Below are 72,089 nucleotides of genomic sequence, written 5' to 3'. Positions count from 1 at the left end.
TTGTCTTAAAATGGTCTCTCTGATCAGTTGAACTTAAAATTTATTTGTTTAATTAGTTACTTTGGGCTGTAGTTTTCCTATGGCCTGTATAGACACTGGTAAAGACTGCAAGACTGTAATCTTTTGATATGTATCAGTCACAGACAATAAGCTAGAAAAACCATTTCGTAGCCAGTGACATCATGATACGTTTGACAAAGTATTACTTTTTGTAGGAAGAGGTGGATTTATTAAATAAGTGTTATATCCCAAATACTTGGCCAGTCTTGTAGCTCTTGCCAGACCTAAAGCTCTCATAGGCCGAGAGCTGACAGTCTAGTTGAGGAAACTATTGTTTATCAATAACCGTGAAATAATGTGATAGTGATTAGCTCTAATGGAAACATTAAGGATGGAGTATAGATGGTGGGGAGGAGCAACAGGATAAATCACTCAATAGATGAGATAATTGTGTTGGGGTAAAAGTATAGATTATGAAGTGAATGGAGCTGATATTAAAATGTGACCTATCTTTTCTTTTGCAAACGCAAACTGGCAGATTTTATACTTCCTCAAAAGGCACTAACGCACAGTGGAGCAGTCCTGTTCATCTTATCATAACAAGAGATGCAAGTCTCTGCATGGATCCCGAGTCCTTGGGCATCGACAGCCGTCCTGCTGTGAGCCACGAGCATTTCACTTTCCAGTCTAGAGAAAGGGCGCAGTCGGTCTCATTATAGTGGCTTGCTAGAGAAAGGAGCTCCATTGTGAAATAAACTCATGATGACTATCATCCTCTCCTCAAGGAGAGATTTGCATCATAAAAACACCCTCATCACTGGGCTTGTCATTATTCATATTGGTGGTTTCAGCAGAGAAAACAAGAGCCCAATGTCTCTGAACAATAAACTTCTGAATCACCTTTATTTCAGTAGGAATTTGTGCTAGGTCCCAAATAAGAAAGAAAAAAAAACAGCCAGGAATAAATTTCAATAAAAATGGTTTATATTGGAAGCTACATAGAGCTTTAAATTTTTCAACAGACTTTATATGGTTCTTCATGAATATGTTTCATAAATATACACAACCACACACCTTTACTTATTTATCCAAAACCCCCAAATATAATTTTAATGATTTCCATTGTTTTCTCTTCTTTACTATTTCCAACTCTAATATTTTAAACATAATGTGAGTGAAAATAGATAATCATTGTTTTTGAAAAGAATATTCTCCCTTGATTTGAGAGGCTTTACAACATGAGCCACCTCCTGTACTAACTAATTCTCTTAGCAATAGCCACATAAACAAACTGACACCCCGATTGAAACTAACTCTGCACAATGTATTGTTCCATAATGCCTTTGGCACTTATGTGCTATATTTGCAGTAAATGAATCTTTTAAGAATGTTTATATGGGAATCCACTCCTATTCCTTGACTATGCTGTTCTGAAGTTACATATGCAGGGACCGCACACACACAGAGTCTACCACCCCACCTATGAAAGGATAGTGATGGATTATGGAAAAGAACAGTCTCGGGCGGTGCAGGATAACTGTGATTTACTAGTGATGACTGTGAACAAGCATGTGAGTACACAACTAAGTCCTAAAAGGTGAATTTTCCTACATGTTAAAAAAAAGCTTTTTCTTCATCAATTTTTTGGTAGTTGGTGTTTGCTATCCTATTTCTATTCAATTACATGTTTTACCTGACAACATTTGTTTATCAGAGCAGGTTGAATGTTCCATTACAACCCTTTGGTCTCTGATATTTTTATTCAAGTGAAATTTCTATTGCCTGTTTTCAGTGCATTTGCTTTTATTGTAGAAAGCATTAGAATGAGGACTTGCTCATTTCTGATTGCTTGCAAAATAATCATGTGTCCTTACGTAACATAATTAGGTATAGCAACATTAGGCAGGAAGTCAAGGCAAGCCCTGTAGGTGTGTTTATGCTTCCTCCCAGTGAGGGGATAACAGAACTCGCAGCAGGAGGAAACAGAGCAGGCTGTCCTGGACTAAGAGAAAGGCTGGAATTACTAACGAGAGCACAGTTCGGTACCTGTGAAACGGGCCTTAAAAGTTAGAAAGAGCACAGGATACAAAATATTTGTCCTGCCACATGGGGATATTGCACAACTATTTACACCATTTTTTATTTTCTTTTATCATTGGAGAAAGATGGGAGTCTCAATCCATATACATGTGTTGACTGTACTGATGGGTGGTGACTTTTGCAAGTTCATATACCAAGCCATTACCCAGTAAGATACCAGGTTGAGTTAATGATTAGAGCAGTTCTAGAATCAAAGCGAGACAAAGGGTGGGCTCCTAGAAGATTAGGGCTCAGGGGAGAGAACGCTGTGAGGTGCGCTTTAGAGAAGCAGCACGGAGGTCCTGGTTACTCTGGGGCAGAGCGAGGCTCTGGGCTCCTGCGAGAGCTGTGAATGGAGTCCACTCTCATTGAGAAAGGAGAAAAGAAAAGGGAGGTGGGGACACATCTCTATTTCACCTAATCCACGTGGAACTCACTGAATTATTTACTATATCCTTGAAACACAGAGGCTTATTTTTTTTCTCTCAACAGCTCTAAAACTGTTTTGTAGAACTATGTGGTGCTGTTACACCAAGAGTAGCAAGACCATTCACTGAATCCGGTCATAAAAATATAGCATTCCGAAGAGCCCATGATGCAGTTATTTTAACACAGTGTAGTAGAAATCTTCATATTTTGTTTTAATACTAAAATGTAAACCAATCTTGTATATTCAATATCTGATCATCTCCTCCAGGCATGCAGGGTTCCTCCAGGAAGAGGGACAATTCTGCTTGGTGTCGCTGAGTTGTCTTGTCTGAGCAATGGCTTACTGTTTCATATTCTACTGTCACCTCAAAATTGTGAATCTGTTCCTCCTCCACTATCGATGCATTGCCATCTAAGTGTGATGCTCCTTTAATTACTTTCTATGTGTTCCTAGAACCAAAACAACCTCACAGTACTGTGCCTAGGTGGAGTTATTTAAGGAGCACTTGAGAGAAGAACTTGGGAAGGAAGGAACTCAGTTCCTTATCCATGGAGCCTTCCATTATTTGTCCTTTCCACCGATGCATACATTAATGTATGCAATTTTTCTTACATCCCATAAGGTCAGCATGAGGTGTGTTATAAAGATGGCAAACCAAAAAAAAAAAATTCTTCTCACAAACAAACACAAAAATCCTATAACAAATATTAAAACACATTATATTTTAGTGGTTTGGAAAATGTTATGCTCTTTTCTAGAAGGAGACACTGATCATACCTTTATTTGAAACCAATACTTGACAGGGACAGATAATTTAGAGTCAGACATTCACTCATTTAGATTAGTGGTCGATTCTATAGGCAAAGAAAATGTTAGCCACCTAACTAATAATTTTTTAGTAATTTTCTCAATGAAATGGTGGCAGTTCTCCCAGGCTTGTTTTACTGTGGGTAGAATAAAATGAAGTCATGCATGCAAAGTACCCAGTTCATGGTAGATTTTCAAAAAATATTTATTTTTTTCCCTTTTCTCAAGACTGCTCCTTGTCCCCCAAATGGTTCAAACTCTCCCTAGTGGTATGAATCTTCCAAGTTGTTCTTAGCTTTGATGTCACCTTTTGGAGTCTATTATTTATGTTATTTTATGAAGTTCAGTCTTTCTGTAACATATTTATATTTAATAATAAAGCCAATACACAGTCAGCACTTACTAGGTGCCAGGCACTATTCTAAGAGAAATTAAATAATTTTATAATTAAAGAAACCCTCATGACACAAGAACTATTGTTGACCCAATCTCACAGGTGAAGGAACAGACACAGAGGCACAGAAAAGTTATAGACATTGTTTGGAATCATTTACCTGGAAACCCTCATGTGTAAAGGCTCCAAAGACACCCTCATAATCACTGCTATGTATATGTATCATCCCATGACTTCCCCACTTTTCTGACTCTTTAGTGTAACCACTCAGATGCACACATTGCTGCAGGTCCCCCCAAGAGTAAGCATTTGCCAGACTGCAAGGAGTCCTGACAATTCCATAAATGTTACTGATTATGCCTGTGAAATGAACAAAATTGTGCAAAGCCTCTGATATTTTCCAAATAATCTAATATCTGCCTAAAGGTCTCTGTCCTTACAGGTTCTTTTCAGGTGTTCTATACCTTAACTTACTAGGCATTCACTTAAAAAAATAGTTCATGTAATGAAACACTTATAGTTTAATATGTTAACCCAAAATGTATCCTCTAATCTCTTTTTTTAAGCTCAACTGATTTGATTGTTTTGATTTGTACCAGTATTTTGTATTAAAGGATAAGGTAGGAAACATAATTTTATAGGGGGAACAATAAGTGTTCGATGTAATAAAGTTTGATCATATAGAAGCAATTATCATGGAAAAACAAGTTAAAATATGAAATGTGTAAATATGACTTTTTATATTTTGATGTCTTATATAAATAGACATGATACAAATTGGCATCTTTCACTTAGAATGATGTCTTACTGTACTTCTTTCCAGATTTTTAGTATTGAGAAAGACTCACACTGTCAAATTATGCAGACTGTCCTTTTAAATCCATATGGAAGTAATTGACTCATGTAATCACATCAACACGGATTCCAAGTGTAGCAAGCATTAAATATCTGCCGTGTGGAAATGAAGCTTTATTTTTGCACAAAGCCTGTTCTGTCCTTTACAGGAGGGCTAAGACTTAATGAAGAACCATGAGAAACACATGCCATTCTTTCCTGAAGCTGCTCTGGGTTTTGTTTGTCATTCCAGTGCCCAGATGAGAGATGATTGGAGGTAGAGCACCCTTTCAAGGGCTTTGCCCATTGGATGTTCTTATTGTTATTGTGGCTATTATTTAAAAATATTAAACATAACCAATTTTGTTATTAATCTGAATTCTGGCAGCTCGTATATACTCATTGTAAATGTACCCCTCTCCTCTTTTCAAGAAATTCAATTAAACCAATTACTCTTATATTCTGGTCTGTTAAATGAATCAAGTCACAGGAATTTAAACCGTTCCTAGTTTTAGAAAATGAGCTCCTACTCTTTGCAACATCATGGATGGAACTGGAAAGCATTATGCTGAGTGAAATAAGCCAGGCGATGAAAGACAAATACCATATGATTTCACCTTTAACAGGAACCTCAACAACAAAACAAACAACCAAGCAAAATATGACCAAAGACACTGAAATATAGAACAGGCTGACAGGGATCAGAGGGGAGAGTGGAGAGAATCACAGGGGAAAAGGGGAAGGATTCACAGGAACAAGTATAAAGGGCACATGGACAATAACTAAGGTGGCGGGTGGAAATGGGAGGGAGGTGGGGAGCCCTGGGGTGGGCAGGACTGGGAATACAAGACAGAAAACTGTACTTGAACAACAATTAAATAAAAAAATTAAAAAAAGAAAATGAAGGCCTGTGCTCTATATTTAAAAGGAGTATTTTTATAATAATTTACCTTAAAACATTTATTCCAAAAGAGGTGTTCGATGAGTAAGCCAGCTCACAGTGCTCTGTGCTAGTAATAACATGTGAAAGGGCCTTAATTCTGATGAACTGACACTCTCTTGTGGAGGATGAACAATACATTAACTCTACATGTTTTGAAATAAACAAGCTGCAGTGATACAGATGCTGGCATTTATACTTGGCATTGAAAAATCAGAACTCTATTTGTATGTATGTCTTGGGCCTATATTAGTGAGTTTGTGTCAATGTCAAAACTACATAATGGTCAATAAAATAAAACATTAAAATAAATGGAAATCAATAGAAAACTAAAATCAATAGAAAAAGAAGACAAAATTCATATAGTACTGGTGATCAAAACATGTGATCATACCTTTCAGATTTGCTGAAAATGTCAGGTATATTTTGCCCTAAGCTCCATGGTAACAAATGCAAAGGGGAAAATACAATCGTTTTTAAGAAATATAAAACCAATATCACAGGAGAACTTAAATATTCCTGAATCAGCAATATGAAAACTGTGTGCACATAGTAATTCATTATTTAATTCTTTTCACATGTGAAATGAGGATGATAGATTCTGTAAAGGAAATATTTCTCATATGTGAGGCAATGACTAAATGTTGAAGTACAGTTTGATGAAAGCACATTTATAAAAAATCAAGAAACACCATCAAAAGTTAATGTTTTCAAGATAATGTTTAACCAAAGACTAGCAATTAGATAATCTATCATATTAAATTTTTAAATAAATTTTTCTAAGAAGTTAGGTTTAGGTATTTGTATTTGTCACTATATATATATGATATGAGGTATATAAATATCATGTGATATGTATGTATCATATATATATATATATATATATGCATGATATATATATATGAGAGAGAATAACAAATGGTAATGGTAATAAATAATGAATAGTTTGAAGAGAAAAACAAAGCATGTGATGAACTCTGTGTGGGTGTGTCATTATAGGTACAGTGACCTGGGAACACATCATTGAAAAGGTGACACATGAATGAGACCTGGCAGGAAGTGAATGAGAAGAAAGCAAGCGCAAAGTGCTTCTTGACATGAGAGCAGACACTGGTGTGTCCCGAGAGAAGCAGGGTGTCTGTCTGTCTGGAAGGGAAAAAATGAGCATGTTCTGGGGTTTATAAAACAGACCGGGGAAGTAATGGAAAAGCCATATTCTATACGGCCTTAAGAGTTATTTTACAGATCAGTCCGCTGCTCTGAATGAGACAAGTTTTCATAACTAGTTTTGATTTTTAATAAGACAGCTCTGGACACTGCGGAGAATGGACCGAATTGTGGAGCAAGATATAGACACAGTGAAAACACTTAAGAGTGCACAAAAATCCAGGTGAAAGCAACGGCAAAACTCACATCTTTACATTTGGCAGCATTGATGGGTCAGAGGTGGAATTACCTTCCACGTAACTCTATTACTAAAATAATACTTTTCTATTGAGATAAAATCAACATATAACATTATGTATTGTGTAAGCCTAGGGTATACATACAGCATACTGACTTGATATATTTATATGCTACAATATGATAACTACTTTAGTGTTAGCTAACAATTTTATCACATCAGAGAATTATAACTTCATTTATGTGGTGAGAACATATAAGATATAGTCTCCTAACAACTCTGAAGCATGTAATATGCATTAGACCTTTATTATGTTTCTTCTAGATGTGAATGTGTATACTTCAGTCAACATCTCCCCAGGTCCCCTTACCCAGCCCCTGGTTACCACCAATCTAACTTCTGCTTCCAGGAGTTCAGCATTTTTAGATTCCATGTATAAGTGGTATCATAACAGTATTTGTCTTTCTGTGTTGACTTTTGTTGCTAGCATAATGCTCTCAAGGTAGATTCATATTGTTGTAAATGTCAGGATTTCCTTTTTTTCTCTCGTCGGAGCAACAATCAGTTGTGCTTGTATGTATTCACATTTTCTTTACCTATTCATCTGTTGATGGACATGTAAGTTCACTGTGGTGAATAAGGCTGCAATAAACATGGGGCAACTAATGTATTTTAGATGTTCTGTCTTTGCTCCCTTTAGATGTAGATCCAAAATTAGAATTTACAGATCACACAAGAGTTCTATTTTTAATATTATTAGGAATCTCCATAGTATTTTGCATAGTGACAGAACCAATTTACATCCCCACCAAGAGAGCGCAGGAGTTCCCTTTTCCTCACGTTACCACCACCTCTTGTTGCCCTTTGTCTTTCTGAAGGACGATAGCCATCCCAACACATGTGATCTGAGGTGGCTGTAGGTTTGACTTGCCTTTTCCTGATGATTGGTGGTATTGAGCACTTTTTCATATACCTGTTGGCCATTTGTATGTCTTCTTTGGAAAAAATGTCTATTTAGTTCTGCTGGTTATTTTTAAATCAGATTGTCTTTTGGTTATTGAGTTGTACAAATTCTTTATATATTTGTGATATTAACCCTTATCAAATATACAGTTTGCAAATATTGTCTCTCATTCCATAGCTTGTCTTTTCATGTTGCTAATTATTTTTTGACTGTGCAGAAGCATTTTAGTCGCATATAGTCCCACCTTTTGATTTTAGTTTTTGTTGCTGTGCTTTTGATGTCATATCCAAAAAATGTTGCCAAGACCAATGTCAAGAACATTTTCCCTATGTTTGCTTCCAGATTTATGGTTTTAGGTCTTTTGTTCAATTCTTTAATCCACAAGTTAATTTTTGTGTGTTGTGTGGGATAGTGGTCCAATTTTCTGCATGTGGTTACTTAGTTTTCCCAACAACATGTATTGCAAAGGCCATCTTTGCCCATAGAGTTTTATAGTGTTAACAGAAGAGAGTTTCATGACAATACTTAGAAAAACTCTGTCCTAGAAGATAAAGCATGTGGCAACTACTTACTATGTGTATCAAAAAACAGAGCAGGGTGGGGGGAGGGGGTGAAAGTAATGTGATTGCATTCAAAGGGTTCCCTGGCTACAGAGATCTGGGAATTGAGCAGTGGTTTTCAAATACTTTTATAACTTCTCTATGTGAGAGAAAAAATATTGACCGTGCCCACTAAGTATAGGTAGATATGTTTATAATTGTATCTATAAAGTACTAGCAAACCAACCATATGATAGACATTAGAAAAGCTTAAATTTCCCTATAAGTTTATAACAAATATAACTAAATTTTTCCTTTTTATCTCAAAATAAAATAAACAAACAACATATCATAGGCTTCAACCGTCCATTACTTGTGTTTAGTAAATCTAGTTCAGTTCTGCATACTTAACTTCCCTCCAACCTCCTCAATATAAGGCTGCACGTTTTTCTACCCTTTCTTTTACATAATTGCTACATTTGGACATTAAATTTTTTTCTATGCAAAAGTTACTACTCCTCAGGGGTCGAGGATCAAAGATTTAGTTATTATGTCTTTCTCTACTGTCTCCTTAGCCCTTACTAACTCTAATCTCAGGGAAAATGTTAATGTCTAGGGTTTTAGTTCTTCTTTTCTTTTTTTTTAAGATTTTATTTATTTATCTTTAGGGAGGAAGGGAAGGAGAGAAGGAGAGAAACATCAATGTATGGTTGCCTCTTGTGCGTCCCCTGCTGGGAACTGGCTTGCAACCCAGGCATTTGCCCTGACTGGGAATAGAACCACGATCGTGTGGTTCGCAGGCCCACGCTCAATTCACCAAGCTATGCCAGCCAGGGCAGGTTTTAGTTCTTCTTAAATCCCAGCAATAAATACAAGCAATGTTGATATCTGTGATGCCACATTTAACAACCCAAATGCAAAATTATTAAATGTATTACTTGAAAATATTTATTTAAAAATTAAAAATAATTAGATTGTAACAATAAAAGATAAAATGACACAACTTTATGTGGTGTATTCAAATTATGATATTGTTTTCCTTTACGTTTATTTTTGTTCAATTGCATTTGTCCCTGTCGTTCCCCCATTTCTTTCCCCCGCCCTACCTAACCAGCACCTCCCACATTGAATCCTCCCCCTCATTGTCTTTGTCCCTGGGTCTTTTATACATGTTCCTGTCTTGACCCTTCCTCTCCTTTTCACTGTTTCCCTCCTTACCCCCAAATCATTATATTGATACGACTATGTTTTTTTTCTCATCTGGTATTACTAAGGAGTTTATTAATCATCATACAATATTTAACTGTCTACTGTAGCTCACCTTGGATCACTCAACATAAAATTACCTATGTAGTCTTGACTGTACAACAATAATCAAAGTATAGAGATTCTGACTTTATAGTTTCCTCTTTACAAATTTTATATTTCACCCCTTTTATTCTGTGTATATGTATATATGTAAATATACATATGTGCATATGTGTGTACATGGGTATATATAGATATTTAGATGGATATTACTTTAGATTTAAGTATAGATGTAGATGTATGTCTCATATGAAGATAAATGTTTACATCTCAATCAGCCATCTTGAAACTTCCACTGCCTCTGTTTTATCTCTTTATCTATGTGGAAAAGCAGTCACTACTCCTCGTGAACTCTAAACCCCTCATAGTGACTTTTGTGTAAGTAACAAACCTGTATTATAAATATATGAAACAACTTAGGTATAAATGAGTGGATTAAAAAAAACGTGGTACATTTACACATTGAAATACCACCCTTTGTGGCAGCATATATGGAAGTGGAGAACGTCATGCTAAGTGAAATAAGACAGGAAGTGAAAGAAAAATCTGATATGATCTCACCTGTAAGTGGAACCTAATCAACAAAACAAACAAGTGACCAAAATAGAACTGGAGACATGCAAATAAAGAACAAACTGACAGTAACCAGAGGGGAGGGGGAGGAGGTTAAAGGGGAAGGAAGGGGAAAGGTCAAGTCAAGAAACATGTATGAAGGACCCACGGGCAAAGCCAACTGTGGGGGGAGGATTTAAAGTGGAAGGCGAGGAGTGGGTAGGGCAGGGGGACAGTAAGGAGGGAAAATGGGGGCAACAGTAATTGAACAACAAAAATAAATAAATAGATGCATACATGTGTACATACATACATACATTAACCAATTTTTTTTTAATTTTGACACCAGAGATCAATTTATTATGGCCTTTTGTCATGACAAGAATACCAACTAACATTTTTTTAAATTTCAAAAGAAAATATACAAAGAAGTTAAAATATAGAATAAAGTTTAAATTGTCTTACATTTCCTAAAATTAGTGTGTACAATCTAATTTGCAAGAAAAAGTAAGAAGTCACTTCATTAGGATGTTTTTAATTGTTCCAAATGCTTCCTAGGTAAAAACTAAGTTTTTGTATGCTAAACCAAGACCTTCAATGTTGTGCTTTTTTATCTTTACAACTCTATTAAAATTATCTGCTCAATGATCTTCTCTAGCCTGTGTATGTGTGTATAAAGTATCCAGCCATGCAATATGAAAAATAAAGACATTTATTGAAAAAGATACACAACAAGAAACATTATACACAGGGCAATGATGCTTCAGTTCCTTCCAAAGCAGGCACCTTGGGATTTCGCACAGTTCTCCCAGTCACCATGAGCTGCCCCATCCTATTTTCTTGAATCTCATCAATGGTCTAAAATCTTTTCCCTTTCAAAGGTGATTTTAGTTTTGGAAAAAGCCAGAAGTCTCAGGGTGCCAAATCTGGATTGCAGGAGGGCTGAGTCACCTCAGTGATTTGATGTTTTGCCAAAAAATGATGCATGAGACATGATTCATTGAGTGGGCGTGTTGGCATGATGAAGCTGCCAATCACCAGTTGTCCATAACTGTGGCCTTCTGAATTATCTGAATAGTTTCTCTGTGGGAATGTTCAAGATTAAAGCAAATTTTGATGCAAATTTGTTGTTCACTCATTTGGAATACAACAGCCATGCATTACGTGCTCTCACTCAAGGGTATTTACCACCCCCACTGACTAGTACAGTGAAGCTGTCACTGTTCATGCATATGCATTCCAGTCCACTCTCCTTGACTGCCAGGTAAAACTGATGTCACACAAACTGTCCCCTGATGTCACACAAACTGTTCTTGTTAGATTAACAATGGTTGGACCTTTTCTGGGAAGACGTTGTACATGTGTACACATGGGTATATATCTATAATCTGTGTAATATATGTATAAATAATATAAGAGTAAACTGAATAAATACAAACTTAAATTTGAAATGTTATTTTTGAATATTTTTGAGATATCTTTCCAAACAAGGCAGCATTTGAAATATGTATGATGTTAAAATGTGGCTTTCACTTGAACAAATATTTATGAAAGCAAAATATAACTCTATCACCTTAAGTTTCTATGTGCACTGGTGAGTACAGAAAGGTGTGCTTTCTCAGAATTATATTCATTTATCAGTAGAAGGAGTGTGACTACATGTTACTGTAGGGGTTGGTCCCAACTTTGTGTGACAGTGTTTCAGGGCCTTTGCCACTTATTTTTACCACAGTCCAGATTGGTTCCAAGAAAATCATGTGTAGATATGTAAAGCAACCTTCTGTCTCTCATAAATCATAATTTGTATTCCTTATGTATGAACAGAAGGTGCAGGTAAACAAACCAATTTGTGGAAGTTTTCTATTTTTCTGTAAATTATCAGTCTCCTAAGAATCCCCCTAATTTAGCTTTTACTGATTTCTCCTTTAGTCTTGGGTGTCTCTCCCAGGGAGTAACCTCAGTAAGAGTGGTATCTACGTGATGCGTCATCACCTCCTCTTCTTACCACCTCTCTGTTTTTGTTTTGGGTGTTTTTTAATACCTGGGGAGGTACATATATAAATGTGTGTGTATATACATACACACGTGTATGCATATACACCTGGGGGAATATATATGTCACTATTGCAGTGATTCACGCTTTTGCTCGCTTCCTGTTTCAGTTCTCTCTTGCTGCATTCCAAAACTGAGTAATTAAAACAAACAGTTTCGCAGTTGGAACAAGTCTTGGGAACAACTTCCTCTGCTTTATGTATCCTAAGCTCAGCCGACCTAAGCAGGGCTGGACTTTCAGAACTCATTTCCAAGACATCTCACCCAGATGCCTGGAAGTTTGGTGCTGCCTGTGAGATGGAGGTGAAGCTGAGGGCTGTTGACTGGGATCTTCTTTCTCATTTGTGTGGATTCTCCACATGGGTTGTGTGTCCTCATAATGTGACAGCTGGTTCCAATAAGGAGAGTGCCTTCTAAGAGTGGGTATTCCAAGAAACAGAAAGCAGCTGTTTCCAGTCTTTTAGAGGCTAGGGATGGGCTTGTCATAATGTCACTTCTGATGTATTTTATTGGGTAAGTATTCAAGGACCAGCCTGAATTCCAGCGTGTGGAAAATAAACTCCATCTCTCAAAGTGAAAGTGGAAACTTATCTCCATCTTTATTTCATCTCACTACCCCACACAGGTCCATCTCCTAAACGCTCAGTAGATGTTGTGCTTCTGAATTACCATTATCTAAGTCCTCCATTTTGGACTTTTGAATATTTCCCATCTATCTCTACATATCAGGTCACTGATTTTTATTACATTATTTTCTTTTTGGCTTCTCACAATTTATCACCTTATTTTAATCAGAACTAGGGGTATTCTTCCCTTCATCTAGCTTAAGTGTGTAGTTTCTTTTCTCCATTCTTTGGGCATTTGTCCCATTTTCCAGCACTAGGCTTCTCTTTGTATTCCTCTGGTTTCTTCACTAGACTTCTTGGTTCTCCTACTTCATAATTGCTAAAATTATGTCCACTTTACATAGACTTGATACTCCATCAAACTAACCACCAGTATTTCCCTTTTACTATAACATTCCAATGACATCAATAATAATAACTCCTAAGAGTAACTGAATGCTGACTAGTCGAATAACTGCATTTATGGCTTTGTTTAAATTTTGTTTTTATTTACTCTTCAGAAGAGTTCTTTATATCCACATGATTTTTTTATCTTTTGAAGAGTAAACCAACTCTGTGAACTGAATGGATTGTCTACAGACTAACAATGAGCCCATGGTGAAGCAAGTACTAGAGCTTGGTTTCATAGGAGGTGATTTATTATTCTGTGCTCTTATAAAATTTTACATACTCCCTGCCTTTATATCCTATGTGGCATCAATATATTAATATTCCCATGCATTTGTGCCAAGAAAAAAACACTCTTTCTAACTTGTATAACGTTTTATTTAAAGCAAAAATACCAAAGCAGATTCATTGTATCTGCTCCATCTTTCTCTCTCCTACTATATATAACTGTTGCTTTATTTGCTTTGTTCTTGTCCTGTTCCACTCTGTTTATCTCAGCCACATTCTTGCTATTTTGCTAGCATTTTTAAATTAAATGTCAATGTATTATGAAACAAAGTTTTCATTGGGGTTTAATGAAAACCCCTTATGATAAAGAGATTGCTCTTTTACTATAACTTTTGTCTTTTATTCATTTGTAACATGGCCTCCTATTTTGCCAATGCTTTCTGTGTGGTGGTGGCTACCCCCATGGATCTGTATAGGAGACCATGCTCCAGGTGGATAACAAGCCATGCAAACCTTTCATTCAGGCCAGACTTTAAAAATAAATCTTACTTTGTTAACTAAGAAAATAAATTTGATATCTCTCTTTCTTTTGCTTTATTTTTTTCTGTTTTTCTCTTTTGCTTTATTTTTTCTAGTAGGAGAGAAATAAATGGGACAGATATAAATGAGGAAACGCAGAAAAGCTTTAATATATATGTATAATCAGGCCCATTTAATCTGGCCTTACCTAAAGGACGATCTCCTATTTATCATAAATTGTTCAATACATAATCCATTATCAATTATTTACTAAACACTTTATGAATAATGATGATAGTCAAACTTATACAAAGTACAGATTACAATGTTGAATTTTTAAAAAAATCTTTTCTACATTAAAAAGTACTTATTCCCCGTAAAGCAGATGCTTTCATTTTCTGTCCTATAATTTAAGTTTAAGTGTACTTTTAATTTTACTTCGTAACTTGTACTGCTTTGTCTCCCATACTTGTCCATATTAACAGAAGAGCAGATGTGTTAAAGTAAGTATAGATGTACTAATTGCAAAACAATATGAATGGCGCTAGCGTCGAACAAAAACATTGTAAGGAATACAAAAAAAATTAGTTCAGAATAATAAGGTGCTCGAACATGAAACTATAAACCAGACTTCGGAGAGGAGGGAGGTAAGACATATTTTCCAGTTTATTATATTATATGTGAAACTAAAAGGTACAAATATTTTAAGATTCCAATTTGGGAAGGTACTCATAGATATTTTGCTGCCTCGTCTACCTTAACTGATACAGCTTATTTTATTTTGGTTTCAAATACCGTTTTTCTTTTGTTTCTTTGTTTGTTTTTCTTTTATTAAATAATCTTTAAGTGCCCGATATTCAATCGAGCGACGCAGCCGTGGAGCTCCATCCGGTCACACGCACGGAACGCGTGAGGCCCTGGGCCCCGGGCACACAGTTTACAGTGGGCGGGCTGAGCACGCTCGGGGCCTCCCGCAGGCTCATTGCAGAGTCAGCGCCGATTCTCTTAGCGTTAACTGTATGCCCCTCAGTGTCTCTGCTGCAGCACATGTAACTTGTGAAGAGCTGTATCTTGAAGAAATTGATTTTTTTGTTCTATTTATTTGATTTTTAAGAGTAACCTTGAACTCCGAACAGGAAGAGAGTAAAGATGACTTTGTGGTAAAATTTCATATTCTTTCTATTTGTATCACCAATAATGGTGAACTAGAATGTGTCTGAAAATTCGTCTTAGGGCATGTGAACCTGGAGAATGACATATATACACCAGATTCCACATGGTGTTGAGAGCAACTCTGCTGGCAGAAAAACCCAGAATTACTTTAAAGCACCTACATTTCTACAGGGAATATCAAGGACAGAATGGTGAGTATTACAGAGTTTACAACCTATATGTAAAAAATGAGGATGGATAACAAAGCATAGATTATACCTTTATGAAACCAGATTAAACAGACTATTAAACAATGAAATAAATAAACAAACAAACAAATACACACACCCTATTTTTGTCTTTTTGCCTATTAAAAACATTTTGGTTGCTTTGAGTTTTGGGCTAATAGGAATAATACCGCTGTTAGCATTTATCTGGAAGTTATTTGTGTACCTGAGTATTCAAATTAATTAAATAAATATGCAGAAGTACAATTTCTAGATCACAGGGCAAGATTATATTTAGCTTTGTTAGACAGTTCCAAAATATTTTCCAAAGTGACCACCGTTTCACATTCCCTTTGGTGATGAGTAAGAATAACTACTGCTCCACAGCCATGCCAGAAATTGGCATTATCAGGTTTATTCTTGTTTTTAAATCATTTTTAACAACTTACTGTTGTATCTTTTATTTGTAAACATTTATGTCTACAAAGAAAAAGAACACTCTTTGTAACTTGTATAACGTTACAACGTTATATTACTTGTATAACTTGTATAACGCAGACCAATTTTCTTTATGTGTATGTGGAAGGCTCTATTTGACAAATGAAGTCATACTATAAATGAGTAAATAAAATTGTACCAACTCATAAAAAGATGGAGCAAAGAATGTGGTCTGCGCTGAGGACCACATCAAGTTACACACTAGCATCATCTTTACTTAGCAATATACAAATGAGTCTGCCTCCTACTTCCTAGATACTGAAATATGATCAGTGCTTGGGCCTTGACAAGTTGTTAGAAGAACTCTGGTTAGGTGAGCAAAATAAACTGTCCCAATGGGGTTGGATATATCCGTGGATAAATCAGGAACATACTCAAACAGGTCAAAGATATAGTAACGGTATGTTCCTCCTGGTAAGAAGAACATGTAAATGCATGAAGTGAGATAGATTTGCAAAGGTTACCAGTGCAATTCTGATACACTCCTTTTTAAAAAATAAAAACCCTAATCCCTTGAGTGGGAGCTGTAAGAAGCAAGACAGTAGCACTATTTTTAAGGAAAAGAGGTAATGAAAATCATTTCCACCACTTGAGTGTAAAAGTAAATACCAATGGCTATGAAGTAGAGAAAATGCAGGTGATCTGACCTTGAAACTGTAGCTTGAACAAGGGCATTTGTGACAAGACAGGCAGAGTTAGAGAAGCGGGCATCAGGAGAACCAAGTCAGAAGGGCAGCTGCTGTCCGCATGCTACGCTGCCTTGAACCCTGAGGACGCTCGAGCACAGTTAGGGTTTCTGTGAGGAAGAGCAATGCACCCCTCGTTCAAAAGCTGAGGAAATTGTACAGAACTTTGACCCACACAATGGTAAATGAACTTATTCTCAAGATGAGAAGAAAACTTACAGTAAAAGGAAACGAGAAAGATTTAAAAGCAAAGCTTAGAGCTTTAGGGTTTAGTACAAGCCAGGCAGAAATAAAATAATTTACTATAACTTTGTCATGCCATGGTCCAATATAAGAATTTTACATGGATAATTTTATTCTCAATCCACTCTAAAATAATGTATAATGCTTCCTCTTTATTTATTTATTTTTATTTAACCTAATTTTAATTTGACTTTTTTTACCATTTTTTAAAATTTTAATTGTTCAAGTACAGTTTTCTGTCTTTTACTCCCATCCCAGCCCACCCCCAACTCTCCCCACTTCTACCCCTCCTCTTTAGATGTAAAAAACAAAAACAAAACAAAACTGAGTGAAGTAATATGCCCAAGCTTCTTAGCTACTAAAATGAGGTTGTAAGTCTTCTTAGCTAGGAGACAGTAGGGCTCTAGGAATGGGACAAGTAGGCATTCTGGTATGCTCCATTAGAATGCCGAAAATGATTTTGGGTATATTAAGCTATAAAAAACTAAGCAAAATAGAACCAAAGGAGAAAATAACAATGAAACATCGAAAGGACAAAGTACCTAATAATTGGTAATCTAAGCATTTTTTGCTTTAATTTTATCATTAAACTTGTTAGATGAAGATCATAAATCATGTAACACTAAATATAATAATATCATACTTGGTTTAGTATTCAAGTCTTTTAATTATTGAAAACTCTGTAACTGAGTGGAGAGTCTACTATTTTTATACTATCTCTCTGAAAGCTTTTCAGAGAAAATTTCCCTTTTATTTTAAATTGCCTTGATAGTTCTAGCTAAAAAAAAGAAAATAACCATCTAGAGAATAAGCTTAATGAATTGGACTACTTAATTGTTTGGTAATTTCACACATGTGTTTATTAATCTGTTATGTAGAAAATGAATGATCAGTTAACTGCTTTAAAAAATTGAAAAGTATGACAAGAAAATAGGCAAATAGATCAATAGAACAGAATAGAGAGGTCAGAAAAAAACCCTACACACTTGTGGTCAGATAATATTTGACAAAGGAAGCAAGAACATACAATGGGGTATAGATAGCCTACTCAAAAAAACAGTGTTGGGAAAATTGGACAGACACATGTAAAAAATGTAACTAGAACACCTTTTTACACCATACACAAGGATAAGCTCAAAATGGATTAAAGACATAAATGTTAGACTTGACACCATGACCATTTTAGAAGAAATCATAGACCAATGGCTTATTTCACAGACATAGAACAAACACTTCAAAAATTTATATGGAACCATAAACGACCCTGAATAGCAGCCACAATTATGAGAAAGAAGAACAAAGTAGGAGGGATCACAATACCTGATATCAAACTGTATTACAAGGCCACTGTAATCAAAACAGCCTGGTACTGGCATAAAAATAGGCACATAGACCAATGAAACAGAACAGAGAGCCCAGAATTAAACCCAACTCTCTACAGTCAATTAATATTTGACAAAGGGGGCAATGACATAAAATGGAGTAAAAATAGCCTCTTCAACAAATGGTGCTGGTTGAACTGGACAGCTACATGCAAAAAAATGAAACTTGAGCACCAACTTACACCATACACCAAAATAAATTCAAGGTGGATAAAAAACTTAAATTTAAGCTGTGAAACCATTAAAGGCCTAGAGGAGAACATTGGCAGGAAAATCTCAGATATTTCACGCAGCAACATTTTTACTGATATGTCCCCTAGAGCAAGGAATATAAAGGAAAGAATAAAAAAATGGGATCTCATCAAAATAAAAAGCTTCTGCACAGCTAAAGAAAATAGAATTAAGATAAAAAGAGAACCAACTGTTTGGGAAAACATATTTGCCGATGATACCTCAGAGAAAGGTTTAATCTCCAAAATATACAAAGAACTTACTCAACTCCACTCTAAGAAGACAAGCAACCCAATTAAAAAATGGGCAAAGGACTTGAACAGATACTTCTCCAAGGAGGACATACAGAGGATCCAGAGACACATGAAAAGATGCTCAATATTGCTTGCTATCAGAGAGATGCAAATTAAAACCACAATGAGATACCACCTTACACTGGTCAGAATGGCTATCATAAACAAAGCAACAAACAACAAATGTTGGAGGGGTTGTGGAGAAAAGGGGACCCTAGTTCACTGTTGGTGGGATTGCAGACTGGTACAACCACTATGGAAAACAGTATGGAATTTTCCAAGAAAACTAAAATGGACCTGCCTTTTGACCCAGCAATTCCACTGCTAGGATTATATCCTAAGAACCCTGAAACACCAATCCAAAAGAACCTATGCACCCCAATGTTCATAGCAGCACAATTTACAATAGCCAAGAGTTGGAAGTAACCTAGATGCCCATCAGTAAATGAATGGATCAAAAAGCTATGGTACATTTACACAATGGAATTCTATGCAGCAGAAAGAAAGAAGGAGCTACTACCTTTCACAACACCATGGATGGAACTGGAGAACATTATGCTGAGTGAAATAAGCCAGGCAGTGAAACAGAAATACCATATGAACCTAATGAACAAAACAAACAAATAAGCAAAATAGAACCAAAGGCATGGAAATAAGGAATGAACCGACAGTGACCGGAGGGAAGGAGGGAGGAGAACAAGAGAGGAAAGAAGGGGAAGCACCTAGTTAAAGAATAGGTATAAATGAACCATGAACATTGACTATGGGAGCCAGGGGGTGGGGCAAGGGGGAAAGTTGGGACAACTGTAATAGAACAACAATGAAAAAAATGCAGGAAAAAATAAAATAAAATGATAATAAGTTAATGCAAAATTCATTAAAAAACATTCCAATAATTTGGGTTCAAGCTGTTTAAAATGACCAAAGACACTGAAATGCAGAACAGGCTGACAGGGACCAGAGAGGAGAGGGGAGAGAATTTCAGGGGAAAAGGGGAAGGATTCACAGAAACTAGTATAAATGACACATGGAAAACAACCAAGGGAGGTGGAAACAGGAGGGAGGTGGAAATGGGAGGGTGGTGGGGAGCATGGGGTGGGGGGGGCTGGGATGGGAGTGGGGGATGGAAAACTGTACTTGAACAAGAATTAAATTTTAAAAAGACAGTCATACGGAAAAAAAATGTCAGACAAGTCTCAAAGCTTCTGATACATCTCCTCAGGAAAAGGAAACTAAAGGAAAATAAGCAAATGAGACTACATTAAACTAAAAACTTATTGCACAGCAAAGGACACCATCAACACAATGAAAAGACAACCCACTGAATATTCACTAATGATTCATCTGATAAGGGGTCAATCTCCAAAATGTATAAAGAACTTACAAAGCTCAACACCGGAAAAAGCAAACAATCCACTTCAAAGTTGGACAAAGAACCTACTTAGACATTTCTCCGAAGAGGACATAAAGATGGATAATAGACATATGAAAAGATGCTCAACACCACTAATCATTAGAGAAATACAAATTAAAACTACAATGAGATATCACCTCATACTTCTCAAAATGGCTATCATCCATAAATCACCAAATAACGTGTTAGAATGTGGAGAAGAGCGAACCCTAGGTGCGTGGTTGGTAGGAATGCAGATTGGTGCAGGCACTGTGGAGAACAATATTGAGTTTCCTCAAAAGATTTAAAATGGAACTTCCTTATAACACAGCTATTCCATATCTGGGAATATACCTGAAAAAAACTTGAAACATTAATTTGAAAGAATATACTTGTATGCACCCCTATTTTTATTGCAGCATTATTTCCAACAGTCAAGCTATAGAAGCAACCCAAGTGCCCAACAGTAGAAGAGAGGATGAAAAAAAACGATTGCATTTACACAATGGAATACTAAGCAGCTATAAAAAGAAGTTATCTTATCCTTCACAAGAGCATGGATGGACCTGGAGAATATTATGCTAAGTGTAATTAATCTGTCAAACAAAGTACCATATGATTTCACTGATGCGTAGAATCTAATGAACAAAATAAACTAACCAACAAGATACATAGAGAATAGAATGATAGCTTTAGAGGGGAAGGGTGTTGGGATGCCTGGGTGGAAAAGAAGAAGGGCTTTAAAAAACTGAAAAGTTATCGTATCTACTTTGGGGGGACTTGAAAACAAATGGAAGAAAGAAGAATAAAATAAAAACTAACTGGAACACTTTAGTTAAAATGCCAATGCATACAAGATAAGGATCTGAAATATGAATAAAAGTATATCATAGTCCTAACATATAAAACAGGAATATATTCTTCAGGTTCTCTTCAGGTTGTATTGCTTACATAGTTTTATAGCTACCCTACCAAGGAGAAAATAAGCTGTAATATTGCTGTACTAAATTATAATTATGCAAACTAATGATAAGCCGGTTTTTAAACTTCAACATAAATGAAGAGAAGGAAAGAAAGAATCTACCTAGAATTTAACAAAAACTTTGACTTAAAACTTGACCTAGATAAAGGCATAGATTGGCAATGTATCTGAGAAAGTGATGTTACTTGAAGAGAAGAACTGACACAGAGGATTGAGAATATCAGATCAGAAGTCAGCCAGACACAGTTGTACTCAAACTTCAACTTTTAGTACTGTGGAAATACACATTTCAACTTGTAAAAGTTCAATTTGTTCATTTGTATAATAGAGTGATAATAATAATCCTTGTCCCATAGATTGTTTTGAGAAGTATATATATATATATATATATATATATATATATATAATCCATGCCATATTAGACTCCTTAAATTTTGTAATGTGTCAAAAGATAAATTATGTTTTAAGATTATGACTGTGAAATAGTCCTTCTAGTAGTGAGAAAACAAGTGCTATATATACTAAGAAGCCAGAGAGCCATACTGTAAACAACCTTCACCTTAGCCAAAGTCTAGAAGTCTGATGGAAATTTTTGTTGTCTGATATTTAGGTTATTTCAATTAAAATCAATAAGAAAACAATTTTTACTTTAGTTTTTTCTTAAATTGTTATGCTATGGATACTTTTTAAATATTGATGTTTATTTTTTAATTTGAGACAATACACATAAGGCATAGAGAGCTACCTCTAACCAGTTTTCTCTCCTGGTTTCACCAAAACCATATTCTTTTTGTTTTGTCCCCACTGTGCTAGTTAGTCCCATTGCCCAATTCAAACTCAGTCTTGTTTTGTGTTTCCTTCTCCACAAACCAGCCTCCAAATATCAGTTTTCTGAAGGGCAATTTTCTATTCTATCTGCACTGTATCTTCAGGGTACCCCATCCAATTTCATGGCTTTAGACTCCACCCCTTAAGGATGCCTTGAAACTCATCTATCTAATTGCCTACATAAAGCCCCATTTCAGAGTCTCCAGGGCACCTCAAATTTCACAATAGTACTCTCGTTCTATAACACCCTTTCTCCACGCCCACTCCCCCTTTCTTCGCTGTGTGCAGTTAAAATTTAAATGTCACCCACCAAGTTATTCCAGAGTGCTGGAAGCCTTGCTTGAGTCTTTACTGTTTTTCATTTGCAATCGCTCATCTGTCAGCAAACCCTCTCAGTTTTGACTCCAAAATACAACATGACTGCAATTGTGCTGTCACTAACTACTCAAGCTCGATGCACTGTCATACTTTTGCTTGGACCCCCTACAACAACTCCCAGCTTGGCCACTCTCCCTCTCCCACTCTCCTCAGATGCAGTCGTCATATGACAGCCAGAGGGTGTCTTACAAACCCCAATTCAGATGGTAGTTTGGCTTTTAGCACTATATAAACTTCTTATAATGGCCCACAATCCCTTGTATTATCTTACTCCTATCTTTCCAATTTTACTCCATGCTGTTTATCTTTCTTCTTTACATTAAATCTCCTATACCATCCTTCCAATTTCTCAAATAGCCAAGCCCTTTGACAACACAGGGCCTACCCACCAAGAGGCACTACTTTGTAAACTCTTTTCTTCTTTTTTCTTCATGATTATCTACTTTGTCTTTTATATTTTATCGCCAGAGAGTCCTTCAGTGACTAATCTCTTTCAAGCAATGATTACAAAGTGCTCCCCCGTCCCACCCCTGTTAATTTCCTTTTTAGCACTTATCACAGTCTTAATTGTTTTAGTTGCATATCTGTTTATTGCCTCACTAGCTACCTGACCATCATGAGGGTAGCAACCTTTTCACTGTAGCTCACTGGTGTATCCCCAGTGCTCACTCACACAGTGCTTTGCAAGTAGGCAGTAGTGACATGAATGCCTGACTTGTAGACATATGCCACTTAATATCATTTTGAAAAATTTGCTTATTAACTATTTACATCCATAAATGAAACTATATATTTAAACAGATTTGATGCAATTTATATCAATAAATTTTAAAAAATAAATAGTAAGCCAATAGACTGATTACCATCAAATAATTGAGCACTGTACCTAAATGACATTGTCTTACATATCATTGAATTATATTTTGATGTTATGTCTCTAGCTTATGTCGAAGAACATCCAGGTGTGAGACCTACATGCAAACTCTGGGGGTATTTATTGTCAGAATGTCATTGAGAACATGGTCAAGTTCATCACACTACTTTCTCTGGGTAAGGACCCAGAGGAGAAATATCTCTCATATTTCAGTACCAGGCAAAATTTATTTTTAGCTTAGAGAATGTAAAAATATAGGGATATAGAAAAATATATATCTTATCATTTATCAATTGACCTTGTTTCTCCATTTCTTTGGTGAGCAGAGAAGCTTAGATTTCAATTTGCTGCTAATTTTTTAATACTGTAGAAAATTATGATTCATATTGTATTTCTGCTATGTTCCTGTCTGAATTTAACTTTTTAATGTTAATTTAATATTTGTATTAAATTATCTTACATATTTAAACTTCTTGTATATGATTTCAAATTTTTGGAACATAGTAAGTTACAAATAAATATAAGTATGTAACTATCAGTATGATTAAATATTTGGTAAAACCCATGGTAGTCAAAACTTGTACATCAAAATTATTAAATGAGAACATAGAAGGTTCTGGCTGTAATAGCTGATAAATACTACAAATACAAAATAAATGTCAACAGAGTAATTTGAGAATAGTGTTTAACTATGTTCCAAATAAAGATACAAATCATAGTCAGTGCTTTTTAAAATAAATATTTTGTAATAGAATTACATTATATTATAACCTGACAGATTGGTATAATTCTGTCTCTTGACCATGGATATGCTGGGTACAAAGATACTTTATTTTATTTTTGTTTTCACATTTGTTTCTTACCATATTCTCTAATTTTTTATATTTTCTCTGTATATTATTAATATAAAAGTATCTATTTTGTTCACAAGACCTTAGCTCCTGGCCATTAATGATTATCAAGAGTAGCAACATCAGGCAATGGGCCCTTCTCTATAATTTGAATATATGTTTCTTCAAAATATTGGACATGTTTCTATTTTTAGTCTTTTTAAAAAGAAGAAAATATACTACTATGAATAAAAATGAACAAGTTATTATAATAACTCAGAAACAAACTAAGGAGAGAATGTGATACTCCAGTTTCTGGTTATAGTTGACACTAAGCTCTACTGTTTTCTCCCCAAAGATGAATTTATTAAAACATTGGGGACTTCTGGCCAAGATGGAGGCATAGGTGGAAACACTGTACCTCCTCGCACAACCAAGTTTATGAACAACAAATATTTAAAAACCAGAATGCAACCAAAACAGAGAGAAAATTAAACTGTACCAAAGTCTGACAACAATGAACCATTCATCCAGACCGATAAGAGGGGCAGAGTCAGTGGCTGGCTGAGCAGGGTCTCGCAGGAAAAAAATGGAAAGACTAACCCAGATGCTCAGGCAGTGGTTGGCAGATTCCAGGTGTTGGGTGGCAACAGGTGGGCCCAGTGGGGGGTGCAAGGTGGCTGGCTGACCACAGTCACACATTCATGTGCAGATAAACCAGGCAAAAGAGCAAGCAATGAGATAGACTGTGCAATGCAGGGCCCCAGCACCAGGAAATAAAGCCTAAAAGCACTGATTGGAAAAGCTTTTGGGGGTCAAGGTGGCAGGAGAGGCTCCCAGGCTCACAGAGAGTTCCTTGGAGAGACCCACAGGGTCCTGGAGGGTGCACAAGCCCACACATCCAGGAACCAGCACTAAAAGGGCCCAATTTGCTTGTGAGAAGCAGCAGAGGGGACCAAAATCTAAAATAGAGCAGAGCAAATGCCATTGCCCCTCTCTGACCCTGCCCCCCCATAAAGAGTCACAACCCAGCAACCTGGTTGCCCTGGCGAACACCTAAGGCTCCGCCCCTCATATGTAACAGGTGTAAAGAGACCAAAACATTATGGCTCAAACAGAAGAACAGCTCAAAGCCCCAGAGCCAATATTTCTAAGCAACAAAGAGATAGCCAACCTATCAGATGCACAGTTCAAAATACTGGTGATCAGAATGCTCACAGAACTGGTTGATTTTAGTCACAAATTAGATCAACAAATGAAGGGTAAACTAAGTGAAATGAAAGGAAATGCACAGAAAACCAATAGTGATGGGAAGAAAACTGGGACTCAAATTAATGGAGTGGACCAGAAGGAAGAAAGAAACAACCAAACAGAAAAGAATGAAGAAACAAGAATTCAAAAAAATGAGGAGAGGCTTAGGAACATCCAGGATATCTTTAAACGTTCCAACATCTGGATTATAGGGGTACCAGAAGGGGAAGAAGAACAGCAACAAGTAGAAAGCTTATTTGAACAAATAATAAAGGAGAACTTCCCCAGTCTGGCAAAGGAAATGGACTTCCAGGAAATCCAGGAAGCTCAGAGAGTCCCAAAGAAGTTGGACCCAAGGAGGAACACACCAAGGCACATCATAATTACATTAGCCAAGATTAACATGAAGGAGAGAATCCTAGAAGCAGCAAGGGAGAAGGGGACAGTCACCTACAAAGGAGTGCCCATCAGACTGTCAGCGGATTTCTCAAAAGAGAACTTACAGGCAAGAAGGAGCTGGAAAGAAGTATTCCAAGTCATGAAATCCAAAGACCTACAGCCAAGATTGCTCTATCCAGCAAAGCTTTCATTTAGAATGGAAGGGCAGATAAAGTGCTTCTCAGATAAGATCAAATTCAAGGAGTTCATCATCACCAAGACCTTATTATGTGAAATGTTAAAAGAATTTATTTAAGAAAAAGAAGATAAATATGAATAGTGGAAGGACAGCAAACTCACAGTTATTAACAACCACACCTAAAACAAAAGCAAACTAAGCAGACAGCTAGATCAAGAGCAGAATCATAGAAATGGAGATCACATGGAGGGTTAGCAACAGGGGAGTGGAAGGAGGAGAAGGGGGGAAAAGGTACAGAGAATAAGTAGCATAGACAGTAGGTAGAAAATAAACAGGGGCAGGGAAAGAATAGTATGGGAAATATAGAAACTAAAGAACTTGTGACACGTGGACATGAACTGAAGGGGGGAATGGTGGGGGAGCGGGTATGCAGCGGGGAGGGAAATGAAGGGGGGAAATGGGAAAACTGTAATGGCATAATCAATAAAACATTTTAAAAATAAAAAAATAAAAAACATTGGGGAATTTCATGAGGCTTTAAAGCACCCTTATAATAAATTCCATAATTTTCTCAGTTTGTTTCAGGAATTGTACATTTGATATCTGCCACTCTCTATAAGCCCAAGTAATACAAATTCAAATTTACATTGATATTGATTGATATGATAGGCTCATATTTGAGTTGTTTAGTGTACAAAAGTGTTTAGTGCCCAATGTTTTTCTAATTTTGTTTTTACTTTGTCTTTCTTTTTAAAAAATTAGTCATCAACTGTGAAATCTTTAGATCATATCAACCATCAACATTACAGACTCATTAATTCAACTTTCAGTTGACCATTTTTATCTAGATAGAAATAGATAAATTTACCCCAAACACTTCACACTGAACAAATCACAGTGCACATGTATTCCCTTCTCTAAGAATTCTCCTGTTTAGTCCTGTCTACTTGATAATTAGCAACACAATTTATGATGTAATTGAGAAATGTGTTAGATTTATTAGAGTTATAATTCACTCATTATCATAATCTTCACATCTAATCAGTTATTCAGTAAACTTTGTTCATTGAAGATATTTACATCTTTCCATTTCCTTGTCACTAACTTAGTTTATTAGCTCATCATCTCTTTAAAAAAAAAAACTGAAATAATCTTCGTCCAGATTGTTTTACTTTTTGCTTTATATGTCTCAAATTTACTAGGAGCCTCCCAAAATGATATTTCTAATTTGCAAATCTGATGGGTATATTCCTCAGAAATTCTCAAACTTCGTAGGCAAAATAAACACTAAAGAAGTGATTTAAATTATACATGCTAGACATCACTTTCAAAGACTCAAAGATTGATTAAATACGTTATTAAATATGCATGCAAATAAAAAATAAATATTAAGTTATAAATAAAATTAGCATTTCATATGTTATATATTGTAAATATGTATATATTAGTATGCATAGTATACATTGCATATTTATAAGTAGATTTATATAAGTATAAAGGCTACTATATAACTATTAATGACTAATAAGTAAATTACTATTATAGTAACTTTTTCATTTTTAAGAGAGAGACAAGTTTTGCTCAACAGTCATATCTACTTCCTCTTTTTCAATTTTCAATATATTTTGCATAGTTTTACTTACATTCTATCATGTATGATTTGCTTTTTCAATCAAATGTTTTTCAATATTCAACCATGTAAATGTACATTGCTATAATTATTTATTCTACCACTACATGGTATTTTTGTACAACTATACTATAACTTTTTGTTGTTCTTGTCAATAAAAACCTGAATTGCTTTGATTTGTTTGCAGTTTTAAAATTTCTGCTATGAATATTTATGTGAATGTTTTCTCAATGTCCATGTAGAAGAGTTTGTTTAATTCTATATGCCTATAGGTGAAATTATTGCATTGTTAGTTGTGCAGTTTCCAGCTTCACAGTTGTACATTTTTCCCCCTAAGCAGTTATAATAGAAGCCTTGGGTCAGCCTACTAGTTATGTGCAATCCATGTTATAGATTTGTTTTCCTTTCTACCACAGTCCTGCACTCCTACAGTGTACATAAATGGAGAGTAATGTCTATCTCCTAGAGGCAGACATTTTAAAATATAATATCCATTTTCATTTTTACAGGCTTATTGTTTCTTATAATATCTTAATTCTGTGAATACTGGTTTTCAATTGTGTAATAGTTATTTCCAGGATAATATATGAGTACATCATTATTATTATAAATAATATTATCACCAACAAAAATGATACACTAGCTACCATCATGTTTTAGTGGGCAGTTAGCTAGATATTAATGAGAAGGGAGCCAGGCATCTGGTTAAGCCAGATTCACTAGGAAAGAGAAATTTCACCGTCTCTCTAGGGACTAATCTTCATGCTCCAACAAACAGATTAACATTCAAGTAGGCAGGAAAGACTGGCTTTGTTTTTTCACCCCAATAAACAATAGGCATTCCTCCCCTGACTAACCAGGCACGTGGGAGGGGGGTGGGCACATGTGTAGTATAAGCTAAATGATCTATGAAGTATGTGCAGAAGCCAAAAAGGCAACCACAAAGAGGGGGGGTACTAGCCTGAGAAATACTGGGAAAGGCTCACATTGGAGAAGGGCTCAAGCCCTCAGAAAATCCATGAAAGACATCAGATAGGGTGAGGGCACTAGTACAGGCCTGGGGAAGAAACTGGAAGGAGATCAGATAGTTTGAAAGAAAGCCTGCTCTTTCCTCAAACCTGAAGAAATATACAGAAGTTGAACAAAGGCCCATCTCCACCGCAGCCATGGGAGCTGGAGCACAGCATAGTTCCCAGGCACCACCGAGCCTTGGCAACAGACATACAGATGGGGAGATGAGGCTCAGAAAAGTTAAGTAACTTACCCGAGGTCACACAGCTAAAAATTTTGATGGCAGCTGGGAGTAGTGACTTAGTTGGACTACTGAAGCCTCGGGTGCTGAGTTGATGACATTGCAGTTCGGGGCACTGACCTTTCTGGGCTTGGTGGGCACAAGCGCAGGCTTGTGGACCTCTGAATCTAAACTTTTCCCCTAACAAGGGGAAACTGAATCACCTGGTCATGGATGAGGCATGTTGTATCTGGGGGCTGATGGACAATGTTGACCAGCTTCTGCTGCTGTATCTACCAAGGATGTATTTTGGCAAGTATGGTTGCCTCTGAAAGCCACTCTAAAAAATCGTGCCCCTATCACTCAAATCCCCCTTTGCAATTGTCCCTGAAATGCTTTTCTCATGACACTACAAGAAACTATTTATATAAAATAATATTAGTGGTGAATATAAATGAGTTTTAAAAGCATAAAAAGAGATAAGGAAATGATTCAGCATATCAGAACTGTCATTTATTTATATAAATACGAAGTCTCTTGAGTTAGATGGATCAAGTCAGAAATCTTTCCCTCAATGTAGTTAAATTTGATGATCTACAGCCTAGCTTAAATAGCTTTAGTAATTACATACCCATTATTTAGATTTTTTCTCAGCAGAATGTAAACTCCCCATGGGCAGTGATTCTTATGTGGTTTATCTATTTGTTTGCTTTTTTCATGTTTGCTACCTTTAATATCCAGAACAGTGTTTGACACAGAGCAGGTGCTCAATAATTAATCAGGAAAAAATCAGTGATACAGTTATCATCTCTTTCCGCTACTATTCCCCCTGGCCTTAAATCTTCTCTGTGAGGCAACACAACTGATTTCTGATTTGTCTTATACTAAAGTTTTATCTAGTTGAAACTGACCAAAGATCTTGCCCTCTAGTTCAAATTGCAAAATGTTGCCATCTCAATCATGTCTTATTTTCTCTACATGTAAAATGTAAACCTTCCACAAATTCTTTCCAGATTTTTTAAATGGTTTGCATTTAAGATCTCTCACCAAACTGTGGGGCTTTTAATATGTTGTCTAGTTTTCCAAAGTGTTTTAATGTATGAAAATCATATTACCTAACACATGTCAAGAATAGCATATGAGAGAAGAAAACTCCCTCTGATTTCCACTAACATCCATAAATGTACCCTATCGTAGTTCTATGTATTTAGGTAATATTGCAGTCCTCTGGCACACTTTGATATTGATATTAATGAAAACTTTAATTTTATTCACACAGATGGACTACCGTATGTATAACAAGAGCATTAAAATCATAAACAATATGCAAAGGTTTAATTGAGATGGAGAAGCTGGAGAATAATATAGACATTTCTTTCTGGTCTAATGACATAAGGAAGCATTAAATAGTTTCAAATTTGAAACAGTTTGCTGAAGTCATGGAAATGTGGTAGTTGTCTCAATGATGTACAGAGAGAAAAATGGCAAAACATAGAGACGATCTACTTTACATTTCATCTATTTTATTATTTTTGCAAAGATTTATTTTAAGCCCTGTAAAACAGAAACAATTTATTTTCATAGTGGCTATAAATACATATTTTACCTTAACCTCCATGAAATATTTTTATTGCAATCTGATGGCAACTCACTGGCACAGTTATTACAATGTATCAAGGTTGGTCCTATTTGAGGAGCTTTCATTTCCCCAAAACAATGCATAGTCATTTTGGATTCACCTTGAAAGTGTAGTACGTCTATTTTTACTCCCTGCTGGCATGGCGAATAAGCATAATGAAATGAGTCTACCCTGTTAACTTTCATAAATTGCTTCCTCCCCTCCTTCCCAATCTCCTTCTTGTTCAATCCACTTGGAAAGCTTTAGTATAAATCCCAATAATCATGTTACATTTACAGTGAAAGGCATAGTCTTTAGCCAACTTGAGAAGGTACTTGCATATTTCAAAGTTAATGTTTTATTTTTCTTCAGGAAGCAAATATTTCATTTTATATTTGGCTATTCTTTAGGGAGACCCATTGCATTCAAACTGAAATTCAAGGAGACTAAAATTATTTTTCCTATTACTATTTTTGTCCCCTTATATGCCTTTTCCCCCAGCAATCACCACGCTGTTGTCCATGTACATGAGTCCTTTTCCTTTTTTGTTCAATCCCGCCACCCTCTAAACTATCCCCTGCCACTAGCTGTCATCTGCTCTCCGTCTATGAGTCTGTCTCTGTTTTGCTTGTTTGTTCAGCTTGGGTCAACCTGGAGAGCAATATGCTTGGTGAAATAAGCCAGTAAGAGAAAGACAAATGCATCTGATTTCACTCATATGTGGAATCTAATGAACAAAGTTGATGCCTTGCCCTGGCTGGTGTAGCTCAGTGGATTGAGCACAGGCCTGTGAACCACATGATCGTGGTTCGATTCCCAGTCAGGGCACATGCCTGGGTTGTAAGCCAGTTCCCAGCAGAGGACTCATGAGAGGCAACCATACATTGATATTTCCCTCCTTCTCTCCTTCCCTTCCCCTCTAAAGATAAATAAATAAAATCTTTTTAAAAAAGTTGATGACCTAATAAAATGATAATATTAATGTGAAAATTGCATATGTTTAAATATCTAATATTCAATTTATTTCAAAATTAAAAACATAAATAATTTTAAATGGTGAGGCATTTCTACTTTCAGAATACAAACTTGCATTAACTTAAAGTAGATGTTTTCCAGATTATTTTGATGGGACATTGAAATAGAGAAAGGTATGAGACTCTTAAAAGACATTTTAGACTTCATAGATAAAATAAATATACAGTGGAGAAAGTCCCAATAACAACTATTTAACAATAAAGATATATTGTTTACTATTATATAACAATTTAAAGGATATTGTTTTGACTTTTAAAAACTTTAAAGCAACCAATGAAAAGGAAACCTTGCTGTTGAAAATTATATGTATATAAACTGAAGTGTACCTTCATTGGGTTTTGTGGAAGGACTATTTTCAAACAGACTATTTTCTTTAGACTCCTGCAAATACTCATTATAAAATAAAACTAACACTTATTTAATAATTCCTATGAGTAAATCCCTGTGATTAAACACTGTATGTGTTATCTCATTTTATCTTCCATAGGTCCTTTAAATATATGCTATTATCCATATATTTCAAGTGAAAATACTGAAGTGCAAAAAAGTTTAAGCAACGAGTCCCATGATTCATGATGCCAAACCTGAATTAGAATAAAATTAACAAAACAATAGCAAACATAATAACACAAACAATAGTCATTGTTATAACAGATATGGAATATTTAGGATATACAAGCACCCAGCTAATTATCTCTAATCATTCTCTAGTTAATGCTTTTAATATCTTTTTTTGCAGATGAGGATACCCAGTAGTAGAATACAAAGCAATTATTTGTGCATTTCATTTATTAAGGAAGTGCTCTCAGTTAACTGATGAGGGGACCGATAGGTGGAACGTGAAACAGGACAGGTCAGGATGCCAAGACAATGTCCAATTTAAGCCAAAGTCAGTGAGACCCTGCCCAGAAGAGAAAAGAAGTGGCATAAACTCCCAAGCAATTCCAAGTGTGCATAGTGGCTCCACTCTTTGGAAGAGACTGGCTGGTGCCATTTTACTCTCAAATCAATAAAAGCTAAAGTGCAAAGAATTTTTCAGATGGGTATATTAAAATGGTAAAAGAATTTGAGAGAATATAAGCAAAGACAACAATATCTATAATATGGATTGAGTTGTGCTCACCATTCCCCTACCTTTCAATTTTTATGTAAAACTTGACCCCCAATACTACTATATTTGTAAATGTGGCCTTAAGGAAGGACATTATTGTTAATTAAAGTGGTGAGGGTGGGGGCCTAAATCAGTAGACCTGGTGTCCATGAAGAAGATTCTTCATGAAGAATCTTGCAAGCACAGGGGCTTGTAAGCACAAAGAAAAGGCCATGTGAGGACATAAACAGATGAGTGTCTGCAAACCAGAACAAGAGATCTCAAGAGAAACCAAATTTGCTGACACCTTGGTCTTAGACTGCCAGCTTTCAGAACAGTGAAAAAATAAATTCCTCTTGTTTAAGCCACCCAGCAATCAATATTCTATTATGGAAGCCCAAGAAGACAAAAACAGTCTGTTACCATAACCTAGAGATAGGTAATACTAAAGTCATTAATTTACACTTGAAAATAAATTGATGTTGAGAATTTATTCAAGTTATTTAATCAAGAAAACAAACATAAAAGGAGATAAAATCAATATCATGATCCATAATTCACAATAACTTAAAGATCTTGTTTATAGATATTTTGCTTTGTCACTATACATTTTGGTCCTATTTTGAGTTATAGTATTTATAGTCACCATTCTTACAAGTACCATTTGATATTTTGATCTTGGTAACCTTCAACATTTGTTTTTCAAAAATGAAGAAACAGCGAAGCACACGATCGCAGTTCTAGTCCCAGTCAGGGCACATGCCTGGGTTGCCGACCAGTTCCCAGCAGAGGATGCACGAGAGACAACCATATGTTGACATTCTCTCCCTCTCTCCTTCCCTTCCCCTCTAAAGATAAATAAATAAAATCTTTAAAAAAATGATGATACAGTGGAGTCAGTAACCCTGACAAGGATACTAGAGAGAGGAGTACGCTGCAAAGCTGACTGCTCTTATGAAAGATGATAAGATGACCTGTGGTCCAGCTGAGGATGAAAATAGTCCCTTTAGGAAGGATGACAATCTCTTTCTTAGCCATTTGCCCCACCTACAGGAACTTGTGACATAGGAAGCAGTTATCTTAGAATGTCATTTTATGGCACACAGTAGAGAGTATGATGAGTTCACACAAGGTGGTCAGTGTCAGGGTTGGTTGGAATTGTCAAAATTCCTATCATACTTTAACTTCCCATAGGACAACGATGCCTCAGTCCCCTTCAAAGTGGGCATGTTGGAACCTCACACAGTTCTCCCAATCACCATCAACCACCCTTCACATTTTTCTGAATCTCATCAAATGCCTGAAATTTCTTCCCTTTCAAAGGTGATTTTAGTTTTGGGGAAAGCCAGAAGTTTCAGGGTGCCAAATCTGGGCTGCAAGAAGGCTGAGTCACCTGGGTGATTTGATGTTGCACCAGAAAAACTCTGCACAAGACATGATGCATGAGACGTGATGCATGAGCAGTTGCATTGTTGTGATGAAGCTGCCAATCACCAGGTGCCCATAACTGCAGACTTCTGAATCATCCGAATAGTTTCTGTGGAAGAGTTTTCAAGCTTTATGCAAAATTTGATTCAGAGTCATTGTTCTACTCAGTTATTTTGAATGCTAAGTCTACACAGTGCACATGTTCACTCAGTGGCGTCCACTGCCCCCACTGACTAGTACAGGGAAGTCATCATTGTTCATGCATGTGCATTCTGGTCCATTCTCCTTAGCTGCCAGATTACACTGATGACCTACAAACCATTGTTGCTATATTAACAATTGCTGGGCTTTTTCTATCTATCTATCTTTCTACATACACACACACATACATACATATACACTATACACACACATATATATTTTTATATAGTTGTATACTTATATTTCATGATAAATGTGCAAACTATATGAAAGTATAAAACTGAAGCAGATACCATGTAATCTGTATATTAATAAATATCATCTGATTTCAATTGTCTATTTTAAAGTAATGGCAATTCAAATGGCAATAGGTAAAGCCTATAAAAAACTTCAAGAAAGTGAGAGTGTAAAAATAAGATATGAAAGGTATCAAAATACATAAGTTATCACACAAGTTCTATCTATGATTTTTATAGTGATTAGAACTTGAAACTGCATAACTGTTGTACCGGAGATAATTTGGCTGTGGATGTGGGTTCTGTAGAACACAGCAGGGTCTGCAGACTGGGGAGAGTTATTTCCATTTTAAAAAGGTTGGTATTGTTATTGGTGGAAAACAAATTCTTGCAATGTCTTGAGGAAAAATAATTTTCCGAGACCCACATGGTAGGACCAGGTTTTGTGGTAAATATTACAGATGATGTAAAATGAAGGGGTTCCCTTCCTGACTTCCCAATGTCCTATTTCCATCCATCTCACCACAGAAAATGTCCAATCTCGTTTTAGTAGGGCCAGGATAAAGGCCACTGCCCAGATTCCTGCTCAATATTAAAGTCCAACCCAGTCTAGCACTTGGAAAGTTTAGCTTGTGTTACTGGCGACAATCCATTGCTGTGCTGAGGTACTTAGACTCCTGCCTGAGGTCTGTGTGTGGAGGCTGTGTGGCCATCGCCCATGCAGCTGCTAAAGCCACATGGCTATGGAGAGAGGACATATGAGTGCACAGTGAGAGACTAGAGAGAGAGAGAGGGAGAGGGTAAAGTAGAGAGAGAGAGAGAGAAAGAGAGAGAGATTCTTTGTATTCCTGGGATTATATTAGTTTGGAGATGAAAAACACCAGAACATTTTATGAATTGACCAATTAATTCCCAGGCTTTCATGAACTTCAATAGGTCCACCCTATAGTTGCAACTAACAGACCCCTATGGTCAGGCACCTGTCCTTGCACCTCCAACATTCAGGTACTGGAAGGTGAAAAGGAGGAATGCTAATCCCCCTGGAAGAGCAATACTGTGATCCCCTGGGGTATGAACAGTAGCTTCCTGAATAAGCAAGCAGTCTCATGCTCCCCAGTTAATTAAACTCAATGTCTAAGTCCCTTTGGTCTCCTTTCACATCACTAATTACCTAAATACAAATGGTGACAGTGGAATATGATTGAATTGGCAGATAAATATAGATAGCAATGGAAAAGACAAGGTTGTATTTGTTTGGGAAATGTGCTGAACTTATTTACTAAGGAAACAGTAAATTTGAGATTTCCTAAAGCTAATGACAAAGTGTCACAAAAATGATACAAGCAGCAACCATTTCTTATATGCTTACTACATGACATGTGCTATGCAAAAATTTAATTGCTAGAGTAATGTCTTTAGTTAAGATGATTTTCCTTTTTTTAGCAGAAGAAAGTGGAGATCAGAGACGATGTTTAATCTGAGTGGCCTACTTTCATAATCTGTAAAATTAAGTATGGCTAGGAAGGGGTGCTTAACCTCTAACACCCTCCACTAAGTAAAAATTATGAAGTAACACTATCAGGTATGAATTTTAAAAGGGATGGAATTTATTCCCTTAAAAGGTTGGATTAACACATAAGAACATTACCAAGCATTAGGGAAACAGCCAACAAAATGTGAACATTTGTAGCAAATTAATTTGACAATTACTCCAAAGAAGCTCAATTACTTTTTCCCTCCAAACTGAGGCTAGGGTAAAAAAACAATAACTTCTGAGAATATTTCTGAAAAAAATAGATATGGTAATGGAATTACAGTAATGGAGCCAAGGTGTCATAGGAGAGAATGGGATTTGTACTGCTGAGATGAGGAAAACTGTGAAGCGTTTACTAAAGAATGAGTTAGCACCTCATCCAGACATTGAAGGATGAACATGAAAAAGGGAATCGAAGGACAAAGTTAAGATCCATCATTTTGCAGTTATCGCTACCAGCACTCTGAGACCTGTAGAACATTTCCAACTTTTCACTGAAGGAAATTCAGGAGCTTGTTAACATTCTAACATGATTTACTTTATCTGATTGAAATTATCTTAAAGCGATGGGCCCGAACAAGATATAAATGGAGTGAGAAAAGATACATAAGGAAGATTGTGGAAGACTTCAGAAAATGTGTACTTCTCTGTCATTTGGTTCTTGAACAGATGAGAACAGGGTAAGATTGAAAATTAGTGACTAAAACAGTCTTTACTTTTATGCTTCCACCCTCTATTGGCATGCCAAATTTTTTTTTTGGAAAACATAATTCAACATTTCAAATGTTCTTCTCTTGGTAGTATATGAATTCATAAAGCAAAATTGCAAGAGTTTGATAAGTTGATGTGTATGATAATGCCAAAATTTCCTTGGGAAAGAAAACATCATTGCTGTTGTTTTCTGCCAATCTATTCAAAGTAATCACATCCCCCAAAAATGGTATCTGAAAGCTGTCTTTTTAGGTGGACAATATATATTTTTCTTTATATATTCTACTTTGAAGTTATAAATGCACTGGCCTACGTATCAGTTTGTGTACTGATAGTTAACATTTCTCCTGACACCTGTGAGTAGGGTCATCCATTCAGTTACATTGACTCTATGAAGAATGAATTGAAAACCACAGTGACAGACTAATATCTAAATTACATGATATCTGGGCCATAGAAAAAAAATGTATGAATTTCACTGCCCCAAGTGAATGCAATTCTGTTTATTATCTTACCTACAAAACTGTCAGCAGCCTGTGATGTGGAACACTTTAAATTATACTGACATTTGGAAAATAAATGAATTTGAATGAACTTGAAGAAGTTAAGCAACATGGCAACTTGATATTGTTGAGCAGAAAGTGTTTATTTGTTGACAAAATAGTTTTAAAATATTGTAACAAAATTTTCCAGCTTCTGCTTCTTAGTTTAGATTTATCTCAACAGAATTAGAATAGCTTGGATGACTTTGACATCAAAATACTAAGTATATTAATCTTTTTTAAATATTTTTTATTTATTTATCTTTAGAGGGGAAGGGAAGGAGAGAGGGAGAGAAATATCAATGTATGGTTGCCTCTCGTGAGTCCCCTGCCGGGAACTGGCCTGCAACCCAGGCATGTGCCCTGACTGGGAATCGAACCGCGATCGTCTGGTTCACAGGCCCACACTCAATCCATTGAGCTACACCAGCCAGGGCGTAAGTATATTAATCTTTTTAATGTGACTTAAATATGGGATACAATATCCATTGATGTGCATGAACTCTCCCACTGGGCAAAACTGAGTTAAAATGATATTTCTCACTGGGTACTCTGTATTCTGTACCTTAATTAATTATTTAAAAATAAAAATATATTACACTAGAGAAAATATGAAGAAATGCTATTGAGAGATATGCTAATTGAGGTTGGAATATATTTTTGCTACATGTAAAGTAATGCACATATGATTGTTCACTGTTCTAATAAACAGGCACACTTGTGCCTTCAGTGTTTGGGAATTACCTTTGAATGACATAGTTCTGTTGTTGCAGGAGCATCAGGTTGATAAGGGCATCAGCCCTTCCAAGTATTGGGTAAACCCCATCTAGCCTGGGTATTAATTTTAGATTATTTGAGCACTTGTCCTCATAAATAACCTATTAGATATAAAGAAATTACATAGATGAGTAAGTTAAGGTCATTCAAAAGTCTGAAAAGCAGAGTAATTACAAGATTATAGCATAGGATGTCAGCAGAGTAATAATAAGATTACAGCATAGGAGGTCAGCAGGAGTGGACTTGTCAGTAGGTGATGAAGTGGACACCAGTGAGCCCCAAAAGCTTGTCCTTTTCCTCTGGAAGGTATCCTACTATTTGTTTTTCCACTTTCCATAATGAAAATCAATATGTTGAATCTTTGTCATAAGTGGAGTTGGCAGCAAGATATATGATTATTAAAATGTGAGGGCTTTACCAGATAGAAAATGTAGATCCAGAAAGCTACTATTTGTCTTAATGAAAAATTTTTCCAAACTTTCTCCCCTATCCCCATAAGCTAACACCTGTAGACTATTAATTTGCGCATTAAAGACATTCAACAAATAATAATTTCAAAAACAATGAAATTTATCATTGTACTAATTTAAAACTGTTCTTATGTAGAAAAAAAATAAGCTCCATTTATATTACCTAAAATCAAGAGTGATTAATAGGTATGAGGTGTGAGTCTGGAAAATGGGAAAGAAACTATTTTAGCCAAAGGACTACTCAAGTCATACTGCATAAAAGGTTGCATGTTTTGCTCAAGTATTGCCCCCCACTGCATCATTCTGAAGAATACTAACATGCAAATACTCCTTAATAGATAGATAAGTACATGATATTAATTGAATGTCTGTTTGCTGAAAGTAATACACTTGTTTTGAGAGCTTACAATATGTCAAAAATGATCAAAACATTTCAGATATATTCACATGCTTCCTCACCTCAATACTAACAGGCAAATACTATGATTTTTCATGATTTTACAGAAGATGCTGAGCTACAGACTGAGGGACAGCTTAAGGTCCACATGTTGCAAATCCAGTATTTGAATCCAGACAGCTGGCACCAGATATTGTGCTCTTAACCACAAGTGAGACTCACTTGTGCAGTCTCCTGTTTGTGGTATTAAGTTTTTAAAAAGTGCTCTATTTTTCCATTTTTCTCCTTAGTTTTTACTTATTTTTATAGAGATAATAAAAATGGATAAACAAGCAGTAAATACATGCCTTCTACACATACAACTCAATACAGTTTCACATATGCATATACCCATGTAACTACCATCAGGACAAAGACATAGAACATCTTCCTGAAAGTTCCTTTGTACCTTCCACTCATGACCATTGTTCTGATTTTAAACACCTGTAGACTAGTTTGTTCATTCTGAATCTCATTCTGAATTTTATATAAAACATTGTATAGTATCTACTCTTTCTTTCTCTTTAATATTTTTGCTATATCAAAAATCACTTCACACATGAATGGTCTATGTCCATGAATTGTAAGACTGAGAATATCAGAGTAGACCAAAAAAAGAGAATTGATTACATATCGTGTACAAGAAACTCACTTTAAATGTAAAAACACAGATGGATTAAGAGTAAAGAGGGATGGAGGTACACTATTGCACTAATCAAAGGAAAGGAAAAATATCTTTTAATTCCAGAAAAAGACTTCAGAGCAAGAAAATTATCAACAATAAAAAGCGGCTTTGCATAGTGCTAAAAGTGTCAATTCTTCCTAGTTTACTTTTAACAAATAAAACATAGCAAAAATGATTGAATTTTATTCCAGTGATTGATACATTATATAATTTCATCTTGCTAACCTACTCACATTTCTGGATAAGCAAAGTAAGCCATCATGTCAGGTAGACCAGATGGTGAAGAACTTCAGGCAGCCTTTACAGACTGTGGGTGATATCCAGACCTGAGGGAAAAAAAGAAACCCTGAAGTTCTCTAATAACCCCAAGGAACTGAATGTTCTCAACAACCAACCCACCATCAATGAGAACCCTGAGCCTTAGATGAAAACTCAGCTTGGTCATCAATGTAATTGTGACTTTTGGTAGCCTAAGCAGGGTACCCAGTTAAGCTGTGTCCTACTTGTGAGGTAAAGAATTTGTGAGATAATAAACATCTGTTGTCTTAAGCTTCTAAAATTATGGTAATTTGTTACACAGCAATACAAAATGAATACAGCTTGATTCAAGTTTGGGGCTGTTGTGACTAAAGCTGTAATTACAATCTTTGTCTTTAGAGGACATGTGAGACATTTTTGCTGGGTAAATATTGTACATGCCCAGGAATGGAATTACTGAGTCACAGGGATTAACAACATTTATCTTCATAGCTATAGCCAAATATTTTTCTAAAGTAATTGTACCAGTTGTCAGTCTTACAAACAGTGACAGGGAAATTCAGCCATGTTCTCATACCTGCCAACATGTGGTATGGATATTCCTCTTAATTTTAGCCACTCATAAATATATACTGGTATATTATTAGGGTCACTATTTCAATTTGTAGTAATAGTATGGAATTATAAAAGTAACCCAAGGTATAAATATAAAAACACCTGGGTTAACATTTATGAATTTATAAGTCAGAAAGCACAATCTTTGCATGCCGCAAAACAGTTTCCATACTTTTTCCTCTTAAGTTTATACTCTAGTGAAAATAATGGGAAGAGCAAAAACCCATGTTCATCTGAACATTTTTAAAATGAAAAACAGACAAACAAGAAAGAAATTGTGAGTAATAACCTAAAAATACTGAAGTAATAAAGTTTACAGAACAGCTCACAACAGCATCACAAAAGTTTTGTAATACACTAAAGAGTCTTTAGGATATTGCTTTAATCATGTACATTGAAATTAAGATGTCATTATGCATAAGTGATTAGAACAAAACCTTATTAAAACATTGTGCAAGCTGGCACAGTACTAAGTGCTGTAGTTGTAACTTGTACAATATGTATTATTGCTTATCTCACTTGCTGTTATGGGCTTTGAAGATGTGAAGATAAAGAGAAATTAAAAATCCCTCTGCAATAGGCAAGTTTTCTTTTCCTGAAAATGCATCTTAGCAACTGACCACAACCCTTAAAAAGAGAGAGAGCATGAAAAATAGAAAAATTGTAAAATATTTCAATGTGAAATATAAAGAAGGGAAAATATAAATGTCCAATAAGTACCTTAGCAGTTAATGAATCTCAGTAGTAATTATGGAGTGATTGAACTGTACTGTGTTACTTTTTATCTATTGGGTCAATATCATTTATTTATCGACTTACTTTTGGAGGTTCTTTTGCTGAATGATAAATAGATATTTTATACTTGTTCAGAGCCTACTAACTCCAAAACTTTCACTTTTACACATTTAGGCTGGAGAAACACACACATGTGCAAGAAAATGTATTTTGGAAAAGCACGTATCTCTTTATTAATCAAAAAAAAACTCAGAAATTTGGAGAAATACATTATAAGCTAAAGGAAGAATAATTTGCTTCACATGAGACAGGAGACACAGACATTACACAAATGTCTCCGTGCTTTGTGATATGTTATTTGACTCTCACTACCAATGAGCCAGAGGTCCTCTGCTTGGGATATTCACTGAATTCTTAGGTATGTTTGTGCAATTTCTCTGACAGGCCTACATTATACCAGATTATCTCACAGGAATTTATAAAGTAAGAGGCCCAGAGAGATGTATTACCATCTTTTGCAACAGTAAAAGCAAAAAAAGCCATTATAACAACAAACTAGTTATAATTGTTGTACCTCACACTTGTACACGCCAAGGGCCATACCCTGTCATGTATAATGTGCACCCACATCTTAGTGCTACCCAAGTATAATGCACATCTTTACTTGTCCCTCAAAATGTTGGCCAGCCCTGGCTGGTGTAGCTCAGTGGATTGAGCGCGGGCCTGCGAACCAGAGGATCGTGGTTCGATTCCCAGTCAGGGCACATGCCTGGGTTGCAGGCCAGTTCCCTGCAGGCCAACTCCCAGCAGGGGACGCACTAAAGGCAACCATACATTGATGTTTCTCTCCCTCTCCTTCCCCTCTAAAGATAAATAAATAAATAAAATCTTAAAAAAAAATGTTGGTCAAAAGTGTGCATTATACACAACAAAATATGGTATGTGCTTGGCATGGCTATAAAGTGTGTGTGTATATTCATTTAATTCTCTCAAAACTTGTATACAGTAGTTATCACTTTGATCCTTCTCAACATATTGGTGAGGACACAAAAGCCACATGACTTGCTCAAGGTCACAGAAATAAGATACAGTGGAGTCAGGCCGATTGGTCTGGCAGCCATGTTCTCAACCACGCATCTTTCATACCTCTTCACAAGCTTTCCTACTCATTCAGTCACTGATGTGCTGTGGTGTCCCAGACAGCGTTGCAATGAATATCAGCGCTCACATTTGCCCCTTACCTCCCTCTGTTTTCTCAAAACCATCTCCAATCAAAGGGCAGAGATTCTGAAACATGAGTAATACATGGACTCTTTTTCAAGTTAGAACTAAATAAATGAACAAATAAATCCCTCAAGATCCATGGGTACTTGATAGAATAATTTGTACTGAATGTTTCAAACTTAGGTAAATAAAAAAGTTAGAAGTCCCCTATACTTACAGATCATAAAGAATTTTAAAAACAAAATTGATGAAATACAATCTGAGAATGCCTGCATAAAGTGTCTCACATTTTTTTCCCTGCTCCTATCTATACTCTTTGCCATGTGACTTTTTTAGTTTCTCTCAAAGAAGAGAGCAAGCCAGCTTTGTGACTTGTTCTGGCAGCAGAATATGACAAAAGTACAATGTGACAGTTCTGAATATAGGTCTCAGTGACTCATGAATTTCCACTTAGTTGCTCTTGTATCTCTGCCTTTCAAAAAGAACCTGTTCTAACCAACCAGATAAATATAGAGACACATGGCACCGAACAAAGCTGCTACAGCCCAAAGACGGTTGACCTACCGATGTCTGAGCTCTTAGCAGCCCTAATCCAACTCCCAGATGAAAGGAAGCCTGAGCTCAAATCAGAAGGAAGAAACTCCCAGCTAAAACACAGATCTATAGAATCATGCCTTCAGTAAGTGTATATTGTTCCATTCCAGCTGATGTAGGGATGGTTAATTTTGTGGTATGATCATGTCACTGTGTAACAGATACAGAAGTTGCTCTCTAGACTTGAGGTGCTGCCGTATAAATACAACCTAAAGTCAGTGACTTCTGGGTGATGGCAACGATAAATTGCATGAAGGAATTAAGGAGGCCCCCAACTGGCAAACTGTGTTATGTACTGGTGAAATCATTGGTAATTTATTTATTTTATTTTTTTATTTTTATTTAACTCTTGTTCAAGTACAGTTTTCTGTCTTGTATTCCCAGCCCTGGATCATTGGTAATTTAAACTGTCAAAAACTTGGAAAATAGATACTTTACCTAAGGAGTATAATTGTTAATGATGTGGTATTGAAACTAATCACCAATGCTAGGTGTCAGAGAAAAATTTAAACTTAGATCTGGCTTCATATTTATTTGTTTATGGATTTTGATCCCCACAACACTTATGTGAGGAACAATAGTTTAGATAAATGCATAAAACGCATTAATAATTTATCAACTAGTTTGGGAGGATAATTAGATAACCCAATCTTTCCAAAAAATACCAGTGTACAATGCTAAAAATGACATTTTTAGTGAAGTTTCATTGGATAACCCTATATTCTCTTGTTATTTATTTGACAAATATTCAACATTTTAGTATTGTTTATACCTGCATTGCATTAATGGCTACTCATTGTAATTACTGTTGGGCTCTAAAAATGGTTTTTCACTGCACATTTATTGTTAATCAGTTTACAGTGTTGAATGCTAGGAGTAGGAAATTACAAAGATGGGATCATTTTAGACTGGTAATGTTAAACTCACCTCTGTGTCTGTCTGACAGGCCTGAGTAGAGTGTGCTATCTGATGACTCATGAATCATACCACTCCGGTCTATTCAATCTGCACAATTGTCTATACTATGACCTTGTGATCATTCAGTTGTCAGTTTGCTGGAACAAAATCATTTACAAAAACAAATCCAAATGTTTGAATCTGACTAATTGGCAATAACAATTATCTCCCTACCAAATCCTATGCATACAAATTTTCACTCACTCTCACAAAAGCAGAGTTCACATCTAGGACTTTTGGCTTTGAATTTGGACATCCAACTAGCTTAGACAGAGCGATGTTAGCAGAGGTGATATAAGCAAAGTCTTAGAGGAGGCTTTTAATATCTGATGGCCTGTTATGCTTCCACACTGCATTCATCAGCAGATGGCCTTTCACCTTGGGACCCAGAATGAACACAAGTGGAACAAAGCTGCCCTAGCTGACCCATCGACAAGTAAGAAATACATGTTTAATTTTGAATGCCACTGAGTCATTATTCTTTATTACTCACCAATAGTTCATTACTGTAGTAGTAAGCCTGGTAAACCAGAATACACTTAAATGTTATAGTTCATCACTAAGATTAAAAAGTTATTAGAGTGTAGAACCCCCCCCCCCAACCAAGCATAAATGTAGAGCCTTTTTTACTTTATCAATTGTGAGGGAGGGGGGAAGAGAGAAAAAACATCCAGTTGTTGTTCTACTTATTTATTAACTCATTAGTTGCTTCTTCTGTGTGCCCCGGCCAGGGATCAAACCTTCAACCTGGGTATATAGGAGTAATGATATAACCAACTGAGATATCTGGCCAGGGCAGTTTGGAGATGTTTGATGGTGGGTGGAAAGTATCCGTTTACAAACATCAGAGTGAACATTCCTAAATTAAGGCCATTTGACTATATTTTCAGATTTGACACCTTGAAAAAGGTTGTGAAATGTGTGCTAGTGTTGGGGAAGGAGTCTTGTACTGATTGGAGAGGAAGGATGGATGAATGAATAGATAAATGGATGGTACTAATTAATGGTGGGTCCATTTTTTTCTCTTAGCCAGAGACAATGAAAGAAGATGATGAAATTTATTGAGTATGAAAAATTTAAAGATGAAAAATTTATTGTATGTTACTCAGAGATCAGAAAGCCAATACAAAGATAAGAAGTGTATTCACATTTCTACATGTTTTCTTTAGGTTCCCCAGAAAAGATTTGCACGGTTTATTCTCCATGACCTGGGATTCAGTTTATTGCATGATTTCATGATGTCTTTTTTTTTCTTTTTAAATGCATTCAAGTGTTCTACAGAGGTTTATAGAGCAGTGCATGTCACCTTTTGTGGAGGTTGGTTTTATGTCATATTGCATCTGTTTTAATCTTTTCAACTTCCATCTATCACTTTTTCATCCTGAGTTCCAGAGCTAGATAATACTTTGGGAAGTCAGCAGTACTTAAGAAACATGGGATGACTTAAACTGTGTTGAATTGAATCAAACAAAATCTATGAAACTGAAAATATTTTGAAAAAGTCACTACACAAATATGACTAGAGTAGAAGACATACATCAGATAAAAATGTGAAAGAAAACTGAAATTAAGGAAAGCTGAATGCTTAATTAAGTATTTTATCCTAGAGGCAAAAAAAAAAAAAAAAACCTCTCCAAGTATTCTCATAAGCCAGTGTAAATAAGTTTAAAAATAAACAAGCAAGCAATCAAACAAACAAAATACTGGTGGGTCTTATTTAACAGGAAACTATCAGGGTCCTTAATGAACCAGCAAAAATGCTCACCATTATTGGGACAGCTGAGAGATTGGAAACAGGACACTACTGTGTAAAAACTTACTAAAAAGGCAATTACATTAGATTTTTCAATTAGCATTATTTAAGATGTCTTCACAAATTAAAACTACAATGAGATACCACTTTACACCGGTGAGAATGGCTATCATAAACAAAGCAATAAGCAACAAATGTTGGAGAGGGTGTGGGGAAAAGGGGACTCTGGTCCACTGTTGGTGGGATTGCAGACTGGTACAACCATTATGGAAAACAGTATGGAATTTTCTCAGAAAACTAAAATTGGACGTGCCTTTTGACCCAGCAATTCCACTGCTAGGATTGTATCCTAAGAACCCTAAAACACCAATCGCAAAGAACATATGCACCCCAATGTTCATAGCAGCACAATTTACAATAGCCAAGAGTTGGAAGCAACCTAGGTGCCCATCAGTAAATGAATGGATCAAAAAAACTGTGGTACATATACACAATGGAATTTTATGCTGCAGAAAGAAAGAAGGAGCTCCTACCTTTTGCAACATCATGGATGGAACTGGAAAGCATTATGCTGAGTGAAATAAGCCAGGTGTTGAAGGACAAATACCATATGATCTCACCTTTAACAGGAAGCTAAACAACAAAACAAACAAGCAAGCAAAATATAACCAAAGACACTGAAATAGAGAACAGGCTGACAGTGACCAGAGGGGAGAGGGGAGGGAATTTCAGGGGAAATAAGGGAGGGATTTAGAGGAACATATATAAAGGATACATGGACAACAACTGAGAAGGGTGGAAATGGGAGGGAGGGGGGGAACATGGGGGTGGGATGGGATGGGAATAATAGACAGAAAACTGTACTTGAAAAATAATTAAATAAAAAAATTGGGGGGAAAAGATGTCTTCAGAAAGAAGGGGTATTTTTATCCAGATAACTGAAGGAGAGTAATAAGAGAAATATGCACAAATGTTTGGAAACAATTCAAAGAAACTAACAGGTAACTGTGCAGCCCCTAGCTGTCAGTTGGAATGGGAGTAGTGGTGATGACCGCATCTAGGCATGAAGGCTCAGGAGGTCGTGAGGTCTGAAGCGTAAACAGGTTGACCATGTGAGGAATAAGCTATAGTCTCCAAGGGCCGTATTCACCTCTTAGCCACCTAACTCTGTCTCCCCACCTCTGGATGTCCTGAAGCTACTTCCCATTTGCTGAAACCAGCTGAAAGCTACAGTGAAACAGAGCCCACTGACACAGTGATTACTGGACAATCTTCTGGAATCAGAGCAAGATGGAAAAAAGTAGAGAGTGGATCTGAAGTGGCAAATAAAAAGTGTCTTGCATGCTCTCTCTAAAAGTGTATTTGGGTAAAAATACCATGAAATACCCACGAGGAAGTAGAATATTATCAATGTTGCTATTTTCTTTCAACCAAGTGGTAATAAGTCATTTATGCGTTTTCTTTGAGTGAGTTTTGTCTCTAAAAACAAACAAATAAACAAACAAAAAAGACCTCAGCCGTGGCTGGTGTAGCTCAGTGGATTGAGCGCAGGCCTGTGAAGCAAAGAGTCGCTGGTTCATTTCCCAGTCAGGGCACATGCCTGGGTTGCAGGCCAAGTCCCCAGTAGGGGATACGTAAGAGGCAACCACACACTGATGTTTCTCTCCCACTTTCTCTTTCCCTTCCCCTCTCTCTAAAAATAAATAAAATATTTTTTAATTAGAAAAAAAGACCTCAAATGTTTGGACTAGGAATCTCTTCTCTCAGGCCATTCTACTCAACTGCACTTGAGGAATCACTGGCACTGAGTCTTGACTGTAACTAAGAGATCAGCAGACCAGATTAGAAAACTCCCTGTAAACTTCCTCACTGTGCCTCCAAAAACAAAGAAAATTACTTTTGTAAATTATTAGTTTGATCCATTGTATAAAAGATTATATAAAAATATATACATGCTTAAGAAAATAATTTGGCATTTAAAAAATACCTGATAGAGACTGGAGGGAGGGATATTAACCTTAAACCTATGGTGTGATTACCTGTGACTAGCTTTAGATTTTTTCTGCTCTCACATATGATAGCATTCCTAAAAGGGTCAAGACCCTGCAAAGAAATATGGTATTTTTGACTATGAGTCTATCATTCCATACTTAAGAAAAGTGACAACCTGAGGTAATTATCAATATTCTAAGGAGGGGAAGAAATTCCACTGTGTTCAAAGCCACTACATTCTCAGGATACCAAAGGGACTGTGTAGTGCGTAATACTGATACTAAGGAATCTGGAACTGATGGCTAAGAGTGAGCATGAATTCCAACTCTCCCATTTCCCAGTTGGTTAACTGAGAACAGGTAATTTAATCTCTCTTAGCCACACCACTTCAGCTGTTGAAAATAAAGGACATGATACCGATAACTTCACAATGGATTAAATAACACAGGCAAAGTGTCAAATGCAGTAACAGGTTCACAGGTTTCACTCAGTAAACAGTAGCCACAGGTGACTGCTGAATGTGGCAACTAACACCTTAGTAAGTTCCCTCATCTGAAACATGTGTGTCTCCAAAAGGCCATTTTGATGTTAACATATGTGTAACTAAATTATGCCTTTTCTTTCTCACTACACACAAAATATCAAAAATTTTGTGGATAAGCATAATATTTTAGAGTTTTTATCTCTAATTGGTAATTAGCATATATACACTAAAATTTAGGAAAAAACTCTATCTTTGACATTTTGTTTTTCTTTTTAAAAATAGTTGTACCAAGGTATATCTTACATGCATTAGTATTTGCCCACCGTTAAGTGTACTGAGTCTAAAAATTTGTATGATAATTTTAAATTAATGGAACATCAATAACCTACTATTATAATACTTCTGTTATTCCAGAAAGCACCTCCTGCCATTTTGCAATCAGTCCATTTGCCATCCCTGGACACTGAGAAAGACATGGATGAGATGTGCAAACATAGTTAATGTGAAACATTTCTAACATATATAAAAATAATGGTACAACAAAACTCCATGAATCCATTATACAACTTAAACCAGTTTATTTCAAGATTAGCTTGGTTTGTGTACACTCTCACTTACTTCTTACCCTTTTTCCAGGGTTATTTTAGATAGGTTCAAGAAAGTTTTATTTATAACTATTTATTATCTTTAAAATATAAATAATTCTTAAATATAACCATTAATTATTAAAAGTAAAAACCAATGCTCAGAAAGTTTTTCTATTATGTAGACCGTTTCTTAAGCCTCCTCTGAAAATAATTCATCAAACTATTCCTACATGACTTTAGGGCACTAGAAAAAATAATGTAGATGTTTTATGAGAACCTATTTACTATATTCTTGTTGATGGTAAATTCAATTGCCCATGAAAGTTTTTACTATAATCTGTTTCATTTATATTCTAGACTCATATTTCCCTTCAAAAATCAAAAGTGTTCAAGGTATTATTTTATTTTATCATCCAAGATCTGTAAGACTCTCTAAAGGTTGATGATTTGGTATGTTTACAAACTTATTTTATATACTGAGCAATGCTTTTTATGTTTATTGCATACTATCCATTGTACACATTTCTTCAGTTTTCTATCTTTTGCCAAAGACTTCATTTGACCAGTGAACCAAAGTGTACTGTAGCTGATGAACTACAAGTGTATTTAAGGTATTTCTGGTAAAATCTGAGTCAGCATGAAGAGTCCACTCAAGTGCAAGAATTAACGTGACATAATGCTGAGTATAGTCTCTTCCAAGTTAAGGATCTGAATAGCAAAATTGAATGTATGGAACTATATTGATTTCCCAGAACAAGAACAACAACAAAAGGCAACCCCATTTTAGTTCTTGGCTATGGCACAATACAAAGTCTATTTCATTGAAATAGTGCATTATCAATTTAAATTGTGTGCAATTTTCTGAAGTCTTTCTGCAGAAAACTCTGTTATACTGGTGAGAATGTGTATATATATATGAATATATTCATGTAAGTGTATGCATAATTCTTATTAATTAAATTGGCTCTACAACAATGAACATGTTGTCTTATTGTTTTTAAATATTGTGGTCTTCCTACATTGAGTTATGAATAATCTAGTCTTAGTCATCACTTTTTCAAAAGCTCCCGTTCTGATTTACTTTATGCTCAATATATTTTTTTATGTTTTGTACTTCTATAACTCTTCTTTTGCTGTGTATTATTAATTCCTTTCATACCTTTGATAGTCATTAGTCTAATTAACTTCTTATTTTATTTTTGAATAGTAAATTCCAAAGTCAATTTGGGCTAGCTGAAAAAAATTGTCTTTAAGGTCATTATTAAAAATGGAGAATTCAAATTACTTAAAATGATTTTAGAAAACAATCAGTTTGCTTCCAAAACATAACATTGTTAAAGATTTGCCTTTTATTATATGAATTAAGGAAAAGCTATATTTATTAAAATAATTTTGCTCTAAGTCCTATAAAAGTAGATTCAACTACCATTTATAGAAAAATGACTATATTTGGAAATATACTTCTTGGCAACTACAATAATCAGAAGTTACTTTTTTATGTCATATTTCAAAAAAAATTAAGATTTTATGTATTTATTTTTAGAGAAAGGGGAAGGGGAGGAGAAAGAGAGGGAGAGAAACATCAATGTGTGGATGTCTTTCGCATGCCCCCAACTGGGGACCTGGCCCACAACTCATGTATGTGCCCTGACTGGGGATCGAACCGGTGACCATTTGGTTTGCAAGCTGGCAGTCAATGCACTGAGCCGCATGAGCCAAAGATTCAAAATCTATACATACACCTGCAAGCTCTCTAAAACTAAAAATATGTTTACATGGAAAACTTAGAGAAAAAAGACTAGCCTATGTTTGAAATTAAATCCTTTCAGGCAATTCAATTTTTAGCCAGTTGATCAGACTCATAATTTTAAAAGTATGCCAAGATAAAAGATATTATTTGAGAAACTAATATTGTTTCAGATAATATATTTAAAAATCTGCCAACATCAAGGATGCATGTCTTTTAAACAGTGAAAAACATCAACTATTTAGTATTTTACAATGTCTTTTTTTATTTCTTAAATTTCATTAGCATTTATTAGATGCTGGGCATTATTTGTTTCAAAAAATATATCAAATGGAAAATGAATTATATTATTATGTAGATAATGAGTATACCTAAGGTTCTTACACCATTTTTTGATAACAGAGTATTTACATATATTGGCCATATGTGTAAATGAAATACTATTAGACATAATCAGATGTACAATGAAAACAAATCTATCTTTATAACATTTAGTTTTTTTGAAATATTGAATATAATAAAAAAGGATTCATATTTGTTTTCTAGGACATCAATAATTATGATGGTTTTGTGATTTATCCACACAGAAAATGATTTGAGTAAAAGGGAACATTATTAAACATTATCTTTGAAGAAGAGGTATAAACTGGAATTGTTTCATGCAAAACAATGGCTATGATTATTATCTTAACTACAACAGGCTGCTTGTGAACTTAGGTCCGGGCATTTCTTGCTGGTGTAGTCAAACTCAGCAGTGGTAAATAATTTAGACTCAGTATAACCAGGTACACCATGAACAAATATTTATTATAGCTTGCTACTTACAGCAAATTGGTGTCCCAAATATTTCCTTGAAGTCTTGAACGTTTTTATTCCCCCACGTGCTTGAGTATTTCAAAGGATGAAACTGATTAGGTAAGTAGAGGGGAGGAGTCTGGGAATGTGTGTGTCTCCTCCAGCCACATAGTGGGAAGCAGCACCTGCCCTCTGAGACTCAAGGTCTCCTACTCCCCATTGTCTCCTTTATAACATTGTCTCCTTTATACAAAGGAGCTGATTCTTATCTAGCTAGTTTGTTTGCTGCTTTAGAATGGGAGCTTCTCCAGGTGCTTTCCTACTAACACTGAGGGTTAGTAAGGAACTACTGACTGATGTTAACAAGAACAATTTGTAAATCAAACAACTTCAGACCATTTATCTTGGCTCCGTTTTTATGATCCTGTTTGGGTAGATAGGAGCCAGAGAATGAAATCACACCTACAAGGAAGGGATGCCGTCAGTGCCATTTGCTTTATATTCTGATCATAGAGTTGGATCTTATATATTCGATTTGTTTATAGAATGCTAAGAGACATGATGTTCAAGGGCTGTGGTGAAAGGAAAACATAAGGTAATCAATTTAAAAATGTATTTATTGATTGGGTACTCGATAACTATGCCTAAAGTTTACTCCCATTGTGACATTTTATTTGCTATGAATGAAAGGGTTCATGTGCCCCTGGATGCAGAGCTCAGAAGGATAACAGTGCTATTTTAGCACAGTTTTATACTTACATATCTCATTTGCCAACTTAAGTCCAATATGAAACAATACAAAGCATATTCTAATAAGTTCTCTGATGCTATTAGAGTGGTTCCTTTGCCTGTCTACTAACTGCAATTTTATCTCAGGACTGTAGGCTACTGAACTCTTGGCAACCTGCATGCCATGGGGCTGCTGCTCTATATTTATTCTGTGTCTTGAGAATCCACCTGAAAAGTCAGCATCAACTTCAAGTGACCACTTATCTTTAAAGTTCTGTGCAGACAAGAGACGTAGCACTTTGCAAGGCAGCACTTTTGTAGTCTGATTTGGGAGAGGAGATCTATGTATAAAAATATGTTTCTCTGGAAAGACACTACTGCATTTAGTGAAATGCATTGCCATAGAACTCTCTTATTAAAAAGTAAACTATTATTCCCTACTTTGCACTATATCAAAGCATTAAGAGCTGCCTTCCTGTAAGGAAAATGTCCTAAATCATTTTACAAGATTGAATAACATGACCCATGAATAAAAGTTTCTGTAATTATTAGTTGCAAATAGGGATGAATGGTTGAATATTAGCTTACAGAATTAACAAATACCTTTTGGAAGAATATTTAAATGAAAAATAATTTTATCCTAAGACACTTTATAAGGGAATCTTTACACATTCTTCTTATGTAGATGATTGCTACAGAAATGGTCTATTTTTTTTAAATCTTGTAACAATGTATTTTGAGAAATGGTAGGATTTATCTTGATCAACATATTTTACAGGTACACCTCGTATGACTGTATGAATGTGTAAGTGTAATCAAGGTTCTCTGAAATAAATAACTGATTGATTGAAGGATATAGAGAATAACTTTAGGTCGTGATGCTAAAATTATGCATTCATTACTTGGATATATGTTTTTTGTACTCCTTTGATTTCAGCTAAAATAAAAGTTGTGTTGCAGAAAAAGTAGAATGAGTAGATTCATTTTTAATGAGAAGTGGTGCAAAGGTCCTATAGAAACAAAAATGTGGAATTTTGTGTTGGAAGATTATTAATTAAATTCCATCTCAGAAACCTCATTCATGCCTTTTCACCTAGAACAGTTATTTGACCTCTGCCAGTTCATTTGTCTCCTTTGTAAAATGTGCTGGGTGTTGTCTACTTGCCCGTGCATATCTGATCTCCATCTCCCTCTCTACCTGCTCTGTGCCTCTGGAGGTTCGTAATTATGGAATGCACCAACCAAGGATCTTGGTCCCCTGACATTCACTCGGTTTCAGTGGAGCAGACACCAGCAGCAGGTAAGAATAGGAGTGTGATGTGTGTGCCCTTGGTCTTCTCTGCGCCAGGCTGTAGATGGGCAGCACTGAATTTTTCTCAGGATGTTCTCTTCTACAGCTACAAGTCTTGCTGAGTGCTGATAACCATTCCTTCTACTTATGCCTTCAGATCTCATGACAATAACCTGGGTTTCTTCACTATCTCTTGCAGGTTTTTCTTTATTTCTACCTATGCAAAGTGATCATTTTACTAAATAATTAATAATCCCCTGCTTTAATCATGTAATTGTCTGCTGGACCCACATTCATAGGGAGGATAAATAAAATAGCAGCAATGTGTCGTTGTTGTACAGGCTAATTGGTATATGTTTGAAAACAGGTAAGAGTGCTAGTTGTCATATAAACATTAGCTAAACTAATCTAGGTTGAGTCTGGATTTGAAATGCATGCCTAACTGTCCTGTTGAAGTAATATCAGCAGAGCCTTCCTTCAAAAGGAGCTGGTATGCTCCGCATTTTAGACTCTTGACTCCACCAGTCTCCACAGTTTTCTTAGGACACACAACTGCTGTGAACACTAATTATGAAGGTGCATGAGGAACACTTTGCCTACTCTGTATTTTAGAATGGCCCTTAGCAACATTCAGGTTTTAAGGTTGCTCTGTCTAAAACTTGGCAAGTATGTGATTTTCCTAAAATGTCTTTCAGGAAAGTGACAGTTGTTAGAAAAAGAGGGATCAGCATTGCTGACAAGCTGACAGTGTCTCAGTTGCTGGATAACAAGGGTGACAAGAACCTGAAAATGGTTGTGAATTCTTGACATTTTCCTACAGGGCGAAGGGTTCTCATATCACACATTCAAAGAAATGATGCTTACAGGTGGGTCTGTTCATATGAAAGACTGGATTAGGCAAAAGTAGCAAGTGTGACGTACTAAGTTTAAACATTGGGATAAAGGAGAAGACCACCCCCCAGTCAATCCACCTACACTGCGGTACAATGTTAAAGTGGAAAGATCATCAGAGTACCATTCTAAAAGCATCTTCTCTTTCAGTCATGTCTTACTTTAAGCTCAGTGAAGATTCTTGGGTGCTGTGATGGTTAATTTTATGTGTCAACTTGACTGGACCAAGGGATGACCAGATCGCTGGTAAAAACTCATCCTGATGTGTCTGTGAGAGTGTTTCTGGAAGAGATTAGTATTTTAATCAGTAGACTGAGTAGAGAAGATTGCTTTCACCAATGTGGGACAGCATCCTCCACTCCTCTGCGGGTTCAGAAAGAACAAAAATGCAGAGGAGGAGTGAACGTGTTCTCTCTGCTTGAGCTGAGACATCCACCTTCTGCCTTAAGACACTGGCCTTTCTGGTTCTTTGGCCTTCAGATTCAGACTGAGACTTAAGCTACTAGCCCCCAGTTTCTGAGTCCTTTGACTTTGGACTATATCCAATATGGAGTGACTATACCCGATTGGCTTGGTTTCTCTGGGGAATGCTGACTAATACCAACATGTCAGTTAGCTGCTGTAGGTCTCATTTTAGTAAAGCATAAAATGAGAGTAAATAATTATGACCTTATCCACATTGTGTGTGAGGTTGATGGGAGAAATAAATAGAATCACATACCTGCAACAACCCTGCTGCCTCACTGTAGACAAATTGCTTAACCTTTCTAGGGTTCATTTATCTGTAAAACAAAAAGCATTTACTAGAGTCAAGTTTTCCAAGCATGTCCTTAAAACTGATAGGGTCTTTCAAAGGTTATAATGACATTTATAATATTGTCATTATATTAAAGGAACTATGTAGGAACTGTATTTGGTGCCAGGTGGGTACTAGATTTGTTTTGGGGAGTCACTTTGTAAGTTATATAAATGTCTAATCACTGGGGTATACACATGATATTATTATATATTATAGTGTATAATATATTATACACTAATGTTGTGGACCGCTCTGCCTGGTTTTAGGAATTGTAACTCTCTATCCCCTCTGGCTAAGGACCTCTGGAATTTGAGCTGCAGAAGACAAAGCTTGTCTCTGGTAGCAAATGCCGCCTCAGTTTCTTCCCTGCCCCCAAAGCATGGTCAATGTCAATGACAGGTAAGATCCCTCACAGCGGGGGGCAACCTAAGCCAGACTTGATCACTTGGGAGGCCATCATGGAAGGACTTGGGGAGCTGCAACAAAGAGGGAGCAATGGACTCTCACTCCCTGGCTTTGTCAAAGCCCGAGTCCCCATGTCCTCTGGGAGAAGCGCTTCCTGGCTCTAATCCCCTTAAGCCTGAATACCTGTTGCGGAGGGGTGCAGCTCCTTGCCTTGCTAGAGCGTGTCCTGGGGGAAAATCTGGCATCACAAAGACTTCCTGATAAACCAGTGAAATCTGCTCTGCTATGGGTGCTTTCATTTATATGGTAAGGGTTTGAGCAGGAAACCCTAAAACTCTGTTCCTGATAGACTGACTCATACTAAGCCCTCAGATGTCTTTGAAATGTTATCTACTGTTTGATCCTTTCGGCCCTGTATTCTTGTGAATTAGAACCCAATAAAAGCCCCTGGAGGAGGAGGCCCAATGCCTTTTTCCCCTGAGAAACTGGCCACCTCTCCTCCCCAAGTAGATCACATCATGTCTCAGTCATGTTTACTCTCATCTGTGGGACACGGGGGGACTTGTGAGGAAAGTTGCCCCCACACACTAATATATTATTGAATGTCAACTGAAAATGAAAAATTAAAATAAATAAATAAATGTTATAAACTAAAGTAGATTTTCTTTCATCTGAAATTATATCATTTCAGTGCAGAAGCTTATGAACTTACAAGTAGTAAAATAAAAATTTATATTCAATTAAAAAATGTTGTTTTATGTATCCACTTCGGCAGGCACTACCATGGGCTCTTGAAGTTAATTATTCAAGTTTATTGAATACACATATACACATACATAGTTTTTAACCATGAACTATTACCACATTCAATGGTAAACCACTAACTAAAATTTTTCCATCTGAAATAAGGCATAGGGCCAAGATTGCTATTTTAATATTGCCTGTTATCAATATTGTTTTAGATGTTTTAACCAATATAGTAAACATACAACTTAAATTTCATCACTTTATAATGGAGGGGTTGCATATAACACTATTTTTTGTTGTTCTAGTACAAGTATCAAATGAAAAAACTATATAGGTTTTAGATATTAAACCATTATCAGATGTGTTGCTGAATATGTTCTCCCATTCATTGGGTTGTTTTTTCATTTTGTTGATGGTTTCCTTTGCCATGCAAAATCTTTTTAGTTTGATATAGTCCCATTTGTTTATTCATTTACTTTTTTGGTTTCCTGCTGAGAAGAAATTCAATTAAAAATGATAAAATCTAAAGAACAGTAGATAAACAAAAATACAATGAAAATATAATTAGAAATAATGTCCCATTTTCAATATCATGGGCAATCACTATATATAATTTTTATACCAGAAATATCCAGTACAAAAATAATAGGGAGGAAATATTTAGCTAATTTTAGAGGCTTAATAAAATAGTTCTGGCTTTAGTGTTGCTACTGGTGATTTAGTCAAGGTAACACATTTGCTGAGTTCTTATGAATTGATGGCATGCACAATACATGTAAAAAAATTTTTTTTTCAGAAACTCATGTATGTGTATCCAAATACTGTGCTTTCTTTCCAGGGAAAAGTAGTGAACCGCAAGGGCTTCCATTAGGGTCAGCTTCTCTCCTCATCCCCAGGATCACTTCTGCTATTGCCTGACCACAAATTTCTCTCCAGACGTTTCTCCTGTCTCTTCCACATCATCTTCTTTTCATTCCTACGGATGACTCCCCTTTTCTTACACACATACTGATTTTTATTGCTCCTAATTATGTCACACTTCACCACAAACTTTGTAGTAGCTTCTCATCCATATTAGTTTCTGATGGCTGATGCAACAAGTTACCACAACCTCGGTGCTTTCAAAAAACACACAGCCATTTTCTTACAGGGCAGTGGGTCAACAGTCCAACATCAGTTCCATAGGGCTACAATCAGGATATGAACACAAGGCTCTAGTATCACTTTTCTTGCCTTTTGCGGTTTCTAGAACTGCATTCCTTGTGACCTTTTTCTGCATCATTAAATCCAGCAGCACTGAATCTCATTTCAATGGTCAGATTGCTTTCTTCTGTGTCAAAATTGCTCCTGCCTCCCTCTTCTGAAACCCTTGTGATTGCAGTTAGGTCCAGCCTGGATAATTCAGGATAACCTCTCCTAGCCGATATCATTTATTTAATTACAACTGTAAAGTCCCTTTGGTAATATAAGGTAAGGGAACATTCACAGACTCCAGGGATTAGGGTAGTGATTGAAGTGTTGGGGAGGGATTATTATTCAGCCATTCACCGAAACATTAAATAAAACATCCTTAAAAAGACCTGACATGGTCTGGCCTCCTGCAACTTCTCTGATGTAATGCACTACCCCGTTGTTCTGTCACTGTCTTCTGAGAGCTCCAATCTCCCAGATGCTCCCATAGCACGCCCTCAGGGCCCCCACCTCAGGACCTTCACACCGGTTACTCCCACTGACTGCAGTGTTCTAAACTAGTGAGTACTGGGCTCGTGCCCTCCCTCACCTCGGGTCTCCTCCACAGGACTGCACAGTCACAGACTTCCTATTCCAACAATATATTATCACAACCTCTTCCCCCGGCCCCTTATTTCTCTATCCTGGCTTTTTGTTTTCTCTGTAGGATGTGCATCCCCAACACGTAGATATTTTTTGTCTATCTCTCCCCTCTAGAGTGTAAGCTCCCTGAGGTCAGAGACACTATCTTGTTTCTATTGAGTCCTGTTTCTAGAAGAGAGCTCTTATTGAGTCAATAAATTCCGTTCCATAGTTCCTGGAATTCCAATTTAGATGCTTCATTCAACAAGATAAATATGGCCTTTATGAATAAATGTACCTAAAATGACAGAAGTAATTTATTTCAAGTCAAAGGGAAGTCCAAAAAATAACAGAACAGATAATTTACTCCACTTATTCACATGCTGCATCAAATGTATAGTTTATGATTTATATCTAGAACAAGTATAAAAACATAAAGAAAAATGTTGTTTATGCCATCAGTTTTTCAACATGTGAATTCATGAAACAGAAACCTTGAGGGCTGAGTATTTGATTGCAGTCACCATTGTATTCCAATAGGACAATGTATGTGATGATATTTTTTTAACTTATTAAGCCAGGAATTATCATCACATATATAGTCCTTCTGGACTATAGCTTTCTCTTAAAAGAGAAAAACTTTAGGAGTAATTGATATAGTATTTAGATTCAGATGACTCAATTTTTAATGAAAGCTCAGTCACTTATTGTAATTTGACCTGTTTGTAAATACTACACAGAAAAAAAATCTCTTTATGGGTTTACCAAAATTATTTATGCAACAAGTAATCTTATTCAAATATTAATTTATATTAGTGAAGAAAGAAAAAGATACTACACTCTAAAAGAAGTATGTTCATAAAACTTTGACATTGAACCCAGAAAAGTGGTAAATCAATATTATTTGATTATCTATTTTGAATACCACCATATTGCTTTACATACATTATCCTTTAATCCTAAAAATAAGCCTATTTTATACAACCAATTGAAATTCACAGATATTATTTGTTTTCACAAAAACATAAAGATAATTATATATTTTTCTTGTGAAACTGAGCAAATCCAATTGTTCAGATTCAAAACTTGTATTTTCCCTCAATTACTAGTTAGATTTCCTGGTACAGTTATATCAGTTGTCAAAATATTTCTATATAATGGCAAACTTATCAATACTTCTTTCCTTTTATAGCACCAAAATACAGCTTAGTAATATTAAGCTAATTATAGTCTGTCTATATTTTCCCCTATGTCCACTTCTTACTTATATAGATAAATAGTTCTGGATTATTATAATTATTGATATAATTTGTATGGAAAGAAGTCATAATAATACCTTACAGTTTTTAGTTTTACATTTTTAATTTATTAATGTTATGCATGCACATAGTATAGAGAATTACATACTTCACCTGGGTGTGATATTAAAAACAAAACAAAACAAACCTAGCAGCAATCTCCCACTTCCACCCCCACCCCCGACCCACACACGAACACACACCACTGGTGGAAGCAACCACTCCCTAAGAACAAATATTTGCAATGCTTTTTGCTGATTCTTTTGATATTTACCTCCACATCTCTTTATTCTTTTTTTAAACTTTTTTATTGTTGTTCAAGTACAGTTGTGTTTATTTCCCCACCATCAAGTTCTCCTAGGAACCTAATCAACAAACAAGCAAAATATAACCAGAGGCATTGAAATAAAGAACAAACTGACAGTAACCAGACAGGACGGGAAGGGGGTAACAGGAAAAAGAAGGAAAAGGAACATAAAAAGGACCTAAAACAATCCCTTCTACAAAGAGATAAAGCAAAAAAAATATTTCTCTTTTTTTGGTCCTTCAAGAAGTAAATTAACAAGAAATGCTTCAGATTTTGAATGTAAAAGGCAATAAATTTTGTTGAAAAGCACCTTCATAATCCTGCTTCTCCTTATCGTTCGCAATGCAAGTTGTTGGAACCTATAACAAGCTTTTGGCAATAGGCTAGCAGGGCAGGACCCAGCAAGCTCCTTTTTCCCACACTCCCAACACTGAAAGGAGCTGTGATGGTCCAAAGACTTATAAAAAAAAAAACAGAAACATATATTTCTTGAACTCCTTCTAAACTTCTCTTTCTAAGAAGTATTTATGCAATTCCTCAAAATTCAAGGGCCCCTGTACAAAAATTGAATGTTTTTGCTAAGATTCTCCTATCTGGTGAGGTTCCCTGGCAAGACTTGTCCATCATTATTCAGAAACTGTTCCTACTACTCTTCACTCTTACTGTGAACCAAGACCACAGTCCAGCCATTCTCCCATCCTCTGCTTCAGGAGCTGATGTTAAATGTGTCTACATGCAACTGAATGGCATGCCTCCAGTGTGTCTCCTTTAATTGCTTCACTTGCTTATATTTGGTTACTCTTGCTCTACACTCACATTCCAGGAGATTGCCCCTCTCCACAACTCCTTGCCCCCAAGTTGTGGCTGTGGAAACATATCACAGGAACACAATAAAATTAAATACAATTATTATAGGCACAAAAAGGCTAATCAAATTTCCCTTATCAAAGATGAGGTTTCTAAAAAACAAGTGAACAAAAAAAACATAATATGCTAGCATACAGTATGTCATGTTACTAAGGAGGATCTTTCTCTGACATTTTGGAGAGCAGGTGTGGAGGAAGACCGCAGTCATAGTTTCCCACACTCCATATTCAGCTGAGCTCTGCATTTGCACTCGATCACTTTCAAAAAGAAGATAGTTTGGATTTTGTTTTCTTTCTACCTGAAAGCCAAGAAAAGATTAAATGCATAAGAGTTATTTCTAATTCCTTGTGGAGTAGACATTTTTCATATGTAATTCTGTAAACAATTTAGAGATATAAACCTAGCCTACATTAATGTATAGAGTATTTTAAACTCCAGAGCTTTCTGGAGAGTTTTCAGTTTATAAGACATTAGAACAAAGATGTTTAATATTGCCTAGTATATGGCAAACTTTGCCATCTTAGAGATCATGTATTTATTTCAATTCTTTATCCAAATACAATTATGAAAGTATGGATTAAATATAAGAACTATTGGATAATATCATATCACTTAAAAATATATGTAGGCCCTCGCTGGTGTAGCTCAGCCGATTGAGTGCAGGCTGAGAACCAAAGGGTGGCCAATTTGATTCCCAGTCAGGGCCTGGGTTGCGGGCCAGGTCCCCATTAGGGGGCACATGAGAGGTAATTCCACACTGATGTTTCTCTCCCTCTCTTTCTCCCTCCCTTCCCCTCTCTCTAAAAATAAATAAGTATAAATAAAAGTATGTGTAGGATTGAGTACCCACAACTAGGATGACCACTAAGGGGGCCTGGTTTACCTGGGGAGATTCCAAAACATGTCTGTGGTTTGGCTTAGTTATTATTAACCTCCTCTTCATTCTCAACATTGTTTTTATGTAGGTAATAAATTATATATCCATTCTACCTATAACTCATTAAAATAAGTGGTCTTTGTCTTTATTTTCTTTATTTTTCTTTTGGCTTTCTTTGCAAATGAATTATATCTTCTTTTTATTTCTCTCTTTTTGGAAAGATAAAATATATTTTTAAGAAGATTGCTAGTGAAACAAACTTGTATCCTTTGTTCTTTGAATTACTTCCACAGGCCTATCATGATATTCTGATCCAATAAAATAAAAATAAGTAAAAACTAAGCTGAAGATTACAATGAAGATATTTACTTTTGACCAACTGGATATAATGTAGAATGTTAATAAAGTATAGTCATATTAGATAGATGCCTAGACAGATAACAGATAGATGATAGATAGATGGATGGATAGACAGAGATACATGGAGAGAAAGAAAGGTAGACAAAAAGACTAAGGTATGCATATACATACTAGAAGGATATATTCTAGAAGGATTGGAAAAAATATTTATGTCTCAAAAGATGTAGTGTTACATCTAAAAACATTTTTCCTCTTAATATTAAGAAAGCTTTTTAGAATAAACAACTTTAAAACACAGCTTGAAATGGACCAATTATATGAAACAGAGTGGCAAACTTATGTTACCATGCTCAACTAACTGAATAGACTTCCAGACAGCTGATGTGTCCTTTAGAAGGAATGTGTCTCGTTTATCCATTGTTTAGAGTGATTGAAATACATCGCTCTCACCCAGCTCCTTGGCAAGTGTTTCGATTAAGTGGGCACAAAATTTATCCTCATGTAGTGTTCTATTATTCTGCTCTGTAGTATGTAATTGTATGTGACTTTGGACTCATAGAGGTCTTTCATTGTCAGGAAAATAAAATAACACATCTCTTTTAAGGTAATAAATGTAACTTTTCTCAGTAGAAATTCTTGTTTGGTAAAAAGCTCCTGATGCTGGAACCGCAGGGTATTTATTTTCATCAATGGATTAGACAATAATGGGAAATGTATGCAGCCAGTGAAATTTGTAAACTGAAAAACACTATTCTGTATAAAAGAGAAGCAACGTTACATGAAAGATGGAACCATTAGGATTTTTTTCCACAGGAATGATGCCTACATTTTGGAGATTAATAAAGAGTAGAGTAAAGATTATCCAGTATTCACATCTCCCACTTGCCTTCAAGTAGTAAGAATTAAAGTAAATAAAGCTTTATCTTTGCTTTGTTCTGCATTGTACAGTAACATAAATATTTTTAATATACTCCAGTATCCTAGGAGCAATTCATATTATGTTATAAATTTACTTCTTCATTGGATATTTTCAACGAATCATTTATGTTCCAAATTTTTTTTATTTTCTTAAGCCGGGGGACTTCGTACATTAGACTAGTGTTTAATTGAACATTAAAACAAAAATATCTAATTTTTTGTTGTTGTTCAAGTACCTTTGTCTCCATTTTCCCACCATCACTTTTGCCCACCCCATCCACCCCCGTGTCCTACTCTCAATTCCCCCACTTTTGGTTTGTCCATGGGTCTTTCCACATGGTTCTTGACAACATTTTCCCTACTTTCCTGCATTTCCCTACTTTCTCCCTCTCTCCTGCCAGTTTGTTCTTTATTTAAATGTATCTGGTTATATTTTGCTTGCTTGTTTGTTAAAGATTCATCAGACATGAAAGAAACAGACATGCAGACACACACAAATACAAGAACTCTGAAGCAAATCATACAGTTGTGTATGTGTTAAGTCATGTAGAATAACACGGATCTGTGCTGGAGACCAGAATACCTGGGCCCTACTGAACCAGCTACTCATCCGAGCCTTTATTTCTCATTAAGGGGGGCAGGGTGTTTATAAACATCTGGGTGCTTCGAATTCTTAGTGTTTGATGTAAGACTACTTCACAGTTGAAAATATACTATAATAGAGGAACATCTGTAGCTTCAGAGTTCTTACATGTTTTACCCACGGTATGTCCCACATTTTAAAAAACTGTGCTTGTTGAGAAAATACTACAAAGGGTAAAACATTTCTTTCTTGCAAAAAGAAAACTTGAATTTTGCAGTATTACATTTTCCATGGGATGGATGCTAAATCACTAACCAAATACTTTTACACTGTCATGAGTAATCCTCGTAGTAAACTGGAGATTTATGGCCTTTTAGCTACTGTCTAAATGAGGCCTCATAGGTGACCAACAGGACACACACACAAAAGATCTGATACAAGAAGTCTCAGAACCTGGTCCTCACCTTAAAAGTCAACTTCTACCACCACCTCGCCAACTTCTGTAGCAGACACCATTTAACATTAATAATTTATTTTCTAGAGTTTGCTTCTTGTATTCCATCATGTAGATTAAAAGTATCCTTGTCAAGGATTCTAGTTTTTATAATAGCTGATATTAACATACCCTTTCTCCCATGCCTAGAAATTACTCAGACTCATATTCGATCAAGTATCAATTTTCAATACAGTTAGAAGAAAACAAAATCTTTGAGAGGTTGTTAGTCAGCCAAAGTCACCCAACACAACTGAAATAGTCATAATAATAGTCATTTTCAGGGATTTCTCATAGGCTTCCAGTTACATGCTGAGCTTACTCTCTGAGAAGCTATTCTTTAAAATTGCTTTTCTACTTTCCTTATTGCATTTTAGTGCTTTGCTACTTTCTGTACTGAAAATATCCTCTGGAGATACGAGAGTTGTGGGAAATTACAAAAATAGCCCATATTCTTTGTTTTTCCCTGCATCTACATCATTTAGAATGTGACTTTAAAGCTCTTCCTATCATGAGGTCGTGTATTTTTCATCCACTTCAATCTGGGTTGCCCTTCTGACTTGCATCAGTCAATAAAATTTGTAGGAAGCCATGTTGTGCTGCTTCCTAGAACTCAAAAGGACTTAGATGCTCCTGCTCAGTGTCTTAGAGACCTGAGGAGTCGCCAGTGGAAGAGATTTGAGCAAGCAAGTTGCTGGGTGAGTATCTTCTTGAAGCAGAAGTGACCTTAACAATGTCAGGGACATTGCTAGGACATTCTAGCTCAGCCATAAAACAGCCCACCAGCCCAAAAAGCTGTTCCCCCATCCTTGCAGGGCCACGTTTCCAAACCCTGGAACAGGAGTTATTTTAATTCTCTAAAAATTAGTGTGGTGTGCTGCATAGCAAATACTAATTAGTTTTGGTTCAATAGGATAAGTTTTTTCACTGGAAATCTTTGGGAGAAATTTGAAATTTACTTGCTTACTACATTAAAATTTCTGACTTTGATTAAACTGTGCTATGGAAAGTGGTCATATAGGGGGGCAGGGGCAAAATCTTTGTTACTGAGAAGAATGAAAATTGGAATTGCTTGAGATGGATGTTAGCCCTATTAGCATTGAATTTAATTGTAGCATTAGGTAACTATAGTAATTGTGTAGAAAAACTTTTAATGAAAGGGCAGTCTATTCTGATCTAGTGTATGCGCTTGTAAGTTTCCAGTTTGTAGGGTAGAAAACAGAAAAAAAGAAAAAAGATGACTTGAACAGCATTCCTGCCATTCGAGAAAGTAGTGGGTCGATATTCATCAATATCAGGAAGATTTGCCAGAAATCTTGAATGTTCTAAGGGGAACTTTATGGTACCTGTATAAATCCCTTCCAAATAAATCTATACAATTTTTCTGCAAGACCTGTACTAGGTCCCCACGATGCTCTTAATTGTCAATTTGGCATGGGGACTGCTGTTTCACAGCAGAAATCGAAAGCGACCATCATGGTTATGTTGATAACAGTTATAATTTGCAATTCAAGGGGAACTTAGACTTTAAAAAAAGGAACTGACTTGCTCATGAGGTTTTAATTCAAATATCATTATCAAGGAGAACAGAGTGCATGTGGCAATAGAATTCAACGGCATTCTCACTGAGCACTGCTTTCAAGTTTTCCAGGAAATTTATACAGTCATTATTGTATCAAAATAAGCATTCATTGACTAATTATACAGTTCAGGACATTGCCCTGAGCTACTTTGCATAGTGTAAAGTTTCCTTCTTTGAGACATCACAAATATTTGCTTTGTTTCAGACCTTCTGCCCTCACGTCAGGGAGTCACCAACTTTGGCTCTGGTTAAACATGATGAATTACAGCTGGTGAGAGGCATACAGCAGAAGATATCTTGGCTGCTCTGTAGGACCTTTGTGGCATTAGAAGTGTTACTGTTATTACTATGTTATTACTACTGTTATTACTATGTTATGTTCTGTGTACATTTATCAGAAATACAAACCTATTTGGAGTCCCCAAAATGATTGCCCATAAGTGATAGATATCCAATGGAGTAGTTGCATCCTAATTTTGGTATGATATAGGACACTGATCTATTTCTCAGAAAGCATTTATGGAAAATTAATTTCCATCATATTCTTTTCACTCAGAATTTATCCAGGTAAGAATGCTCAATATCTAGAAAGTATTAAAATCCCTCTCAGAGAAAATACACCTCCATGTGTATGGGTTATAAACAAGTATGCATGTATTTCTAAACATAACATAAAATCAGCTCTCAGTGCCCTGGCTGGTGTGGCTCAGTGGAGTGAGCACCGGCCTGAAAAACCAAAGAGTTGTCAGTTCAATTCCCAGTCTAGGGCACATGCCTGGGTTGCAGACCAGGCCCCAAGTGGGAGATGTCCCAGAGGAAACCACACATTGATGTTTCTCTTCCTCTCTTTCTCCCTCCCTTCCTCTAAAAATAAATAAATACTTAAAAAAATAAAATCATTAAAAAATAGCTCTCCATTTATCAATAGATTAGAATTTTAGCATATTTAGATTCAGCGAAACATTGTTGTGAATGGTTAATAAAAATTTCTAATGATTCATTTGTAGAAATTGATGTTTATTTTAGATTAAATAAGATTATTATTGAAACATAAAATAGAACTCATAAAATCCAAATTTTCATGAGTTTAAAAATAATTTTGTAACAGTATCAACTGTTAGTATTATCTACTGGTAAGATTAATTAATTCTTCATTTTGATTCAATATTTATTTATAAATATATAGGCAGAACAATTCATACGATACTCATACTAAATTGATTTCTCGTATCATATTATTTTCCTTGGATGATATTCATAGCATTTTATTTACCTCTTATTTTTAACTTTAGCAGCCATCTTTTAGGAAATGCTTTCTTCTTTTAGGGGGAGAGGGATAACGGGGGGAAAAAGGGAGAGGATCTAGGCAAGGAACATGTATAAAGGACCCACAGACAGGGACAACAGGGTGGGGACTGAGTGAGAGGGCATGGGCAGGGTAGGGAGAGTGATGAGGGGAAAACTGGGGCAACTGCAACTAAACAACAATGAAAAATAAGTAGAATTGCTGGGTCAAAATACAAGTCCAATTTTAGTTTTCTGTGAAAAATTCCATACTGTTTTCCATAATGGTTGTACCAGTCTGCAATCCCACCAACAGTGGACCAGAATCCCCTTTTCCCCACACCCTATCCAACATTTGTTGTTTATTGCTTTGTTTACCATAGCCATTCTCACCTGTGTAAAGTGGTATCTCATTGTGGTTTTGATTTGCATCTCTCTGATAGCAAGCGATATTGATATTGAGCATCTCTTCATGTGTCTCTGGATCCTCTGTATGTCCTCCTTGCAGAAGTGTCTGTTCAAGTCCTTTCCCCAATTTTTAATTGGGTTAGTTGTCTTCTTAGAGTGAAGTCGTGTGAGTTCTTTGTATATTTTGGAGATTAAACCTTTGTCTGAGGTATCATTGGCAAATATGTTTTCCCATACAGTTGGTTGTCTTTTTATTTTAATGCTGTTTTCTTTAGCTGTGCAGAAGCTTTTTATTTTGATGAGATCCCATTTGTTTATTCTTTCCTTTATAGTCCTTGCTCTAGGGGACATATCAGTAAAAATGTTGCTGCGTGAAATATCTGAGATTTTCCTGCCAATGTTCTCCTCTAGGACTTTAATGGTGTCATGGCTTATATTTAAGTCTTTTATCCACCTTGAATTTATTTTGGTGTATGATGTAANTCAGTAAATGAATGGATCAAAAAACTATGGTACATATACACAATGGAATTTTATGCTGCAGAAAGAAAGAAGGAGCTCCTACCTTTTGCAACATCATGGATGGAACTGGAAAGCATTATGCTGAGTGAAATAAGCCAGGTGTTGAAGGACAAATACCATATGATCTCACCTTTAACAGGAAGCTAAACAACAAAACAAACAAGCAAGCAAAATATAACCAAAGACACTGAAATAGAGAACAGGCTGACCATGACCAGAGGGGAGAGGGGAGGGAATTTCAGGGGAAATAGGGGAGGGATTTAGAGGAACATATATAAAGGATACATGGACAACAACTGAGAAGGATGGAAATGGAAGGGGGGGGGACATGGGGGTGGGATGGGATGGGAGTAATAGACAGAAAACTGTACTTGAAAAATAATTAAATAAAAAAATTGGAAAAAAAATTTAAAAATAAGTAAACACACAGACTTTGATATAGAAATAAAACAAAGTCAATTATGAATTCTTTCACTCTGTTAACATGAGTCCAATTAAAACACCCAAGCACACGTATATGTACGCATGCCCAATGATTGAAAATCCTTCAATAGCTATATCTGCTCCAGGCCTAGTTCCTGGAAAAGCATTGATGTCTGGTCCCCCATATCCCTATTCTCTAGGTAGAACTGTTTGGTTCTTGAGAGGACATACAAAGCCTGTGGTGGATAATTCAAAATATCTTGAGAACAAGAATGAACAGATACAAAAAAGTAAGGGTAGTTGTAACTGAACGAATTGGAAACTCTACGGACAAGGTTTGCACAGGTCCTTTTCAACCATGGGGATTAAGCCCTTCTCCAAGAGAGCAGGAGAAAGGAGGAGACACAGAGAAGGACAATGAATGGCAGAGGCGCACTGGTGAGGCAGACAAGGCTAGAGAGTGCCGCCTCATCCGCTGATGATTTTCCGGAGTCCAGCTTTCCTTCCCAGAAAGCCAGGAAAAAAGTTATTTTACCATTTAGTGCCCTGTTAACTTCCCAAACACCTCAATTTATCTGCATTTAGCTCAAATGAACTTATTTTGCTCTCTTAAGCAACCAATGCTTCTCAAATGTGTGAAAACAAAGAAGATAGCTTTTGACATAGAGTCAGGTCTTACTGTAATTGGATCATGTTGTTGAAAAGGAGTTGGTTTATAAAATATATGTAAGATAAAAGAAAAATATATATATCTGCAGACAAGCAGTAATAACTATGATAGCTCTCTGCACATTTGACTTATCTATAGAAATACCCTCTGTACTTTAATGTCAGTGTTTTAGTGAGGGTTGATCCTATTTTCAAAGGGTAAACAATTTTGACAATGCCATCTATGGTAGAATTTTGAAGTGAATCAATAGTTTTCATAGAAAAAAATCTCATTGTTAGCAAAACAAGCCTATTAAACCTAAGGTTATATCCTATTGCTTTCAACTTTTGAAAAATGCTAACACTGCCAGCTAGACCTTCTTATAAAATTGGAAACAGACTGGTTATAGATATGTAAGCCAGGGATACTGTGTCAGCACTTTCTAAATCTGTATTGGTGCTTTCATTCCAAGTATAATCAAAGCCAGTCCTGTACCAGCCAACACATCTCGGAAATGTTGTACAAAAAAACTTATGGGTATATCGATAATGATTTGCTCGTGCCCTTTATAGTACTAAGAATCCCTTAGGAAGCAAAATGTACAGCTGCTTCTGTGCGAGCGCATAGGGTCATTCAATTCACAGTGCTCACTTACAATTTGCAATTCCAGATTCCAATCTAGATAGAAGAAAGGAGCCCTCTAGTTGTTGTGTGCTAGTTCATTTACGTATTTTTGTAGTCTTGATTGAGAAAAAAGATATTTTCCAGATCCTTAGGTCAAGATAACAGGGCACACCTCTGGGAAAATGTCATCAAACGCACCCTCAGTGTGGGAGAACACTTCCTTTGCTCTCTTAGCTTATCAGGATCTGATGAGTCAGACATTGTTTTCACTCTGGCCTGGCACAAAGGCAGTGAAAGAGCAGCTGGTTCAGTGAGTCAGGGTGGGTGGTTGAAGGAAGAGAGAAGAAAGAAATCACCATGAAATGGAGAGTACAGTGTAGGGAAAATGGTCAATGATATTGTAATAACTATGGATGATATAGATGGGGACTAGACCTATATAAGTGACCACTTTGTAAGTTATATCCATGCCTAATAACTATCTTGTACACCTGAAACTAATAACATTGTATGTTAACTGTAACTGAAAAATATATATTTTAATTTTAAAAAAGGAACTGTGCAAAAGAGAATAGATTTTGTCATGTGACTCCTATCCACAAGGAGAGATACCAAAATTGATATCAACCTATTGCCAATGTTATTTATAACTCATTTAATTTAATATCTGAATTAGTTACCCACACTGTTTAAATTTACTAGGTAATTTGTTGTATAGAGGACATGAAGCTGGCCAAGAGGTCCAATTATCTGGGTGGCATTTGAGATTACTGAGTTGCTTAACAATTCTAGGTGGAATTCATGCTGTCACCACTGACTGTTGATTCTCTTCACATCATCGTCATCATCATCATCATTGTTGTTGTTGTTGTTATTATTTTGCTGAATTGTAACTCAGGCTTTAATATTCATCTGAACTTTCATCTTGACTGAGACATTCCTTGATTTTTCATGCTGAATTATTCTCCCTTTCCCACAATCTTCTCTGTGCACCTCTTTTCTTGCTCTCATGAAATAGTTCTCTTCTCACTTGGTTGCCTATTTTCCTTATTACGATGTAAATTATGCCAATCCAGGCTATGTTGTGTTCATATCTACATCCCCAGCATATTGTATTATGTTTTTCACATGGTGAACCTCAGTAACTAAATGTTAAGTGACTTAATAGATGGATAAAAACATTAAATAAAAGGCTTTGAGTATCTCTCTGATAGCTAGTGATACTGAGCACCTTTTTGTGTGTCTCTGGATCCTCTGTATGTCTTCTTTGGAGAAGTGTCTGTTCAACTCTTTTGCCCATTTTGGAATTGGGTTGCTTGTCTTTTTAGAGTGGAGTTGTGTGAGTTCTTTATATATTTTGGGTTTTAAACCCTTGTCTGAGGAATCATTGGCAAACATGTTTTCCTATATGTTTGGTTCTCTTTTTATTTTAATGGATGGAACTGGAAAGCATGATGCTAAGTTAAATAATCTAGGCAGTAAAAGACAAATGCCATATGATCTCACCTTTAACAGTAATCTAATCAACAACAAATAAACAAGCAAAATATAACCAAAGACACTGAAATAGAGCACAGTCTGACAGTGACCAGAGGAGAGAGGGGAGATAATTTTAGGGGAAAAGGGGAAGGATTTTCAGGACCAATTATAAAGGACACATGGACAATAACAAGTTGGGGTGGAGATAGGAGGGAGGTGGGGAAGGCTGGGAGATGGGTTGGGATGGGGGTAAAAGGTGGAAAACTGTGCTTGAACAACAATTAAAATATAAAATAGGGTCCCCTTTTCCCAACAACCTCTCCAACACTTGTTTGTTGCTTTGTTTATGATGGCCATTCTGCCTGGTGTAAAGTGATATCTCATTGTGGTTTTAATTTGCATCTCTTTGATAGCTAGTGCTATTGAGCATATTTTCATGTGTCTCTGGATCCTCTGTATGTCCTCCTTGGAGAAGTATCTGTTCAAGTCCTTTGCCCATTTTTTAATTGGGTTGATTGTCTTCTTAGAGTGGAGTTGTGTGAGTTCTTTATATATTTTGGGTTTTAAACCCTTGTCTGAGATATCATTGGCAAATATGTTTTCCCATACAGTTGGTTCTCTTATTTTAATACTGTTTTCTTTTTTTTAAATATGTATTTATTTATTTTTAGAGGAGAAGGGAAGGACAGAGGAAGAGAAACATCAATGTATGGTTGCTTCTTGTGCAACCCCTGCTGGGAAATGGCCCCTGCCGGGAACTGGCCTGCAACCCAGGAATGTGCCCTGACTGCGATCCTCTGGTTCGCAGGCCCGCGCTCAATCCACTGAGCTACACCAGCCAGGGCTTAATACTGTTTTCTTTAGCCACGCAGAAGCCTATTATTTTGGTGAGTCTCATTTGTTTATTCTTTCCTTTATGTCCCTTTTGGTGGGATTGCAGACTGGTACAACCACTATGAAAAACAGTACGGAATTTTCTAAGGAAACTAAAAATAAATCTGTCTTTTGACCCAGCAATTCCACTGCTAGAATTATATCATAAGAACCCTGAAACATCAATCCAAAAAGAACCTGTGCACCCCAATGTTCATAGCAGCACAATTTATGATAGCCAAGAGTTGGAAGCAACCTAGGTGCCCATCAGTAAATGAATGGATCCAAAAACTATAGTACATTTACACAATGGAATTCTATGCAGCAGAAAGAAAGAAGGAGCTCCTACCTTTTGCAACAGCATTATGCTGAGTGAAATAAGCCAGGTGGTGAAAGACAAATACCATATGATCTCACCTTTAAATGGAACCTAAACAACAAAACAAACAAGCAAGCAAAATATAACCAAAGACACTGAAATAGAGAACAGGGGGACAGTGACCAGAGGGGAGGGGGGAGGGAATTTCAGGGGAAAAGGGGAAGGATTCACAGGAACAAGTATAAAGGACACACAGACAATAACTAAGGTGGAGGGTGGAAATGGGTGGGAGGTG

The sequence above is a fragment of the Sturnira hondurensis genome, unplaced genomic scaffold (assembly GCF_014824575.4).
Source record: "Sturnira hondurensis isolate 20B ecotype Veracruz unplaced genomic scaffold, ASM1482457v3 Scaffold0000780, whole genome shotgun sequence".
NCBI lineage: Eukaryota > Metazoa > Chordata > Mammalia > Chiroptera > Phyllostomidae > Sturnira > Sturnira hondurensis.
The sequence above is the reverse complement of the archived record's forward strand: the minus strand, read 5'-3'. Positions refer to the sequence as shown.